Below are 72,089 nucleotides of genomic sequence, written 5' to 3'. Positions count from 1 at the left end.
ACTCCTCCCCGCCCTTATGTTCGAGTCCTAGCTTGGCTAGGGCTCTTCCCTAGCCTCACTCGTGACCCTAGCCATCCCCTGGAACCCACCGTACCAAGCCCCAGCCGTGCCCCATGCAAACCGAACCCCATCTTGTTCCATGACAGAAACTTGGCGCGATCCCATGCAGCTGTCGTGTGTGGTGTTTTGGGGTGGTGATTTGGGGTCTAAACTCAAGGAAAACTATACCTTAACTTGTCCTAGACATGGCAGCCCCTTTATGCACAAAAACAACATGTTTTGGATTGAAATTTACACTTGAAAATTCATGATACATGCTACAAACGAAAATTTCAGAAAGTGTGTCAAGTTTGTAAACTTTTCATGCATAAACAAATAATATGATGATTTGAAGAAAAGAATAGGCGTGCCTTTGCGTGTTTAAAGCACGAATAATCGTTGACGATGAAGAACGGAGGGACACCTTGGCTTGAACTTTTGCTTGAACTTCGAAACTCTCTTTCAATATTGTGGGGTGTGTGAGCCGGCCTTGTGTTTTAATTGTGAGGGGTGGGGAGTGTTTTCTGATTTTAAAATAGGGTTGCCGATCCTTGATGCAAAAAAGTGTAGGAAATTGTAGGGTTTTTGGGATGCCATCATATATTATATAGTTTAATTAAATCCTAACTAGGCTTTAGGCCTATTAAGCCTTTAAATTAAGCCCATTAGTTTAATTGAGATTTAAATAGAATATTAAAATAGTTTTAGTAAAAATAGTTTGTGAATTAAATAGTCGGGTTGCTAAAAAATTCGTATTTTTGTTGAAAAACCAACACCGATAAAATTTACGTCCCGGCGTATAAAATCACCTCAAAACCCCTTATTTTCAAAAATATGAAAAACCCTTAACCATATTTCAAATAATTAAAAATAATTATTTAATAAAATCATTTTTCATTTTCTACAGCCCTCGGTCCCCGTTCCTCGATTGTCGCTTGTATATCCTTTTTAAAAATATCATTTTATGCATGATGACAATAAAAATCTCAAGAACGATTAAACAGTATGTCACATAATTAATTAGCAATTAAAGTCAATTAATTACTCATTTTTCATTATTTACTAGATTCGCATGCGGTTGGATTACGTCGTCTTAATTTTGGACCTTACATTTTAACTGTTATTTCGCAAACATTAACTTCTTCCGCTGCCATTTTGAACATTATATTTTATTTATCGGTCTATTTTATGAATGAGGCAAGTTAATTACTTTAAAAAGAAAATTTTAAATTTTTCTGCAAATTTTCAAACATGAACTTTCGGGCCGTTATAATTATTCTCCTCCAAAATCAAATTAACCATCCAAATTACAGATGTTAGAATTTTTTCTCAAAAATCATGTTTCTACGTATATATAAACCTGATAAACTATACGCGGAAGCAAATCGAGCGTTACCTCTGGCCATTGGAAATTTGTAAGTTCTCTGCTTTCTTCCGATTGAAGTCTTCTAAGCACTTCAGGCACTCTATAGATGGTGTATAATTTCTTATATGGTGTGTGCTTAGAGACCTCAATTACCTCTATTTATAGGCATTTCTTATACCATCAACGAGAAAAGTCGGGAGTCTGAATGTCAAAAGAAGAGTCGCATGCCGTTTCAACTGTCAAAAATTTGATGCTGCATGTAATATAATGTTCGTGAAAAATGGTAGGTTTCTTGGCCGTCGCCAATTCCTACACGTTATGTCTTTTAATATGTGTCATATTTCTTACAAAAGAATCCAAAACCATATCAGAATATAAAAAAAAAAAAAAACCCCCCAAAAATAAAACATTAAATCAAAGACTTACTAATGAACAAAATTTCTTTTTAACACATGACATATTCCACCATTTCGAGTTTCTCATGCTCTTCATTGGAAACCATTTTTGAGCTAATTATTTTTGCCCTCTTTCCAAGACTTCTCTTTTCCAACCCAAACCGGCTTCAAGTCTCAAACCCATTTCATGCTCAGAAAACAAACTTCTCAATAAATAAATGACAAAATTGATATAAAAAACAACCAAAATCTACCTTCCTCACAGTGGATATAAGCTTGTAATTTTTGTGAATATGACTGTAAACAAATTGTCCCCGTTCCTCGATTGTCGCTTGTATATCCTTTTTAAAAATATCATTTTATGCATGATGACAATAAAAATCTCAAGAACGATTAAACAAGTATGTCACATAATTAATTAGCAATTAAAGTCAATTAATTACTCATTTTTCATTATTTCCTAGATTCGCATGCGGTTGGATTACGTCGTCTTAATTTTGGACCTTACATTTTAACTGTTATTTCGCAAACATTAATTTCTTCCGCTGCCATTTTGAACATTATATTTTATTTATCGGTCTATTTTATGAATGAGGCAAGTTAATTATTTTAAAAAGAAAATTTTAAATTTTTCTGCAAATTTTTAAACATGAACTTTCGGGCCGTTATAATTATTCTCTTCCAAAATCCAATTAACCATCCAAATTACAGATGTTAGAATTTTTTCTCAAAAATCATGTTTCTACGTATATATAAACATGATAAACTATACGCGGAAGCAAATCGAGCGTTACCTCCGGCCATTGGAAATTTGTAAGTTCTCTGCTTTTCCTCCGATTGAAGTCTTCTAAGCACTTCAGGCACTCTATATGTAGTGACCCGTTCCAGAATCACCTACTAATCAAGAACTAAGCATGCAATTAACTTAATTAACAATAATCAGAGATAACAGCGGAAATATGGCCAACGACAAAAGTTATACAACCCAATCGAAATCAGAACAACTCAAAATATATTTGGTACAACCATATCGAATAGAATAGCACTGAAAACTAAACCAACCAGCTACTCACTGTCCTCCTCCTGCTCCTCCTGAGCCATCCAACCTGAGGCCTGCCCCGTGGGAATGGGGTGTCCAAGATAAACAAAACCGAGGACGTGAGCGATAAGAACGCCCAGTACAAAAGCATAAGTATACAAACCTATATGAAATGCACATGCTATGATATGATACCAGGGTAGTCAAGAAACAGGAGTCACAAAGGATCTCAAAATGCTCAGTCTAGAGGCGCCAAGTGGATAGTGCCGCGCGGTACTCCTCTGGGTCACTGCATCCACTACAAGAACGGACGTGGACCTAAAATGTCCCGGATCACCGAAGCCCTCCCGACCCGTCGGCCACTGTGTACTCTCGGTGTCCATGCGTCCACAAGACAAGACAGGGCTGAGCGGCCCCACAAGATATAGCTTATCTCGAAAGAGATACAGCTCAACAGTAAAGGCTATCTCGAAGGAGATACGGCTCAACATGAAATGCAACATGCATCATAAAGCGTGACATAATAGCATGCATCATATGACATATAACAATGCAGCAAATAATCATGCAACACATATATGACTGTATACTCAACCAGGATATCTCGGATAGTACTTTCGTACCTCTATCATTGCAATCCTAACAATCAGTCCTAGACTCACGCCTGCGTCCGCAGTCAGCCCACTGATGCCGCTAGCTTCCAACTAGAGCACAGCTCCGCTACAATACCAGCAGCTCCCCGCTAGTGCCCGAACCTCGGAAAAAGACTAGAAACCTATCAGAAACGACTGAAACTCTCTGAAATGCTCTGAATTGGCGAGTCACAAATGAAGCCTCGCGCCCCTATTTATAGCCAATGTTCGGACGCTCCGAACCACTTCGTACGATCCGATCCAGTACACTTCGGACGGTCCGAACCTGATCGGATGATCCGAACCTTGCATGACTTCCACGAGTACATCCACCTGTCTCGGATGATCCGAACCCCGATCGGATGATCCGAACTCTACCACGTGTCCAGAACCCTTCCACGTCTTCCAGCCACCTGTCTCGGACGGTCCGAACCACCTTCGGACGCTCCAAACCCGCTTCGGACGATCCGAACCCGGTTCGGTCCTTCCGATCCTACCGAAAATAATTAATCCAATAATTAACTCAAATTAGGAATCGGGTTACTACATTCTCCCCCCCTTAAAAAGATTTCGTCCTCGAAATCAAGTTTATAGGATGAACAAAACTGAAATAACAACATTGTTATTACATCTCAATTGTTGCTAAACACAACTGATATTTGGATTACAACGGAAAAACACACACACACATCCATAGTACAACTACAGTACAACTCAAAAGAGCTCTGGATGCTCCGAACGCATACGACTCTCTAGCTCCCAAGTGGCTTCTTCAGTGCCTCTGCGCTGCCACTGAACTAAGACAAGAGGAATAATCTTATTCCGCAACACCTTGTCTTTGCGATCGAGAATCCGCACTGGTCGTTCCACGTAAGACAAATCCAAATTTAGTTGAACTTCAGAGGGATGCAAGATGTGCGACTCATCTGCTATGTATCGTCTCAACAAAGATACATGAAACACATCATGAATACTGGATAGGTACGGCGGCAATGCAAGTCTGTAAGCCAAATCTCCCACACTTTCCAATATTTCAAATGGACCAATAAATCTCGGAGACAGCTTACCCTTGAGACCAAATCTCAAAATCCTGCGAAAAGGCGAAACTCGGAGAAACACTTTCTCACCTGGCTGAAAATAAAGAGGTCGCCGCTTGGTGTTCGCATAACTAGCCTGTCGATCCTGGGCAATCTTAATCCGCTTCTTGATTACTGCAACTTTATCAATAGCCTGCTGGACTAACTCCGGTCCCTCAACATGTCGTTCCCCAACTTCGTCCCAGAATAATGGAGTACGACAACGTCGCCCATACAACTCCTCAAATGGTGCCATACCAATACTACGATGGTAGCTGTTGTTGTACGCGAACTCAATCAAAGGCAAATGATCCTGCCAAGCGGGTCCGAAGTCCATAACACAGGCTCGCAACATATCCTCAAGCGTACGGATAGTCCTCTCTGACTGACCGTCAGTCTCCGGATGATAAGCAGTACTCAGACTCAGTGTAGTACCCAAAGCTGACTGGAAACTACCCCAAAACCGTGAGGTAAAACGAGGATCTCTGTCACTGACAATACTGACTGGCACTCCATGCAAACGTACAATCTCTTGAATGTACAATCGAGCCATACGATCGAAAGTGAAATCACGGTTATATGGCAGAAAATGAGCAGACTTGGTGAGTCGATCCACCACTACCCAAATAGCATCACTATTCCTCGACGATAATGGCAAGTGAGTAATGAAATCCATCGTGATATGCTCCCACTTCCATTCAGGAATAGGTAGATTCAACAATAATCCTCCAGGTCGACGGTGCTCTGCCTTAACCTGCTGACAAACAAGACACTTGGAAACAAACTGATAAACACTGCGCTTCATCCCTTTCCACCAAAATCGTGTCCTCAAGTCTTTATACATCTTATTACTTCCTGGATGAATACTCAGCTTGCTTCGATGAGCATGAGATAAGATCTCCTCCCTCAAAGTATCATCTTCTGGTACTACAACTCGATTAGACAAACACAGAAGACCATTAGACTGATAATGGAAATTACTATCCCCCCCAGCCAACCGAGCTAATCTCTGAGTCTTGAGATCAGACATCTGAGCATCTCGAATCCGAGCGAACAAAGCTGGCTCAGATAAAATGGTAGCAACACGAATGTTCTCCATACCTTTCCGATGTTTGAAATTAAATCCCAACGAACAACAATCCTGGATAGTACTAATCATAGCACTGGTCTGAAGTGCAGAAGCTCTCACCTTGCGACTAAGAGCATCGGCTGTGAGATTCGCAGAGCCTGGATGGTACTTGATCTCGCAGTCATAATCTTTCAGTAGATCCATCCAACGACGTTGTCTCATATTCAACTCAGCCTGAGTGAACAGATACTTCAGACTCTTATGATCAGTAAAGATTTCAAACTTAACCCCGTACAAATAATGACGCCAGATCTTCAGTGCGAACACAATAGCTGCCAACTCTAGATCATGAATAGGGTACTTCTCCTCGTGAAGTTTCAGCTGCCTGGAAGCGTAAGCGATCACATGACCATTCTGCGTCAACACACACCCTAAGCCTTGAAAAGAGGCATCGGTGTAAACGCTGAAACCATCAGATCCTGACGGTAACGCCAAACAGGTGCAGAAGTCAGAAGTCGACGAAGCTCTCTGAAACTATCTTCGCACTCAGATGACCACTCAAATGGAACATCCTTCCGAGTAAGTTGCGTCAATGGTCTAGCTACCTGAGAGAAATTCACGATGAAGCGACGATAATACCCTGCCAGACCTAGAAAACTACGGATCTCGGCCACCGTCGTAGGACGTGACCAATTCAGCACTGCTTCAATCTTGCTGGGATCCACAGAAATTCCTTCCTTGGAAATCACATGACCAAGGAATACTACACGATCAATCCAGAACTCGCACTTACTCAGCTTAGCATACAATTGCTTCTCGCGAAGAATCTGCAACACAATCCTCAAGTGCTGGACATGCTCTTCCACACTGTGAGAATAAATCAAGATATCGTCGATGAAAACCACAACAAACTGATCCAGATAATCTCGAAATACTCGGTTCATCAAATCCATGAACACCGCTGGCGCATTCGTCAATCCGAATGGCATAACTAGAAACTCGTAATGCCCATATCGAGTACGAAATGCAGTCTTGGAAATATCATCATCTTTGACTCTCATCTGATGATAACCCGATCGCAAGTCAATCTTGGAGTAAACAGAGGTACCCTGAAGCTGATCGAACAAGTCATCGATACGAGGTAATGGATACTTGTTTTTGATCGTCACACGATTCAGCTGGCGATAATCAATGCACAATCGCATAGATCCATCTTTCTTCTTGACAAACAAGACTGGAGCTCCCCAAGGTGAAACACTCGGACGAATATAACCTTTATCAAGAAGATCCTGAAATTGCTGCTTCAGTTCCCTCATCTCTGACGGCGCAAGACGATAGGGGGCACGAGAAATCGGTGCAGTCCCTGGCATTAACTCAATGCCAAACTCTACCTCTCTAACCGGAGGAAAGCCAGGAATCTCTTCTGGAAAAACATCAGGAAATTCACAAACCACTGGAATATCCTCTATACCAACACTACCTGTGGACGTATCAATTGCATAGATGAGGTAGCCTTCCCCGCCCGCCTCTAAAGCACGACAGGCTTTCAGAGCAGATACCACTGGCATCGGAGGTCGCGCTCCCTCACCATAGAAAAACCAACTAGAGCTCTCAGTCGTACGAAACTGAACAAGCTTCTGGTAACAATCCACAGTAGCTCGGTAGGTAGTCAATAGGTCTATACCTAGAATACAATCAAAATCTTCCATCTCCAGGATCATAAGATTCGCAATCAATTCGTTACCCTCAAAATCTAAGGGACAACCCATCACTAGACGCTTAGCTAACACCGAATGACCCATCGGAGTAGAAACGGAAAGAATGACGTCTAGAGAAACATACGGTAACTTATGACGCTTAACAAATCGTGCAGAAATGAATGAATGGGATGCTCCGGTATCAATAAGAACAAAAGCAGGAATACCGCATAAACGAAAAGTACCTGCTATGACTCTCTCCGTCTCATCTGCAGCCTGATCCTGGTTCAGCGCAAAAACCTGACCTTGGGCACGAGGTCGAAGATTCGAACTACCCACTGCCTGACCCTGCCTCCTCTGCTGAACAGTCGCCTGAGATCCGGAACCAGATCCTGCTCCACTTCGCAACTGAGGACAATTCTTCTTAATATGCCCCATCTCTCCGCACTGAAAACAAGCTCCCGCGGCTGATCGGCATTGCTCCGAGGGATGGTTCTTCCCACAATGCACACAAGCATCCTTCTTCTTACCAAAGCGAAAAACACCGCTAGACCGTGATCCAGATCCAGAAGAAGAAGAACCAGATTTCTTGAACGACTGAGATCGAGGCCTCAAAGTATTCGGAGGTCTAGAAGAAGAAAGAATAGCCCTACCACGCTGGAGACTGATCTCTGCCTGGCGACACCGGTTCACTAACCCATCATAAGAAGTAGGATTATCACAGACAGTGACTCGGTCAAAAATCTCCTGGTTAAGACCCTGGAGGAAATGGTCATACTTGGCCTCAGAACTGCCACTGATATGAGGAGCGAAGGGTAACAACTCGAAGAATTTCTGCTGATACTCATCAACAGACATGCTACCCTGCTTAAGATTCAGGAGCTCAATCGTCTTCGCCTGGCGAAGGGCTGGAGGAAAATACAGCTGCAAGAAAGCTGCACGGAAATCGGCCCAAGTCACCCTACCCTGGGACTGGACTATCGGCGCAGAAGTCGATCGCCACCACTTACGAGCACGTCCCTCGAGAAGAAAACTAAGGGTCTCCATCTTCTGCTCCTCGGTGCACTGGAATGCACGGAAACAACTCTCCATGCGCTCCAACCAATCCTCAGCATCATCGGGAGTCTCACCGCCGACTAAAGGCTTAGGCCCCATCTGAATGAAACGGTGCAAATCAAAACGCCTAGGACCATCCCGACGATGACGATGCTCACGATGACGCCTATGATCATCCTGGTCGCCCCAACGACCTACACTCCCCTGACTACTCTCGTCATCAAAGTGGTCAGCCATCGCTACAAGATAGAATGGGAAAAATGGTCAAATGGTCAACGGAAATCCCAAAACAGAAATCTATATCCCAAAACCATATGCATGCTCTGATACCATAAATGTAGTGACCCGTTCCAGAATCACCTACTAATCAAGAACTAAGCATGCAATTAACTTAATTAACAATAATCAGAGATAACAGCGGAAATATGGCCAACGACAATAGTTATACAACCCAATCGAAATCAGAACAACTCAAAATATATTTGGTACAACCATATCGAATAGAATAGCACTGAAAACTAAACCAACCAGCTACTCACTGTCCTCCTCCTGCTCCTCCTGAGCCATCCAACCTGAGGCCTGCCCCGTGGGAATGAGGTGTCCAAGATAAACAAAACCGAGGACGTGAGCGATAAGAACGCCCAGTACAAAAGCATGAGTATACAAACCTATATGAAATGCACATGCTATGATATGATACCAGGATAGTCAAGAAACAGGAGTCACAAAGGATCTCAAAATGCTCAGTCTAGAGGCGCCAAGTGGATAGTGCCGCGCGGTACTCCTCTGGGTCACTGCATCCACTACAAGAACGGACGTGGACCTAAAATGTCCCGGATCACCGAAGCCCTCCCGACCCGTCGGCCACTGTGTACTCTCGGTGTCCATGCGTCCACAAGACAAGACAGGGCTGAGCGGCCCCACAAGATATAGCTTATCTCGAAAGAGATACAGCTCAACAGTAAAGGCTATCTCGAAGGAGATACGGCTCAACATGAAATGCAACATGCATCATAAAGCGTGACATAATAGCATGCATTATATGACATATAACAATGCAGCAAATAATCATGCAACACATATATGACTGTATACTCAACCAGGATATCTCAGATAGTACTTTCGTACCTCTATCACTGCAATCCTAACAATCAGTCCTAGACTCACGCCTGCGTCCGCAGTCAGCCCACTGATGCCGCTAGCTTCCAACTAGAGCACAGCTCCGCTACAATACCAGCAGCTCCCCGCTAGTGCCCGAACCTCGGAAAAAGACTAGAAACCTATCAGAAACGACTGAAACTCTCTGAAATGCTCTGAATTGGCGAGTCACAAATGAAGCCTCGCGCCCCTATTTATAGCCAATGTTCGGACGCTCCGAACCACTTCGTACGATCCGATCCAGTACACTTCGGACGGTCCGAACCTGATCGGATGATCCGAACCTTGCATGACTTCCACGAGTACATCCACCTGTCTCGGACGATCCGAACCCCGATCGGATGATCCGAACTCTACCACGTGTCCAGAACCCTTCCACGTCTTCCAGCCACCTGTCTCGGACGGTCCGAACCACCTTCGGACGCTCCGAACCCGCTTCGGACGATCCGAACCCGGTTCGGTCCTTCCGATCCTACCGAAAATAATTAATCCAATAATTAACTCAAATTAGGAATCGGATTACTACACTATAGATGGTGTATAATTTCTTATATGGTGTGTGCTTAGAGACCTCAATTACCTCTATTTATAGGCATTTCTTATACCATCAACGAGAAAAGTCGGGAGTCTGAATGTCAAAAGAAGAGTCGCATGCCGTTTCAATTGTCAAAAATTTGATGCTGCATGTAATGTTCGTGAAAAATGGTAGGTTTCTTGGCCGTCGCCAATTCCTACACGCTATGTCTTTTAATATGTGTCATATTTCTTACAAAAGAATCCAAAACCATATCAGAATATCAAAAAAAAAAAACCCCAAAAAGAAAACATTAAATCAAAGACTTACTAATGAACAAGATTTCTTTTTAACACATGACATATTCAACCATTTCGAGTTTCTCATGCTCTTCATTGGAAACCATTTTTTGAGCTAATTATTTTTGCCCTCTTTCCAAGACTTCTCTTTTCCAACCCAAACCGGCTTCGAGTCTCAAACTCATTTCATGCTCAGAAAACAAACTTCTCAATAAATAAATGACAAACCTGATATAAAAAACAACCAAAATCTACCTTCCTCACAGTGAATATAAGCTTGTAATTTTTGTGAAAATGACTGTAAACAAATTGTCCTCGTTCCTCGATTGTCGCTTGTATATCCTTTTTAAAAATATCATTTTATGCATGATGAAAATAAAAATCTCAAGAACGATTAAACAAGTATGTCACATAATTAATTAGCAATTAAAGTCAATTAATTACTCATTTTTCATTATTTCCTAGATTCGCATGCGGTTGGATTACGTCGTCTTAATTTTGGACCTTACATTTTAACTGTTATTTCGCAAACATTAATTTCTTCCGCTGCCATTTTGAACATTATATTTTATTTATCGGTCTATTTTATGAATGAGGCAAGTTAATTACTTTAAAAAGAAAATTTTAAATTTTTCTGCAAATTTTCAAACATGAACTTTCGGGTCGTTATAATTATTCTCCTCCAAAATCCAATTAACCATCCAAATTACAGATGTTAGAATTTTTTCTCAAAAATCATGTTTCTACGTATATATAAACATGATAAACTATACGCGGAAGCAAATCGAGCGTTACCTCCGGCCATTGGAAATTTGTAAGTTCTCTGCTTTTCCTCCGATTGAAGTCTTCTAAGCACTTCAGGCACTCTATAGATGGTGTATAATTTCTTATATGGTGTGTGCTTAGAGACCTCAATTACCTCTATTTATAGGCATTTCTTATACCATCAACGAGAAAAGTCGGGAGTCTGAATGTCAAAAGAAGAGTCGCATGCCGTTTCAATTGTCAAAAATTTTATGTTGCATGTAATGTTCGTGAAAAATGGTAGGTTTCTTGGCCGTCGCCAATTCATACACGCTATGTCTTTTAATATGTGTCATATTTCTTACAAAAGAATCCAAAACCATATCAGAATATCAAAAAAAAAAACCCCCAAAAAGAAAACATTAAATCAAAGACTTACTAATGAACAAAATTTCTTTTTAACACATGACATATTCCACCATTTCGAGTTTCTCATGCTCTTCATTGGAAACAATTTTTTGAGCTAATTATTTTTGCCCTCTTTCCAAGACTTCTCTTTTCCAACCCAAACCGGCTTCGAGTCTCAAATCCATTTCATGCTCAAAAAACAAACTTCTCAATAAATAAATGACAAACCTGATATAAAAAACAACCAAAATCTACCTTCCTCACAGTGGATATAAGCTTGTAATTTTGGTGAACATGACTGTAAATAAATCCCATTCATTTGTCAAAAATTAAAAAACGACCAATACTTAACTTTCGCGTAATGGATAAGCTTGTAATTCCCTTAATTTGTTGAGTAATAACACCCAAAACGAGAAAGCCTCTCATCCATCAAAATCCATACTTCTCTACAATACAACTGAAAAAAGAGACTAACATCAATAAGACATGCATGTAGATAAGAAATTAATATTCATTTCTCCGACAAAGTAGTCTTCTTTTTAACTCTTTCGTCAAAATGAACATTTTTCTCATCCAAATGGTATTTAGTTCTTTGCGTATCTCTCGTATTGAACATGTATATTAATTTTTGTTAGAAAATAAAGAACAAATAATAATAAAAAAAAAGACGTAGTTAAGTCAAGATTTTTTTTAAAAAAAAATTCATAATTAATATCGTAGAGGGGAAATAATGAGCTACATAAAACATTACACATAAATAAATGATAGTGTTGAGATAAAAGCTCAAACCAAAATATCGTCAAAAGAACAAATTCACAATTGATGCTCATATATCGTAGAAGATATCATTTACCATATGAGGAGTCAAAACAAATTATGGAGAAAAGTTTCATAATTAAACAAGTACGTTTTAAAAAATTCACAATTGATGCTCATATATTTATAATAGTAGTAAAATTGAAAATAGATATGCATACAATAAAAAAGTCACGATTCAAAAAAATTAACGAGAAATGTTACATAACTAAACAATGACATTTTGAGAAATTCATAATTCAAATTCATATAGTTATTATAATAATAACAACAGCAACAGCAACAACAACAATAATAATATATTTGACTATTTTTTTATCTGTTTACATAATAATATACGTACATTCTATGTGCAAACAAAGCTTATTTTAGTCCGAATTAATTTAAATATACATTGTATTTATTGGCATCATATGTAAATCACTTGTGGTAAAAACTACATACTTATAATCATCTACAAGAAACATCTGATTTTTCTTCTCTTATGATTTAGTTATCTCACTTAAAAAATTCATTACTTCATTTGAGTACAATAGAGATCCATACAAAATTAAAAAATAGTAAAGACAACAATCCAATAAAAATTTCATATTAAATACTTTACATTTATTTTATATTTTATTACTTAAGAAATTAAATCTTCACCAAATTTTTTTAAAAATCATTATTCAAAGTCGAATGCAATACAATTGATATTCTTGAGGCTGCGTTTGGTTGCAGGATAAAATAAACTAATGATTAGTATGTAAATGATAAAGAAAATGATTGTCGTAGATATGTAATAGCTGGTAGTATGTTTGGTAAGATTTTTAAGTGTAGGATAATTTTGAAATTTTTGATGAAAGGACAAAATTTCCCTTTCTCTTTTTTTTTCTTCTTCCACTCCAGCGGCGGCAATCCGACAGTCGGGAGGCGGATCCGGCGACGGATCCGACAGCCGACGTGGCGGCCGACAGCGGCGATGGCGTTCCGGCGAAGGTCCGGTGACGGCTGTGCGGTGCGGTCCGGCGGCGTCGACGACGACGACGGCGGTGGCGGTTCGGCGGAGGTCCGGCTGTGGTCCGGCGAGGGCGGCGGTCCGATAGCCGAGGTGGTTCAATAGCCGTGAAGGAAGAAGGGTAAAATTGGAAAGAGAGTAGAGATAGAGGAGGGATTAATAATCCTACGGAGGAAGGAGGTATTATTTTATCACACGTAATACCACATAATCACTCATAAGAAGGATTAAGCTAGTTAAATAAAAATCGTACCAAACGCAGGATTATGTGTGATAAAATAATCTATCACACCTAATCCGTCGAACCAAACGCTGCGTCAAGGAATCTTTAAAGAAATAATCAAGAACGAATTACAATTAATCATATACTTGCCCTTTAAGATGAAAGAATGAATAACACCTAAGAGGTGTGCCTCAATGCTAGTCAAAAAAACAACTCCACATATTCTCATTTCTTTTGAGTGATTCTGGATAAATCGGCGATACATACATCATGTTCAATTCTATAGAACTGAGTGTGAAACTTTCTTTCTGTATCTTTCCAATTCATATTCCTTGGGAGTGAGGCGTACCCAGCAAATATGGTTCCTATGAGGGAATTCGGGATTAACCGCAATTTTAAGTTTTTGAATTTCTCCAAGTTGGCCAACTCCCCACATTAAATAGTAAATCTGGTTATGTTCTCTATGTTGGATTGGTTGTCCTCCTCAAAGAATAGGCTAAATCCATGAACTCTATAATCCCTGAGATAAGGATTATTCATATCTATGTAGTTGGGATAGGGCTTGTGAAACTCTATGAGGCCTATTTGTCTCAAGGTTGGCCCATATAACTCTTGAACAGTTTCCTTCACCATTTTTGGATCAATTACGTGGATGTTACGAGCTAGGAGTGGATGATGATAATTATGTGCCCCGAGTTTGGAATGCTGAATTGAAACCAATATCACCTCCTTGAAAGGAATCATTGACTCCCTCGTCGTAAAAAGCAGGTTGATTAACTGGATTGGTCATATTATACAGCTGATGCAAATTTGGCCTTGGGTTTCAACTTCCATTCCCCCTAACCTAGACCCCATTTCCTTGCCTTGCAAGTTCTTCCCTTCGGTGATGTGGTGTGTGTAACGAACCGTATTTTCATACTTAAAATTTGCGGAAAAATTAAAAATTTTCTTAAATAAAAACATCCACACGGTCGTCACTCATCATTCATAAAATATCTTTAAAATCAACCATCACAATTAAAATTTGCTAAAAGAGAAGCTGTCTCGAAAAGTCTCACAACCCAATCATAAAATCAGAGTATAAATGTATTTTCTTAAAAACTTAAAATAGCGTATGCGGTCCTCGGGTCTAGCCTCCCGCTCAGTCCAAGCCTGCCCCTTAGTCGCCACCTCCCGTCTCCTCATCAACATAGTCACCTGCATCGATCAAGTCTAGTGAGTCTAAAGACTCAACACGTACAAACTGGGATAACGAGTACTACGTAATAAAAATCGCATGCATCTTAAAAATAGAACGTACATAACTTGAAACTTGAGCTTGCATAATAAACTTGAACTTACATACATATATAGACGTGCCATAACGTGAAACTTTCATATTCATAACTGCATACTTGAGCATACTAAAACATACATGACTTCATCATTTTTCGTAGAGGATGTTTCAAAGCAAGTGACCCATACATAATAAACGCCTGATCAGACACACCACAGTACTGGGCTGACAGGGACGTATCCACTGCCGCATACATGAGATCCCCGTTCATAATTTAACGGGCTGGTTGGTCCCCGTTCATAATTAACGCTTTCCAACCACGATCTAACCCGTTCATAATTTAACGGGGCGGAGAGGTCCTCGGCCACGTTCACCGACTTCCAAACCCATTCATAATTTGGTCACAAGACAATTAGCATACCTCAAAAACTTAAAATATTTTCTTTGCACGTCATACATACTTACTTGGCGTTGAGGGGTTCGTTGGACTTCGACTGGGGCCGTTGCTGCACATACTAACATGAAATTACATACTTAACTTGCATAACTTAACGTAGAAATCATACTTACTCTCGAGTTCAATCATTACATAGGACATTCTAAAATTTCCCATGACGCGACCTTGATAATCCTTGCACTAAACCATGACGTCTAACCTCAAAGCATACTAAATTATTTTTCCCAAAAAAAGAAGGACACGGACCCCGTACCTACATCCGTGTAGGGGTCCGTGTAGGCTCTGGAAATAGACACCGAATGAAAGTAAAGGCACGGACCCTGTGTCAGGGTCCGGGTGAGGGTCCTTGTAGGTACTGGAAATATACACTAAATGAAACCCAAAGGCACGGACCCCGTGCCCTCATCCGTGTAGGGGTCCGTCTAGATACTGTAAAAAGACGCCGAGAAGAAAACAAAGGCACGGACCCCGTGACTGGGTCCGTGTGCGGGTCCGTGTACCCATTGTAATCGCGAACTTACGAAAATTATGTACATGCTTCGCTCAATTTTCTAGACTCGGTTACACGGACTATGAAACGACACCCCGAGACTCACCTTAGCATGCCATAACATCAACTAAATTCGTACAAACACCCAAAGCAATGAGTTCACCTTACAACACATCCAATTCAAAGCATAGCAAATGACACCAATCCGTTTCCTACGACTCCTAACGCGTTCGAGTGCCTATCGACACTATACGACGTATCAAATAACATCCCAACATCATACTAATCATACCTAGATGCAGCAACGATCACCCGTCGATCCCCAACGAAGCCTGCAACACTGAAACTTCAAGAATACATCAATATCATAACTTTCTGAAAACGCAGTTTCAGCAGTCCCACGAAAAACATCATAACTCACTCAATTTTCATCCAAAAATCTCGAATTTTATACCAAATCGAAGGCATCGAAAAGTTCTACAAATTCGTAGTTGAAAGTTTTCTCAAAATCCTGACAGAAAAATCGCAGTTTTCAACAGAACAGTGAGTTACGAGTTTTCAGATCTAAAAAGTATTTCAAACGCATTCAAACCATTTTCCGCTCAAACGACGAACGTCACACATGGATTTTCACGCATAAAAATACACAACGCATACTATTGAAGAGGTTGATCCGGGTCGAACGTGGCACCGAAGCGGAGATAGAAGCGAGGTTGATCCGGGTCGAACGTGGCACCGTTTTCTTGCAATAAAATTCACGAAAACCTTGCTGGAATTTGAAGAGGGGGTAGGCGGCTGCTATGCCAATGAAGAACCCTAGTTTTCTCTTTTAAAATAATAAAACTAGAATTGGTAGAGTGTGTGTGTGTGTTTAAGCGTGATAGGTGTGTGTAAAAGTGTGTAATGTGTGCGTGAGTTCTGTGCTTAATTAGGGAATTTATTTTGCTTAATTAAAATAAATAACATGCTAATCAAATACTAATTAAAAAGGTTGACACAAATAATAAATTAGTTAAAATATTAACTATACTCATCTTAAAATAAAATCCCCTAATAAAATAAAGTGCACACTTGTTAAACTTTTAAAAGTTTTAAAGTCTTAAAATTACTAAATAAATAAATTAGGCTTAAAAATGCTAAAACTCAATAAATTATTTAAAATACCCCCAAACTCAACTTAAAATAAAATATCATCTTTAAAATTGCCAAGAGTCGTCACCGGGCCTTTTCCTCAATCCCGCCTCGAATAAACGCCTGAAACATGAAACTCGAAAAGTATTTTAGCGTGCATCACATAAGCATGACTATATTTAAAATAATGCATTTAAATAAATTATGCATGGCTAAACTCATTTTAAATTAAAATAAATGATTTAACGAATTAAATAAATGCATAGGTTGTACCTGTACGAAATTGGGTTCTACAGTGTGTATTTGATTTCTGTAAATAATCTAACTTCTAAAAGTTCAAACAATGTATGAACAAAATTTGTTCGTAAGTTCTCATTTCTTAAAAAATACTACGCTAAAAATGAAGAAAATAATCTTGAAATTGAGTCATAAACTCCCAATATAATTTTTGTATCTACAATAATCTTTAAGAATTTAAAAGGCATAAAAATATATTAAAGTTACTGAAACCGCTGGAAACTCGAATAAGTTTTGAAGAAAATATCTAGAATCTTAAATGAAAAAGTGAATTTGCTTGAATTAATGCTATAGAATCTTTGTATAAAGTTTGCAAGAGTTGTGATGTTGAGTTGTGTTATCTTCTTTTCTGTCGTGTGTTCCTACTTCTATTCTTAGCTTGAGCAGTTTCTCCATTCCCCTCATCTCTATGATTTGCTTCATGATCTCTTGTACTCATGCCACTGGCATAACTCCAACTTACGATCTCCTTGCTTGTACACCACTTTTTACTAGACTAATTCAGACTTAGGGAAACAATTGTTGGGCTTTTGTTTTTCAATCTATCTGATTGGGTTTGGGCCAAATAATTTTAGATCAAACAAATGTCTACCATAGGTATTGGCCTAATGGGCCAAAATATGTATAGAAAGGTCATGTCTCTTTTCACTTTATACATTTGCAACAATGAGGCCAAAAAAGTTGGGGATATTTGAGAAAATAGACGTGGTCAAACTTTTTTTAAAAAAAACAACCCTCCCATGTAGTGAACAAATACACTACTGGAGGCTATTTTTTAAAAAAAATGTTTGACCAGGGTTATAAAACAAAACAGCCCAAGTTGAATTACCTGATTTGGATTGTCTGTATTAGGGAGAATAGTCCAGAAAATCCACTTCATTGTACAAATTAAATTTCAAACCCCCTTGGAGCAATTCATCACGCTTTTCCTCCACCTCAACCAATTTTCTTTCTACAAAGACTTGTGTGATCATTTCCGGTACAAGCTCTAGACTCAACTAAATTTTCAAGAATTCACTAATAAATCTCCAAATCCTCTCTTTCGAAACCCCACACTCAAAACCTCTCATCCGTGTCTCACTGGCATACCAAATATTGTTTGCACAATATTCTGTGATAGAAAAAAGGCAAAAATCTAACTTCTACAAATCAAACAAAAGTGATCACAAACTCATGGTTAGTTCTTATTTCCTAAACTAATATGCACCAAAGGAAAAGAAAATAATAAAAAAGACTAATGAAAACAATTCATCTAACATGAATTTGAATTTACAAAACTGTATAAATTCATTAAAACATGAAAAAATATAATAAATATGTTGAAATTTGCAATTGAATAAGCACGCTAAAAGCTAAATAATGATGAATTTTGAGACTAAATCTATGAAAATATGTTTCAGAATTTGTAGAATTTTGTGCTGGGTGAAGAGTTGTTCCATTATGCCGATTAGTTCCTCTTCTTCAAAAATTATGGGCGGCTCCCCTTATTATTCCATTATTCACGATCTTCGCACGATTTTTCTCATAATCTCCTTGTCCGTACGCAATTGACTTATTCAAACTAATTTGAATTCCTGATGGGCTATCTTATCACATCCTATATCTTTTTCTTCTTCTTTTTTTTTTGGACTTTCGGTCTATTCATTTTGGGCTTAATTTAAGTTTAACTCCAACAATGCTAAAATTAAGGATGAGAAAAAATACCGAATTTTCGGTATATCGAAATTATCGTACTGAAAAAATGTCAAATTTACCGAATTTTCGGTATACCGAAGATTTCGGTACTGTACGGTAACAATACCGAATTATTCAGTACGGTAACTGTAAAGGCCCTTATTTCGTATTCCTAATTTTGCGGAATTATTAAAAAATTTTCTAAATAAATAATTATCTTGTCACATTTAATTAAAATAAACATAAATAATTTTAACTTTAAAATAACAGCGGAAGCAAATATTGTTTTCAACCAACAATTTAAAAACAATTAAACGTAAACATCAATTTAAAAATAATCCAACGTATTAAAACTGAGTTTGAATAATAAAAGGTGCATAAATTAAATCATGAGGTCCTCGGGTTTACTACTGTTGTCCCAAGATCGCTCACTGGTCTCCGCCCGCAGTCTCGACCTCATCAATACCTACAACAATCAAGTCTAGTGAGTCTAAAGACCCAACATTAATATATCATGTATAACAAGTAAATATATATAATAAAATCCCATGCAACGTAAAAATATGGTATCGTAAAGCGTACGGTGAAAATCGTATCATGAATAATTATAACTACGTGCATATCTGAAAATCATACGTAAAAGCTTTGCTCGCTAGAGCTCTGTCATAACATATCATAATTTTCTGGTAGAGATAATGTTTCTAAGCAAGTGGCCCATAACATAGCGTAAGCGCCTGATCAGACTAAACCACAGTATACTGGGCGGTAGAGATCAATCACAGCCCTTGGACTGGATGTCTGTACTTATTCATAATCATAAACCGGTCGTAGGTCACCGGGCGGAGAGGTCCTCGGTTGTTCCTACCGACTTCCAAACCCATAAGCATAAGGTGGCCACAAGACATATAGCATATACCTCAAAAATAAACATTTTATATTTTTATGCACGTAATATAATTATAACCTTATTTTTACCGGATGAGTTGGATCGCTCCCAGGATTGCTGCGACTTAATTCTAATATGTGACACAGGAATTAAATTTTAACTTTACAAAACTTAACAATAGAACCAAAAACAAGGCGATTCGGACCAACAACTTGATTTTTAACCATGGCTTCGTACCAACCCAACTCAACATCAAACCGACGTTTAACCATGATTAAAAATACCACAAACATACTGAAAAATATGCATAATAAGTGTAAAACACGAAAATAGGTGAAAGGAGTCCAAAAACATAAAACGCTCTTTCGAGAGTCATTTTGGCACCTTTCGCCGTAAATTCTCGTACGACCTCTAAACTCGACCAAATCACGAACGGTCAAAAACATGACCTTCCTAACTCATTGAGGTATTGTCCAGTCCAAGGCCATGGGCTAAAAGCCAACCAAGAACTCATACCACCCCAAAAACCGAAACCATAGCTGCTGTCAAATTTCAGTAGTGACAGTTTGTATCTTTTGTAGTGAAATTCCTGAATTTTATGACTATGGGCTTGAACCACCACCCAAGGACTCTTACCAACATCCTAAGGCATGGCTTGGACCATGGCTAAGGGCTAAAAGCCAACCATAAACCAAGCCATTACCTAAGACACTGAAACATCTCAACCGAGAACTCAATTTCTGTGTAGTGATATGTATTGAATTGTTTTATTATCTTGTGTCGTTCCAATGGCCATTTCATCGACCATGGCTCGATCTAGACATGATGTAGTGTTGTATGAACTATGACTATGGGCTAGGAGCCACCCACAATCCAAGCAACACCCAAAAACCGAACTCATACCCACACCGAAATTCAAAATTTAAAACCGATGAGCACCTTACTTAGTTATTTAAAAATCTGGTGGATCCGTGAACCAAATATTGAAAGGATGATTTGATCACGTCCTAGACATGATAAGGAATGATTCTAACCCTGGTTACAGTCCTTAAGACAACAAAGATTCGAAACCCCACCTTAAACACCCAATGACAGAAACTTGAACATAAAACTGTAACTCATGGAAATGATGGAAATGTTGCTGTAACTTCTTTGTTGTGCTTGTATGGACTTGAACCATTGAACCAAAAACATCCTAACACATTCTAATTTATTCCTAAATGCAGCCTTGTGTGCCTGGAAAACGAGACAACCTCCTGAAGCACCAAACCATTCAATTAGTTAATATTTTTTAAGTTTTATTTAATTTTTTATTATATATATATTTTTTTATTTAAGTTGTATTATTAGCATATTTTATATGTTTGTAATGTTTAATTTAAATTTTATTTGTAGAATAATAAAATTAACTTATTAATATTATTTAGATGTATTTTTTTCATTCTAAATCTTTTAGACATTAAGTAGATTAATATCTAGAAAGTTATTTATATGTGTCAAATTTGTGCTAGAATAAATTTTTTATTGATTTAATTATTATTATTTATTTAAATTCATTAATTAAATTTTTGATAAAACATCTCAAAATTTTTGAGGTGTTACAATCTCCTTCCTTTAATGGAATATGGTCCTTAGATTCCCTTACGTGATAGGAAATCCTGAATCTTATGCATAATTAATAAGATCTTTATTCATCGGTAAGAGCATCTTACTAATTAGTTTGTACAAGCTAGATAGAAGTTATGCTAGCCTTAGGTGTCTCGTTTATCACTGTTCTGCTGCGGGGTTAACGTCATGTTCCTTTTCAATACGCTGGAATTTTGGTCTTACGTGCGAGTGGGGATTTGTTCTTGTTCGGACAGATGCTGGTCACTTTTGTAAACCACACATTTCTCATGTTTCTTCCAACATTTTTCTTCGTTACTGTTGGGGTTACCGCATTATCCTCATTTCTCGTGATAGTTGACTTCTGGGTTTTCTCGAAGCTTTTTGCTTGAGGGTTCCTCATGTGGTTCCAGTTATGTCTCTTTTCCATGATTTCTTTTCTGGCTACTTGTTTCCATGGAGTTAGTAGTCCCATTGTTTCTTTCACAGTTTCACCACCTTCTTTCTTGAGCAACACTTGGATCTTTGCCTCCACAGGCAATGCTTGGTTGACAACGGAGCTATAATTCGTGGTTTTAACAGATAAAGCTACCCTGCGAATATCAAAGTTAAACCTCCATTATATATTTTAAATGCATTAACAAATTAATTTAGTTTAGAATCTTGCTTAGAATTTTGTATGGCATGCTTGACCTCCAAATTTAAATATTTTTAAATGTTGCGTTTAATTTCTCGAATATATTATACCTATATTAATTCATCTACAATTGTTTACACCTTTTTCTTAAACTTTAATTAAATATTGAACCTAATAGAATTTATTTACTAACTTGACTCCAATTAATTAAATAAATCCTAAAACATTCTTTTTCTATAAATTAACTTATTCCTTGACTTAATTTAAATTTAGGAATATTTTCTTATTATTAATCTTATCTCAAATCTCTAACTCCGGTCCGACCTCGCGTATTTATCCTGAAAAGATAATACTAACCTCTACCTATAAAATAAATAATCGTGACCTTTAAAATAAATAATCGTGACCTTTAAAATAAATAATCATGATTTAAATCTTCATATTTAATTTAAATAATAGAAATTATGGATGGCTTATACGTAATCTGATGGGGTTCTACAGTAACGGTATGCAATTTGAAAATTTCGGTATATATAAGAATATCAAAATACCGAAAAAATATACAAGAATTTTAAAATATATAATATTCTAAAACAACAAATTTATAAAAAGTTTAAAATGTAAGTTTTTTTTTCGGTATAAAAAAATATATACCGATACCGTATCGAAATTTCGGTATACCGTAAAATTTTGGTATTATCGATATGCTAGTTATGTGCCGAAATTTTAGGTATACTAAAATTTTCGGTAGGATATCAATATGAATTTTTTTATACTATAATTTTCAGTATGATATATGACATATGATTTTCGATACGATATCCACTCTTAGCTATAATTAAGGACATCCACAATGGTGGATATTTGGGTAACCATGCCATCAAAATGTTTCGGCTATCCGAATATCGGATCATTTCACCCTACATGTGGGGGCAATGCCCCCATGTGTAGATCCACGGTCCAGATTTAGCCACAAGTACATGGGGTCCACTTTTTTTTTTCAAAATTACAAATGTGGCTAAATCTGGACCGTGGAAATCCTGTGGGGGCACTGTATTACATTTTTTTTTTAATTTAATCAAGCCAGCGTGAAACTCACGCTGGCTTGAGCACGCGCTTGTGAGAGAAACCTGCAGCGTGATTTTTCCTTTACTTTTTTTTTAATAGTTTTTAATTATATTTAATTATGATATAAATAATTAAATATATATAGGATATAAATTGTGCATAACTTTCACTGTTTTCCAAACCTTTGAATATTTTTTGAACGTTGGGTTTTGAACGTTACCCAACGTTCAAATTTTATTCTATAAATACATAAATTTGTAAGAAATTAAAACCCATAGTTTTAACATCTTATAAAAATATTTCTCTCACACAAAAAAATTACATACAAATTTTTTTTGGAATGGATAATAATTCCATTATAAACTTCTTAATAATTTTTATTTTTTTACAAATTTATCATTTAAAAATAAGCATTATAAACTTCATAATTTTATATTTGAATAAAAATATAATACCAAATAGTAGATGAATTAATTAAAGTGATGGAATGATTTTATTTAAATGAAAATAAAATATTAATTAAAGTAACAGTGGGACCCATAAATATTTGGTTGGTGTGATATTTGATTGTGAAATACGGGATATTTGAGTAATGAAATATTTGATTGATGATGTGGAGTACGGGATCCACAAATATCCGATGGAAATACGTTGTTATTGTGGATGACCTAATAAAGCAAAAAAAAAATATTAGTAGCGCATTTCTAGGAAATGAAAAATGGTCAAAATCACAAAGTAATAATCGCCACTGGAGCATGTAGCTGTTCCAAGATTAGGGGAAGTTATGGTTCAGTACCCTTTTGACCCTTTTCTTTCTTTCAACTCCCTCTTATATTCCACTTTCCCAAATTACCCCTCAACTATATATTTAAATAATTGATTTTCTCTTTAAATTAATGGTCCATCATGCTTCCGTAAAATAAATTTAATCTTATACCTCTTTGACCGGAGTACCACCAGGTTATATCCACCGTATTTTACGAACTGCTCCTCACAGTCCAACCACACGATCGCAACCGATTGTTACTGACGCAGATTCCTTCAACAGCACTTGGCACACCTTAATTCGTTTCCTACCTTAAGGTGTACAGTCTAAGATAAAATTTTAAAATAATACATGAGAGGGGCTAAGAGCAAAGATCTCTTTATTCAAATACAAACATTTTATTAATACATAGTAACCTCCTGTAGAGAAAGAGAAACTTGTTTAGCTACTACTAGTAGCTGAACTCAATACACATATAAACTTGAAAGAAAATATTACAAATGATTTTGAAGAAAAATGAAGAGGTTGATCGATGCCTTCATCTTCCTTGTGCTTCTTTATTTATAGAAGGCTCCTTCGGATTTGAAACTCGGACTTCAAATCTTCATAAGCCTTTACAGCTTGCTTGGGGACCATGATTTAACCTCCTTTGGATATGAATTTGGTTTCATCAATACCCTTGGATATTTCCCTGAGACATCAACCCTATGGGTGGCTGGATTAATGTCAATTCTTGTTTTTAATTTCTCCCAGTTCTGTTGGTAAACCTGAAATGGAGAAATTGTTGCTTCGTTAGTACGAACCTTAGATTTGCCTTTGTCAATACGAGGCCTAAGGTTGATCTCTCCCTCTTCAATCCCCGAGGTGAAGGGTTGACTTGAAGACTCAAGATAAGGATCAGGAGTCTCAATTTTTGTTTCAGCCGACTCATCTGGTGATGATCTCGACTTAACACTTGTGCAAGGGGTATTTGAATCCCACGCTACAGGTATAGAGTCCTGTACTCGAAAACTCTCCATTTGAGAAACCAATGGCTTCTCAATGCCCTGGAGGATAGGCCTTTGTGTTACAGACCATACTGAGTATATGCCTGTAAGCATCCTGTAATGCGATCAGAGACAACTCTCTTATCTGCTTGTTGTAGTCTTCCCGCAACTTCTGCGTTTAAGACCAACCTGTTGAACTCGTTTTGAAGCATTTCAAGGTGTTCCCTCAAATGCCTCTGCATCTTGATAATAGCATCAATGTCAATGCTGTCCATCTCTTGTTCAAAAATCTGCAAGAATATTTTCATGAGATTTTATTATCATAATATCAAAAATATAATTCTGACATAATGCTTGCCACCGTAATAATCTAGCCTTCTCAGGTTTAGACTCAATTCTATTCCTTAAAAAAGCTTTAACTTGTGTGTTATCAATTTTCAAAGTCAATTTCTTTGCAAGTAGAAATAATGGTCATTTTTCAAAAGCCCTTTTTACTGCATAAAATTTCTTTTCGTTGATATGTCATCTTATGGCTTCTGCATCTGAGAATAACCCACTACAATATCTGCATGGTTGTTCTCCATCTGGTGTGAGCTTTGTGAGAATTGCTGCCCACCAATGATCACTAGCATCGGTATACAATACCAGATCATCTTCGTCTTGAGGAATAGCCATTTTTGGAAGATTTTTACAAACTTTCTTTAAATGGATAAGTCCTTCTGTGTGTTTTTTTGTCCATATAAACCTTGCATCTTTTTTAAATAATGGATTGAACACCTTCATGTGTTTTGCTAGGTTTTTGATAAACATCCCAACAAAATTAACAACTCCTAAGAAACTTTGAAGTTGTTTCTTGTCTTTGAGACTTTCTGAAAAATTCTGCACCTTTTCGACTATGTGGTCTTGCAGAATTATTCTTGACTCGTCGATTTCAATTCCAAGGAATTCAATCTTTCTTGTAGGAATGACTGCTTTCTTTTCAGATAAAACCAGTCCTTCTTTCTTGCAAACATTAGAGAAAATCTCCAAATGCTTGACATGTTCATTCATATCTTTAGATGCTATTAAAACATCATCAATATAAACAAACATAAACTTAAAATAATCTTTGAAAAGATTATCCATTTTCTTTTGAAATATCTGGGGTGAATTAGCCAATCCCATTGGTAATACTTCCCAAATATACTGTCCTTGAGGTGTGGAGAAAGCTGTGAATTTCTTGCTTCCTTCCTCCATCCGAATCTGATAAAATCCGGACTTACAATCAAATTTAGAGAATATCTTTGCATTGCGTATGCAACTGATTAGATGTTCTCTGCTTGGTATAAAATACCCATCAAACTCCAGAATTTTATTAATTTCTTGATAATTAATAACCAATCTAGGTTTACCTCGTTTTATCTCACCATGATTTCTTACCAGAAAACCTGGACTGCTATATGGTGACATACCTGCTTTGATCAAACCAAGGTCCAAATGTTCCTTGATTATAATCTGCATATCCCTTTGATCAATGATGTTCATTGGGATGGGTTTGCAACGGACAAATTCATACTCTTTGCCTTCTTTGATCTTAAGGCAAGCCCTGAGTTGATTTCTATCCCACCATACCAAGGGATCTTCATTGTAATTTTCTTTGATCCTCTTCTTGACATCTTCCAATGATACCTTAGATTCGAACTCTACTTCATTTGTTTGTAGAGTTATCTTAAGGCATTCTATATCTTCTGGTTGGAGTACTTGATCTGCTCTTAACTGGAGCATTGTTTCTCCAAACCGTCTAGAATCCTTCATTTTTGGGTTCAGAAGTTGTCCTGAATCACCACGCTTGCTGCGAAACTGGATCGGCAATTTTCTGTAAAATGCCTCTCGTAGTCTCTGGACTATGATTTTGTGATCACAGGGTGTTGTGAACACTAATCTTCTAGTCTCATTTTCTTGAGTATAGGACTTGAACATTTGTAGGAAATTATTTCCTAACAATATATCAGCTCCTGTATCATGAAAATAAATTGGTGGGGTCTTTACCTTATACCAAAGTGTTTGTCTCGCACTGCCAATCATAATTTTAGTCATCTTAATCCCTTTACATAAGATTAAGATTCTTCTGGAAAAATCTCTACCAGCAATCTTTGGTAACTCTTCTTCCAAATTATTTGGAAAAATTCCTCTTTTTGATGTGCAGATTCCAGCCCCTGAATCAATATAAGCAGCAAAATATTCTGCCTTATATTGTTCATATAACATTCCTATCGGAATGTATATAGAGAATGGACTTGTGGTCATTGGATTTTCCACATTTTATCCTCTGCCATAAACTCCATTCCATGCTCTAGACGTTTCCAAGGTTTGTGTTCCTCGAGAAACTCTAATCCAAGAATCAGTCGATCTGATTCTTTCCCTGGAATTCCTTGAATATGGACTTCCAATTCTTCGATATTAATCAGTCCTTGGTAAGTTCCTATCGTAGGTTGTTCCAAATAGTATATTGAATTACAAGGAAATTGATTCCTTTGCTTTGTAATGTCAAATACTATTTCTATCTCCTTCCACCTTTCTGGGCATCTAAGCTTTCCTATTGTAGAAAAACTTTTCAACTCATGTTGGGTTTCTATGATAGGCTTTTTATCTCATCTATAGCTTGTAATTCTATCTCCTTGAAAAGATAGTCTTCTTGATTCCAATCTAAGACTTTGATTTATTTGTAGAATCGGTTTGTTTTGGATCTGAATATCTGTTTCCTGTATTAAGGGAAACTCGACTCTTTCTGGATAAATTGCCTGAGAAACTTTTCCGAATATCTCAGGGATCTCTATAAACTCATTTCTAATAAACAATTCAGAATGATGTGTATTAGATAGAGCATATGAAATTTGATAGGTAATAGAATATGGCCTATTACCTTCTTTCATCAACCTTTTTTCCTTGAAGTTCTGATGCAATGTCAAGGCTCGGTTGAAATCCCGATTTGCCAGGTTGTAGGCTATCCTTGGATAGATTACTCCTACAATTTTTCCTGCATAGAGGTTTCCTGAGATTGTTCCCAGTACTGAATCTTGTAGATTCCCCATTCTTTTATCGCATATAGCAATATCAATTGGTAAATCTATCCCTTCTTTGAAAGTAGCCTTTATCATAATTGGGATTGCTCCGATATGAATCCAGGACATAGTCCTTGCTACTTCTATCTTGAGTTTTTGTAATTCCTCCTTAATTTGTTCGGAAAGAATTAACTGCATCTCCATTCTATTTCCTGTAAGTTCCATCGGGATTGCCATTTCCCTTCTAGAGACTTTATAGATTAGATGATGCTTTCTGTTTCTTAGGCCAACACTTCCTAAGAACTTTTCTAATTGTCCTGCAGAGAAACCTTGATATCTCTGTAGACTCGGATTTTCTCTCATGATTCTTTGAACCATGTTATGAGATATTGTTGTCTGGCTGAAAAACCCATACAGATCTTCATGTGTTTCGTGTCGAAACACCTCGTCTTCAGTCAGATTCCGATTCTGTTCCATCAGATTCTTCCTGACTTAAGACTTCTTCTTCTTCATATATACTTTCATCTGAGGCGATGTCCTCAAATCGGTATACTTGAATAAGATCTTGGTAATAAACTGCTTCTTCAATATCCGGGGTAGGATCAAAGCGTTTAATACCTCTTTATTCATTTTCTGGACAGTTGGTCGAGATATGACCTCTTGCTCCACATGTCCAGCAATTACAGTCCTTGAAACTTTCATTGGCCCGAGTATGAGCTCTTCTGAAAGTTTTCTTGGTAGGTGTTCTTCCTGTGCTTCGAGATGTACTCGATGCTTGGGATGATATCCTACTCCTCGATGGTCCGCTTCTTTGTCCAGATTTATAAGATCTGGCTTTCGTCTAGACCATACAGTTCTTGGTTTCCAAGAACTTCTTCCACTTCGTGCATAAGGATGAGTCCTAAAATTTTTCCTCTTATGCTTCTGTGGTTTACTTCCAATAATTGTTGGAAGATCATTTTCCTTACAACACGAAGGAGTTCTTTTGTTGATACCCCTTAAGCGTTTGTAATTCTTTTGTCATGCTGCCATATGGCACCATTCTGCCAATTTTTCTTTGAGGAAAGAGGCTCTTCGTGCCAACGTATCTGGATTTCCAGGTACATATTCCCTAATGAGCATTTCTCTCCAAGGACGTTGCATTTTTGCGAAGAAAAGCTGCATAGCTATATCTTCTTCGACTTCTGAATTCCATCTATATTTAGTGAATAACATAATATATTCATCCACCAAACATATATCATGTAATTCCAGACTATACAGAGCTTGAGTATATTTCTTCTTCTTCTCTGTATCTTGACTGTTGAAATAGTCTACTCCTATTAAGTGTGCTTTAAATAGGGTAGCCATTTTTCCAGCAATCTCACTAAGAGATTCACCAGTTAGGACTGATTCCTTCATGTCTAATGAAGTCATGTCCCAAGCAATTTTCACTGATCCCATAAGACTCATTTCCAAAAGTTTAATGAATCCTTCTTTGTTGAGATCGAGTGTTCCTGCTGCAATTCTCATAGCAGATGTCCAATCATCTATGAGATCTTCTCTGTTTTTGAAGTCTCATACATCAATGTTAAGCATAACCCCGTAAGGATGTATAGGATCCAAAACAGTTTTCTCATAGGGTGTTTGGTGCAAAAGAATTTGATTTCTCCTTGCCCTTGTCCCTGCTGGGTGTGATCCTCCACCAATATGGAAATCAGATTGAGATTCTCTAATGTTTACATTTTGAGATCCCACACTTTCCCTAGGTGGCTCTTGAGAAGATGACCAGGTTATAGCAGGTGGTGTTTCACCTACTGCTGTGTTCGTCTTTAGATCTACTACTTTGAGATTTGCGAAAGATTCCGCAAGCTCTTGTAGATCCTCTAAACCAATCCTTTCTAAAGGTGTCATCAGATAAATTTCTTTTCTGAGACAGACTTGATTAGATTGATCATCTTTTCTTCTTCAGTCAAAGGTTTTGACACCACTCTGGCCTTCCCTTGGTGATGTAACAAAGGTTCAGTACCAAAGGATGGTGGTAACCAACCTCCTGAAGTTCGTCTACTAGAACTGGGTTGTTGTTCCAGTTTCTGAATTCTTGTTTGAATATCCTTTAATATTCCAAGAATTTCTTCGTGGGTTTCAATGATTTTCTCAACTCGTTGTGGTACAAAATATAGCATATTGCCATAATTTTGTACTGTCTTCTGAATTTCTCTAAGATCTGAAGAGAGCTTAGAGGAATCTAGAACTATCTCCAGAAACTTATTTGTTTGAATCATAAGTTTACCTGAGATCTAACAATAGTTAGATGCACTTGTTTATATTCCAAAATATTGGAATATTCCTTGTAAATTATTTTTCTCGAACAGAAGTTCGGATTCATATATTTTTTTCAAAATTCTCCTTCTCATACAATTAGTTACTAGTAATAATAAAATTTGTGTTTGAAATAAATTAACCATTCGCTCTGATACCATTTTCGAAAGCGCGAGATCAATTAAAATTAAATCTAGGACAAAGGGTAAATTGGGTATATAAAAGATTTTTCCTCTCTCCAGGGAGCTAGGATCAAAATGGTTTTGGATTGAGGACTGACCCCCAATTCTCCCCCAAGATTACTGCCAGGATTGTACGATTGGGCGGCGGTGGACATGTGAGTTTTTATAAAATCATTCGTAAAGTTTCGGACGGTCTCACGCTTAAAAAATAACTAATTACTCTGTGCAATTTTTTTTATCATTATCGATAAATTAAAATAAAATTTAACAAATTATGAAATGATTAAATTAATATTTGAATTGTTAAAATAAAAATAAAATTGTGTGTTGAAATTTAAAAAAAAAAAACAAAAGTGTAATATAATAAAGTTGGAAGAAAAAATTACTGTCCTTATATGATTACTATCATGTCCTCAATTTTAATAAAATAGAATAGATATTACTGAATTATAAAATCGTATAAAGAAACATATAATTTTGTCGAGGGTCTCAATAACAAGGGCAATTATTATATACATTTTCAAACTTTATTGAAGAAAGAAATATATGTAATTGTATTTTAAAAAATTGATCACAACCATAAAGCAAGAACTGATGGAAACTAAAACTCCAGCAGAAAGCTGTAAACGATATGAGAAGAGTTCAATACTACAACAATAAGATCTTTTAGTGGGATCACATGGCACACAAAGATACATCTGAAACTAACAACAGCACACAGATCTACTGAACAAGAGAGGAAACCAAATCTACAATCATAACTTGTTAGTTTAGCGATTTCCACGGAGTAAATATTTATCCAAGTCCAATCTAAGTATATCAGAACTTCACAAAGTCGGCGATTTATAATTCTAACCTTCGTTGTCATAATCTTCCTCATCTTCATCCGGCCTCGAACTAAGCTGCGCAAGGTGAACAGGGTCAATGGCCATCCTATCCGTTTCTGAAAGTCCAGGATACTCTTCATTTTTCCCATCTGAAGGTCCAGGTCCAGAAACGGTTGCTGCAGCAGCAGAAGCCAGTTTTTCTGAAAAGTTGTCTACTCCAGCATTCAGATCAAAATTCTTATTGGACTCTGAATGAACGGTTTCGACAACTTTGGTGCTGTCATTCGGTGATTCCTTTGAATCGGAGTTGTTTTCAACCGGTTGACGAGGACTCAAGATTATTTTGATCGTTTGTGGAATAGTAGTTGAGGCAGATTCAACCTCATGCCGAAAGGTGTCTCTCTCTGTTGCTTTGCTGGGTCGCCCACGTCCTCTTCCTCTGCCCCTTCCTCTTCCACGTCCACTGTTACTAGGGTGGCAGGTTTCATGCTGCAGTAAACAAGGTCAGATACTCTCAATATGAGGAATTTGAATCAGAAAAACAGAAAATGATTAAAAAAAAGCCACCCAAGTGAAACGAGTACAGACTGGTGCGTAAATTTAAGACAATTCCATCTTCTGAACTACTACCAAGTTGCGAAATTTTATTCAAGTTATCTACCAACAGGGTGTGTCGTTGCCCTGATGGGACCAAAAAAAATAAACTATCAACAAACTTGGTATTTAAAAAAGCTTCTTTGGATAAAAGCAGTCAGTAGTTGCTAAAACCTTCGATCAACTCCACCAGATAACAATACAATACAACTACGGTATTCGTCTATTTTGAGCTAGTCCTCCAAGTTATTGATATGCAATTTATTTGTCAAATGTAAACATAATTCGTCTTGAGAAAGTGGCTTGGCAAAACCAGCTTTTACTCCACACTGGTGCATACCTAAATACAGGCACCCGAAGATGACTGGACAGTAGATAACTACAGAAAATTGAAAATCAAAACCTCGGTCAACTTTAAATCAAATTTAGAATGTTCAATGCGCAATAAGACATTTATTCCATGCCAAATTTAGATCCGAATGAAACAACTATAGATCACTCATCACCGTGAACAGTTATGCCAACAACTGATCAGAGGAAAAACATGATACCCTCGTAAGGAAAATATTTTGAGTTGAAGATGAATGATTAACTTTGGCATAGTAAAAACTTTCATTGAAGGGTTTCTTACCATGCTAGTTCTTTTAGGCTCTTCATCACTGTCATTAGATTCAACTTTCCTGCCAAAGCAGTTCATAATTTCAGGTTATCAGTCTCCAAAGGAGACCACGGAGGAATATCAAGCACAAATTAATCCAGATTCCAGTAGAGGGATCAGATGGAAAGTTGAAAACATCGTTACCTTCTTTTGGGCATTTCAGCTGCATTATCAGAATGACCATAGTCGGGAACTTTGCTAACTACGTCCTTCAGAAAGTCGAACACATTATAACTATGTACACAATGTTTTCTGCATATAAAAAGAATAAGTTAGAAATATAAAAAAAAAAGAATAAATGGCAGATTACAGACTTGATATATTTTTGTCATGTCTTACCACACAAAGCTGGATTGAAATTAACAAGGTTGAGCAATCTCAATCGTTAATTTGTCAAATATTAAATAAGAGATAAAAATGAACTAACAAATTAAAGGTACACTTGATGCAGATTAGAAAAGAAGCACATGGTGTCTTTTTGAAAACTCATAAGCACCATCCTGCTTCAGCTCATTTTAGTTGGCCCATTAAACTTCTCATGAACATATAGGCATAAAACCCCCTAAAAATATTAATAAGTTAATACACCCTTCATTTTTAAAATCATATACATTTCACCCCTTCGTTACAAAAACTTAGGCACATTTGCCCTCTGGTAGGGGGTTTTATTCCTATTTTAAAAACACGGGGATCTAGAATGCTATTAATTTTTTGCGTTTTGATTTTTTTACAGAGGTGTTGATGCAGTTAGCTCCAAGTTCAAATTAAAAACTTGAAGCTCAAGCAGTAAAGACATTGTAAAGTTTCATCATATATGTATACTTTATGATGTAAAACAACTAATTTCATTATTTGACTTGTCAGCCTGAGTAAGGACATAAAAAAGTTATGCCTTCAACAGAATGCAAAAAATATATGCCAGAAAATTACCTACGCTTGACAGAGAAACATGCCAAAAAAAATTTTTTTGTTCTGAATAGAATTAGATCGTCAAAGAGCGGTCGAATCAAGGCTTCCACCAGTGATATGGACCAGATCCCGTGCAATTAAATTTAAAAACGAATAATTTCAGCTGAATGAACTTAGTATTCTTGTCATTTGCCTTCTTAATTATAAACAGAAATTTTAAGTCATCGTTAATTTTCAGGTTTGTACAAAAGTTACTTTTATGTAGACAGCGTCAATGAATCACAGAAACTCTCTTAAACCCACTCACAAATAATTTCCAAAAATTTAGCTTAAAACCTCAGGGTTCAAGTAGTGAGACCCAATTCAAAGGTGCATCACGAATCAAAGATCTAATTTTTTACGTTGTAATCTCTAGAAATATAACGAGGAACACAAAGAGCAATAAAAAAATGATCTGCGCCTAATACCAGCATGAAAAGGCTTAATCAGTTCAAAAAGAAACTTCGCATTCAACTGTGGAAAGTAAATAAAATAATACACATGCCCACTTTCTTAAATTCACTAATGTACACCTCTTATTTCTTCACTGTTACCACGTGAGGAAGACAAAACCTATTTTTGAGTAGAAAATGTCAATCCATAAGTCTCAGGGCTCAAGAATAATACTCACTCGCCTTTATGTCCAAAAAATATTGGTTTAATCCACTTAGAAACCTTTATCGACCTGATGAAGCCAATTGCCAGGAAAGCAAATACAAATCAAAACATTATGTGATTTAATAGCTTGGTGAATGGCACGTCAATAGCCACAAAAAATTATGGCAAGACCTTTTTCCTGGTGTAACATCAATGAATTTAAAGCAAATAGAAGGCAGGATGTGTGGACATGCAACAACTGAGAAGTACTGCACAGCACAGATTTTAGACCAGACAAACTTATGTCAATACAACTGCTTAAAACAGGCTGAAGATATAAGAAATAGTAGAGAACAGTAGCTCCACTCACAAATGCAAAGCACTAACAGTCTTGGCCCCTCTCTGCACGGTTATGTCATATGTACGGTCACAAAGATCTTGCAAAAATAATTCCAATGCCTTGGCTGAATCAACGACACAGAGAAAAATATATGAGAGAGAGACTATGGCACTACAAAAAAGTGATAGACCAACAACTAACAAACACTTACAGACTAAAACAGGTACTGCCATGGCAATCTTCCCAACATCTTCATCAGCTTGCATTATCTTTTTAATCCGAGCCTGGCAAACACAACTTTATCAGACATAGAAAGAATAATAGACTAGCATTTTCTATTAGAACAACACATAATCAGATGTATATCCACCTGTCTTTTTAATCTTTCCGTTCATTTATGCAGGTTTTTCATGCAAAACGAAGGGGTTCTTGGTTATCAATCATAATTATTTTTTCCTGGTGTATTTTAGGTAAAATTTTCTGCAAATAACTAGTGTCTAAAAAAGTGAAAAATAAAATTGAGAACAGTGGTATGATAATTAATCTTACAAGTGATTATAGCTAAAATGAAAAGTGGAGCATTCACATATGACATAACATAAAATGTAAGAATCTTTTAGTGTACAGCAACTTAAATAGAAAATCACTAATAACGAAGAAGGGACATGATATACGTACACTAATAGCAATCAGGAACCAAAACAAAAGTGACAATCAAATGAATTACTTTTGAGTAGTCTGTGTTCTAAATGACAGTCGAGGCGGTCGAGGCGGCCCTCGACCTCATCGCCTATACATGAGACGGGTGTTTTAGGCAGCCCAAACAATACGACGTTGGGGAGGCGGCGAGCAGGCGGAGAGAGACAGCGAGCAGGCGGGCGAGTCAGTCAAGATTTTTAAGTTGTAGTCAACAATTTTAAAAACCTAGTCAACAATTTTAAAACATAGTCAAAGTCAACTAATTTTAAATATCAAAACCCCAACACACCTCACTTTCTTTATTTTATTTTTGGTTTTCACTCTCAACTCTAAAGTCTCAACCACCACACACAATCTGCCGCCCGCCCGCCGCCGCCGATGATATTAAACATTATTTAATTGCACATTTTACATAAAATGATGACTATTTATAATTATATTGCAAGTTTATCTATGATTATCAATAAATAAATTACGTAAAAAAATTCAACCGTCTAGGCACCGCCTGAGTACCGCCTGGGCGGCCGAGGCGGTAGGCGGTCACCAACCGCCCCGCCACGCCTCCCGCCATTCACAACCTTGTGAGCAGTCAAATTCAACTTGAAAAGTGATATCCAAGAGTGTGACCACTAAATCCATATATGGGTATACGTGATAGTAAACAGCTCAAAGCATAAACTTATAAACACCATGGCACCGAGGCTACATCTTTCATAGCCTGTTGAATGATAGCATGAGTTCCCAAGCCTCAACATTACAATTTTCAGATTTCCATTTAGCATGATGAAGCAATTTGTGATAGCTAAGCCTATTACACTTCTAAAAAACATTTTGGTTAATGATATTTTTTGTAAACTTCCATGTTTTCTATCAAAGTTTTAATGGACTACCACAAAACCAACAAGATTTTTGGGTTCCATTGTGACAACTACTCTGATCCATTCCATTAAGCTATGCGAAATCATCCTGAAATGTTTGATATTGATTATCCCCTTTGGAAAGTAAAATCAAAATTTTATTTATACTCCGGAGGTACCATCAAATAGGAAAGGATATTCATAAGCCACTACTGAACAAGAATACTAATTTAATTAGAATCACAAATTTGGTGGTCATCAAATGAGCAATCAGCTTACATATTACTCCACATTTCCTGAAATACAAAACCAATGCACTAGTTCAATGCAACTGATAGCATAAGCCTTTGCAGATCGGATACAAACTACTATAATCACACGAGAAATGAATGCAAGAACTACATTTTTTTCATCAATTCAAATCTCCATCTCTCCCAAAAGATACCCCATTATTATATTAAAATGGGAGAAATGCTGAACTAAAACAGTTCCAACTTGTTCAGTTAAAAGACGGTGTACTATCTATCAAATTTTTTTACGGATCGACAGGAAAAGTATAACTTACAACACATCGGGCCTTCGCAAATAAGGTGAGAAATTGCACCTTCTCCTAAATTAATATTTTCTTTCACTTCACATGTAACCATAGGGCGACCCAACATAAGCCCAGCTTATATCCATACACCACTACTGATCATAGCAGTATATTAGTCCAACATGAGTCGTAGCACATTCAGCATTAGTAGTAGAATATGGGTACAAAGACCACGACTCAGGGTCGGTACATCACATTTACTTGAGAAAACATCCAAATAAAAATAAAAGAGACTGTTACAATAATACAGCATTCCAAATTCACTAAAAAGAAAAAAAAACAGCAAAACTAAAAAATAAACGGGAAAAAAACTACGAGATCTCGCAAATACCGGAATCACAGGGATGGTAAAAAATCAGTTCAGTTCCATTCCAAGCAAGACAGTACATCCAAAACGAGTAACAAATCACACAAATCCACAAAAAAATCGATAAATCAAGCAAAAAGAGTGAGTGACGGTGAAACTTACAGCGGGGAACCGAGTATCGAGCTTCTTCCTCATGGTGTAATCCAACAGTCATACGAAACTAGATATGAAAAATTAAGAAGAAATACAAAAAACCCAAAACTTAATCAAGCTAAAAATTAACAATTTATCATGATTGAGGTACCATAATTGGGGGACAAAGGAATGGAGTAGAAAGCAGAAGAGTGAGGGAGCAATCAAGAAAAACAAAAACTCGATTCGTCTAATGCTTCATACGGCAAAAATCTGATTCTGCTAATCAGAGTTGGAAATCTCATACCATGATTTCCAATTTTTCTCGAGGAATACGTAGAAATTGTGCTTTGACAAAATCAAAAACGCTAAATATTGTTGGAAAATATTTGTCGAAGAGGTCACGTACAAGCGAACAAGCGCACGGTACCTACTATCGACAGTATTACAAAACAACAACATACAAATTGAGGATAAATACAATTAAAAAAAATTGGTACATTAGTTATTACATAGAGCAGGTTGCCAATATTTGTCAACCAAATAAAATAGGATATGGAATACTAAATTTTATTTTCTGTTCTGTAAAACTTTGAAAATTTAGGTGTTATTCTTAAAAATATATATATATTTATGAATTATTTAATCTATTATCTGATTTGATATAATTAAAATTATAAGAAAAATTAAAAACGTTTTTCATACTTAATTTCGTTATAAACTCACTTAAACTTATAAAACTTGAAATTTCATCGTATTATTTTTCATATTTTGACGTTTTATCACCTTAAAAAAAACAAAAAATTCTTGAAAAGTTGCTCATTAATAAGTTAAAATGTAGAACAAAACTTTTTATTCAAAATATTGTGAGGAAATTGGAAAAAGCAAACTAGTCATATTTTTTTTTTTTATTGACACAATAAATCAGTTTGTCACAAGTAAATTTGTGTTGCAATTTACTTTTGGATTGTTTCAAAATTTTGCATCAGTTTGTTAGAAATAATCATGTTACACATATTATATTGAATGTTTAACAGCGTTTCTAATTTTTCTGGAAAGAAATATTTGATTTTTTAATTATTTTTTATTGATAATATTGTGATATTAACATATGATGTTTTGTTTTTCTAGACTAATAAAATTTGCTAAAATATTGATATTTATGATAACATCTCTAGAAGTGAACGATAATGTTATTTTATGTTAATTGGAGGGATCGTCGAAGAAGTGGACGTTGAACCCAGCGACCTAGTATTATGGTTTATAGATTGATCAATTGAGTGAATATTGTCACTATCGAGGATTGAAATTCACTTAAAAATGTTATTTTTATGGAAAAAGTTCATATTTATGTGTGATTTCAAAAGTTGCATATTTTTTATGGTTTCATGTTTGCTATTTTTAGTAATTTTTTATGCATGTGATTGTATACTTATGTACTTGCTATATCAAGGTAGAGCATGTTAAGTCATTAGACTCACTAGGTTTGAATTATTTCAGATGATGATGACATTGAATCGTGAGATGCGGACTATCGAGTCATCTGAGAGACGCAGTACATACTAGAGGACCTTGAAAATCCGCATATGTTAGATATTTTAATGATTTTATGGATTATGGCTTTTATTTACAGACGGATAGGATGTTAGAATTTATTGAGTTTAAATTTAGACTTTTATTGCTTATTTTACTTATTCCGGATGATGATTATGGATATTATGGAATTCATTTATTTGACTATTTATGCTAGTTTCTTTACGATGAATTAATTATGCATGGTTTATGATTTAAGAATATTGTTTTGAAAAGGAAAAAAAACTAATGTAAATTAAATAAATTTAGAAGTTAGTGTCGTTTAAAGAATTTTCTGATGTGGATGACCAACTGAATATAGTACCCGCATATTTCAAAGGATACATGAAAATATATCTTCCATGGTCTACCTCTAATGTTGCTCAAGATGTTGGCTACATGGGTGCTACATCATCTAGAACCTATTTCTAGAAAAAAACCTTATGAGTATGTTGTACTCTCTACCTTCCACATGCAAGCCCAAATAAATTTTGGACGACAACAAATCCAGATCACAAGAGAAGTTATTGCATTTTATGAAGCTTAAGTGGTTGAGTATGAATTGTTGGAAGTTGTAATCCATTTCTTTGCTGAACAAAAAGAGGGAGTAGCATATAGCAAATGAAAAAAATGGATGAGTCTAATATTGATCTTAATGTTGGTCATGATGGAGATACTGTTGGAGACGCTCCATAGTTTGTTTGATTTTTCTTTGATATGGTTCTTTTAATGAAATTTCTGATTGTTCTTGTTTACCTGTTACAAGTACCTATTTCACAACAATGCACTAACATGTTTGAATTTAGGGAGATAAAATTATCTAACTCAGCGGATTTATTATACAAACGAAGATAATGCATATCAGAAAGATAATAATATTTTTGGATGTTTTGTCTAGAAAGAAAAAAAATAGGATATTGAAACGAATATTTTATTCCTTAATTAATTTTTCTTTGGTGATAATATTGTGATATTAACATATTAATTTTTGACTTTCTAGACTAACAAGATTTGCTAGAATATTGATATGTATGATAAGATCTATATATATTATACTATTGATCAAAAGAATTTATTTCCTAATGAAATTCTTATTTTCATACATGTTGATAAGTGCAAGAATTGCACTTAATTTTACTGTTAATCCATTTGATCTATGCTGGTTTCGAGCAGATTTATGCTTGGTTTTTGTTGTTTTTGTGTAGTTCAGGGAATATACAATTTTGGGATGTTGGAGAGCAATCAGGGATGTTTTTGAGCGTAAATTTGCGAAAGACTAGCGCTGCAGCCCTACAAAATCAGCGCCGCAGCGCCAGCATGCCGAGAGACAAGCGCCTAGGCGCCGCCCAAGCAGCGCCGCGGCGCCTCAATGTCGAAGAACAAGCGCCTAGGCGCTAAGGAACAAGCGTCGTGGCGCTAACGCTCACGAACGACGGGCGCCTAGGCGCCACTTACTCAGCGCCGCGACGCTAATGGCGGCGAAACAAGACTAAATGGGCTTCGACTTACGGCCGGGAAGAGGGATATAAAAACAGAAACGAGGGTTCAGAGAAAGGAGGACGCCGTTTTTGGACGCAAATACAGGGAGAAGACTCGGAGCGAAGGCGAGACGAAGGCAAGACACGCGAAGATCAATTACAAAGACGAAGAGCGACGAATCTGGGGACAGAGACGACACTTCAGATTTGTTATCTGTCTTTCGTGTTTATCATTTCTCGTATTTCAATGTCTAAAACTTTGAACATGCGTTGTTTTTATTTCAATTTCGTCATGAACTAACTTCCTAGTCTAGAGAATGACGTAGCTTTGTGGAAACGATAATTTGACTCGGTTATTTGTATGATTGAATTCCTTTCTGTTTAATTGTGTTTCTTTGTATTGAGTTGACTGCAATTTACTGGCCATAAATTGTATGTTGTCTGATTAGTTCTATAACTCAGGAGAGGGACTAGGATTATAGATCATTAGAGACACATCGTTTAATGTTTATATCGTTCGGAAGGCGTATAACTTTAGCGAGACTTATGTAAGAACATTGTTTGCCTTTACCAATTAAACGTAGATTTTATTAGGAATAATTGAATCGAAGTTTAATTGATACAATTTATTCGTCACTTGGGAAAGGGTGAATAAAATACGTAAGTGTTCTTGGCCATTAAATAATAGGAATTCAGGAATTTAAATTCAACCAGGAAAAATTATTGTAGAAACTTAGTGAAATCATTTCTCTAGATACTTTTTCTCCTTGATATTTTCTTCTATCTGGTATTAGATTAATTATTTGTTTTCAATCTATTTGTTTAAATAAATCAACCATTCTATCGAATTGTCTAGATAAATTTTAGACTATTTTAATTACAAGCACTGATATACATTTATACATACACTCCTCGTGGGATCGATATCTGTACTCTAACCAGTACTAAAACTTGACACCGTACACTTGCGGTAGTGAAAACACACAACAAGTTTTTGACGCCGTTGCCGGGGAGTGTCAAATTTGAATTTATATCAGTATTGTTATCAATTAGTCTAGATTTTAATTTAGAGCTTTTATTTTTATTTTAGTTTATAATGATTGAGTTTTTCATTTTTTTCTGCTTGACAGTGCATGCTAAGATCGCAAAGCCCTGACTTGCTTATTTGTGATCCGAAGATCGAAAGAACTGCGAGAAGATTAAGAAAAGCAAGAAGAGAAGAGATCCAAGCAATGGCTGAGAACAGAGAGAATGACAGACACGCCCAGCCAGAGGCTATTCCTATCAGAGATCACTTCCGACCAGTGATCAACAATCATTACTCTGGTATTGCTCGGGGGACCATAAATGCCAACAATTTTGAGCTGAAGCCTGCCCTGATCAATATGGTTCAACAAAACCAGTTCGCTGGAACTGCTACTTCAGATCCTCACGTTCACCTGAGATCTTTCTTGGAAATCACAGATACGGTAAAAATTAATAATGTTCCTGACGACATTATTAGATTGCGTTTGTTTCCTTTTTCTCTCAGGGATCAAGCAAGAGGATGGCTCCAATCACTGCCGTTAGGAAGCATCACGACATGGCAGGAGCTGGCGACGAAGTTCCTTTCTAAATATTTTCCACTTGCGAAGTCTGCACAATTAAAGATTGAGATCAGCACTTTTAGACAGACAGACTTCGAGCAGTTGTATGAAGCTTGGGAAAGGTATAAAGAGTTGTTGCGGAGGTGCCCGAATCATGGTTTCGAAGACTGGGTGCAGATTGAGTTGTTTTATAATGGATTGAATGGTCAAACACGGATAACAGTGGATGCAGCGGCAGGTGGCACGATATTTGCCAAATCTCCTGCTCAAGCCTACGACTTGCTTGAGCAGATGACTATTAATAGCTACCAATGGCCGTCTGAGAGGTCAGGAATAAAGAAGACGGCTGGAGTTTATGTCGTGGATCCTATCACATCACTCACTGCGCAAGTATCAGCATTAACTACACAGTTAGCAACCATGAATAAAGTGAGTACATCAAACACTGAGGGACAATCGTTTGTTGTTGAAGAATTGCAAGTACCTGAAGAGGTGCAGTACGTCACCAACAAGAACTTTGGAGGCTATGGAGGATATAGAGGTAACCCTTCCTGTAACGTCCCAGATTCGATGACTGTCCTCATTGTATCAAGACGGGTCTTTCCAGCGTGCTTATGTCCTCACTCACACGCACCCTGGGAAACTTCCCAGGAGGTCACCCATCCCAAAATTGCCCTTAGTCAAGCACGCTTAACTTTGGAGTTTTTATGTGATGAGCTACCGAAAAGAAGATGCACCTTCGTGATATGAGTAGTACCAATCAAATCTTTTAAGCTCTCTTCAACTGTACAGTCCATTACATTGAACAGTCTCGGAATCCCTCTCCTTCCGGTGTAAGAACGGTTCATTCATGTTCCCTCCACCTAGAAGCCTGCCAGTAGCCGCTCATTGTCCGTGCCACCTCATGGCACAGTTGATCACCCCCCGCCCTCTTCGGCCCCGAGCCTCACATGCCCACCAGCTTCCACTTGGTTCATCCCCGAACCACACCGTACTCGGAGAGGTTGGCTCTGATACCAACTGTAAAGTCCCAGATTCGATGACTGTCCTCATTGTATCAAGACGGGTCTTTCCAGCGTGCTTATGTCCTCACTCACACGCACCCTGGAAAACTTCCCAGGAGGTCACCCATCCCAAAATTGCCATTAGTCAAGCACGCTTAACTTTGGAGTTTTTATGTGATGAGCTACCGAAAAGAAGATGCACCTTCGGGAATCGTGATATGAGTAGTACCAATCAAATCTTTTAAGCCCTCTTCAACTGTACAGTCCATTACATTGAACAGTCTCGGAATCCCTCTCCTTCCGGTGTAAGAACGGTTCATTCATGTTCCCTCCACCTAGAAGCCTGTCAGGAGCCGCTCATTGTCCGTGCCACCTCATGGCACCGGTGATCACCCCCCGCCCTCTTCGGCCCCGGGCCTCACACTTCCCCTAATACTTATCATCCTGGTTTGAAAAACCATGAAAATTTTTCTTACGCAAATAATAAGAATATATTGAATCCTCCACCGGAGTTCAATACATCAAATGGGGAAGGGAAGCCATCATTTGAGGACTTGGTAGGGACATTCGTTTCTGAATTTGGTAAGAGGATTTCTAGGACTGAGTCTAGGCTTGACAACCTTGAGACACACATGGCGAGTATTGGTGCTACCTTGAAAATCCTTGAATCGCAAGTGGGGCAGATAACGAAGCAACTCACATCTCAACCATCAGGCGCAGTACAAAAGACCGCAGACCCAAATCTGAGATAGGTGAATGCCATTTTTATACAGCATGAAGAGTTCGGTGTGGTAGGCAGAGAAGAGAAGGAGGTTGAACCCACACCTGTTCGGGATGAAAAGCTAATTCCAACCAAAAGAGTCCGAGGTAAGAAATCTGAGAGGTATGATTTAAATCAATTCATTGATCTTTCTTTACTTCCCTACCCCCCAGAGATTTTTACAATTACAAGTTGAATTTCAAAAGAAAAAGGTCTTGAAGATCTCAAGAGCCTACACACTAATAATAAGTTTGCAGTCAGGTGGAAGGTAAATCTAGGGGTGGATTTTCGGTATACCGTGGCAAAAATATCGATATCAAAAAATTCATACCGGTACCGATACCGAAATTCCGAAATTTTTCTATGGAAAAAATTCACACCAATACCATAATGATACCGAAAAAAAATTCGATATACCGAAAAAATGTGGTATACCTAAAAAAATGTCGGTACGGTATGATTATTTTTCGGTAATTTCGGTATTTTTCCCACCCCTAGGTAAATCTACTGAAGGAACACGGAGAAATCTTTCTCAGAAGTTGCTAGATCCCGGTGAATTTATTATGCCATGTGAAATAGGAAGTCAATTGGTGGAAAAAGCTATCTGTGACTCAGGAGCGAGCATAAACATAATGCCACGTTCTCTCTACGAGAAACTTGGGTTGAGCGGAATGAGATCCACAGACATGAGCTTACAGATGGCAGATAAATCTATCAGGACACCGTTGGGTAGTGTAGAAGATGTTGAACTTCGGATCGACAAATTGAAGGTTCTAGCAGAGTTCGTGGTACTCGACATGGGGAATAGTCAGAACGTTCACGTTATTCTAGGACGACCATTATTGGCTGCTGTTGGAGCTATCATAGATGTGAAACGAGGAAAGATGACCATGGAAGTTGAAGGTCAGCTGGTAGAAATAAAGGCATCCAAGAAATCATACGACCCATAATGAACAGACTAGTGATAATCGGACTGACGACGTTAAACCAAGCGCTAGTTGGGAGGCAACCCAACCAGTATCACTTATTTCTTTCGTTTTCTCTATTTTATTTTATTTAATTTCAGTAGTATTATTGTTTTTACGTTTTCTTATTTTATTTTATTTTATTTGACATGTGAAGATTAGACATTGATATTTGTTCTCTTTTGCAGGTAAAAAGTTTAGCTGGGCATGGAAAGGAGCTTAATTGGACAAAAAATCCGAAAAAGTCAGCGCCGCAGCGCCACAAGAATAGCGCCGCAGCGTTAAGGCATCCGAAGAGCAAGCGCCTAGGCGCCAGGATAACAGCGCCGCGACACAAGACTTTCGAATTTATTAGCGCCTAGGCGCTAGACAGACAGCGCTGCAGCGCTAAAGTGCCGTGGGTCTAGCGCCGCGGCGCCACTTACTCAGTGCCGTGGCGCTAGTTCGCAAATTATAAAAAAAAAGGGTATCCGAGTGTTATTTTCAGAAAACAAAACCAAGCGCCGCGGCCCCTACTCCCCTCCACCACCGAAATTTCGCCAATCACCACAAATCTCCCGCACATTCAACTTCAAAACACCACATTACACGACACAAATCATCATCATCCCAGACCCACCAAAATTTCCCACTCCTAGCACCTCGTTGGCTCACCAATCTCCAAGAGAAATCTTCAACGAGCCGACACCAGGACCGATTGCAGCATATTTTGGTGACCATATCAGAAGGTAAAAAAATCTTGGGTGTAGTAATTCTTGATTTTAATGATTGCAATGTGAAAGGATTGAGTTTTGAGTTACGTACACAAAGTGTTCGATGAATTGTCTCAGTGAGGTTGTTGTGCATATGGTTGGATTGGGAATACTTCATGTTTGAAGGGATTTGTGAGTGTTCGTTTGTGTTGATATTGTGGGTGTTGAATTGTTGAAATATTGTTGGGTGGCTGTTGGTGAAATATTGGTGTTGAGCGAGTTGATATTTGATTACAATATGCCGCCTAAAAAGAAGAATAAGCGGGGTGAGTCTGGAGAGGGCGAGTCGTCTACTGTCACTTTTGACATACGGCGATTCTGGGATGAAAAGGCCGCCGAGAATTATATGAAATTGTTAGAGAAGAGCATGCAGAGGGAGAGGGGTATGGAGCAGTGTCACCCAGATATTATTACGTTGGTTCGAGCTCGAGAAATGAATTGGGGTGAATTTGTTAAGCCCCCGGCTGATGCTGTGATGTCCCTTGTGAGAGAATTTTATGCAAATCTGAAGGTTAAGCATGAGGAGTTTCACGTGAGGATTCGAGGGCGAATGGTTGCCTTCGACAGCACGACGATCAATTCAATGTATGTGATGCCAGATTATGAGACAGACGGGTACACATTGTTTATGAGAGACCCGTATCCCTATGACACTGTCATCAGCACACTTTGTGCACCGGGTACAGTTTGGAAATTCAACAATCAACGAGCCCCGGTCACATTCCCAGCGACGTCACTGAGAAGGGAGGCCTACAACTGGTATCATTTCGTGGCCTCGCGGTTGATGCCATCTGGGCACGTGTCGGATGTGACGAAGAAGAAGGCGGCATTGGTCTTTTGCATCCTCACCGGCAGGACAGTGGACGCAGGCCGAGTTATTATGACATCTATTCTACAGGCTGCTAGGGGTACATCCACTGTCAGCATACCCCACTCATCGACTATCACCGACCTCTGCCGTGTAGCGGGTGTTACTTGGGATGACAGTGAGACGTTACTACATACAAAAGGCGATATATCAATGTCTGGAGCCCTCCCGAGGGATAGGAGAAGACTAATGGTTACGCATGGTTCAGGAGAGGCCTCAGGCAGTGGTGCCCCGACGTAGCCCGCACCCCAGCAGCCACGTGCACAGACCAGCGACCCCCGTATGGATGAAGTCGAGCGAAAGCTGGAGAGATTGTTGAGGATGACGCGCGAGCACCAGGCATACGTTTATGATTATCATCGCGTGTTTTCACAGCATTACCCTCCTACCAATCCATCTGGTGAGCCATACCCACCACAGCCTACATTCGGGCATGAACCTGATGATGAGGAGGCGGAGCCTGAGCTATCAGGCAAGGACAGCGAGTCCTGACGCTCGCTGTGTGAGGTACTTGGTCCCCTGTTTTTCGTGCTTTATTATTGTACATTGGGGACAATGCACGTATTTAAGTTTCGGGGGTCGTCTGTCATTACGTGTCATTGTTATTACTTGTCACTTACTCTCATTGTTATTACTTGTCACTTACTCTGTGTTATTTGTGGATTTCAATTCTCAGTTCTTATTTTTAGATCTTGATCAGTTATTACCTGCATTTGTTTTTTTTTTTAAAAAAAATCGTTTATTTATTTTCATTGCATGTTAGAATTGTTAGGACTAGTCATGGATAAGCTATTGTGAGGCCGATGAGGAAAATAAAATTGTGAGTTTGAAGCTTGAATGTATTCGTGATTACTTGGGAGTCACATTTTATTACACTGTCATGTTTGTTGATATTGTTGGTGCTCAGAGACTATTTGTGTGCCTGTGATGCCAATTAAACAAGAGAAGTCTGATTTTTAGTAACCCTTGCATGACATTGACTGACACTTTTGCGAACACAGAAATGATCTAGGCATTCTTTCGCAATATCTTTGGGCATATCTTCTTTGTTCATTATCAATTGTTAGCCCATTGAGCTTCGAATAGATTGAGATGCTTAACTTTTTTTGTGCACCTATATCATATATCATTTTGATTGAAAATTGCATGTGACTGGTTTGTATGAGTTGACTAATGGATTGACAGAATCTAGAACTTGTTTGGACACTTTTCGAGGCGAAATACGGATAATATGTGACAAAGGAATGATTTAGGCGATATTTGGAACCGTTCATGAAATATCCCTAGTGTCCCATTTTGAGCTTACTAAAAATCAAGTGGTGTGTGTCAATGACATACAATTAGCCCCCACTTGTATTTATTCTACATCCCAAAACAACTACCTAATGAAGCTTATATATTTATTTTCCTACCTAAATTTTGAGAGAAATAAGTTCATTGGTGTTGGAATGATTCAAACACTCCTTGAAAAGAAAAAGAGAGAAAATGAATGTACAGAAAGGAGTTCAAAAAGAAGAAAAACGATGAAAAGAATGAATCAAAAGTGGTGAGAAAGAAACCGTTTGAGAAATGAAGGATATGAATGAAAAGAAAACAATAAGTGGATGGTGAGTGAAAAGAAAATGAAAATGAGTGAAATTGATGAAGTTCAAATATTTCTCTCAAATTTTGATCTCCTTGTCTTTATTGTAGCCATGAGCCGTAGCCTAACGTTACAAGCCTACAAGACCTGTTAACCTCGTCACATTTATCCAATATACCAGTGGAGAGAAGTTGTTCAAATCAAGCCTATGGATACCTGATAAACATGGTTAACAAGTATAGACTTTAATCATTTGCATGCAAGCATCTCATTGTGTGACTTCCGCTTGGGTATACTTGTGATGAATGTCTTTTGAGCCAAACAATCACCAATAAAGCCCTTTGTGATCTGTGTAAGTAATTGTGTATTTTAATGAAGTCTAATTTGCACCAAACTAAGGACTTCTTAAGTTTATGAGGCGATTGGCATTGTGAATCTATTTGCGCATTCGATGAGGTAGATAAACATTGACATACCACACACGCACGTGACTCTCGAATAAATACGAATCACATGAAAATAAATGAATCTGAGGCCATTGTCACTTTTTGCATATCTATGACTATAGTTGTTAGCGTTTATTTCTTGCTTGAGTTTGCATTCCTATTTTTACTTTTATTTTGCTTGGGACTAGCAAAAGTTCAAGTTTGGGGGTTTGATAAGTGCAAGAATTGCACTTAATTTTACTGTTAATCCATTTGATCTATGCTGGTTTCGAGCAGATTTATGCTTGGTTTTTGTTGTTTTTGTGTAGTTCAGGGAATATACAATTTTGGGATGTTGGAGAGCAATCAGGGATATTTTTGAGCGTAAATTTGCGAAAGACTAGCGTTGCAGCCCTACAAAATCAGCGCCGCAGCGCCAGCATGCCGAGAGACAAGCGCCTAGGCGCCGCCCAAGCAGCGCCGCGGCGCCTCAATGTCGAAGAACAAGCGCCTAGGCGCTAAGGAACAAGCGCCGTGGCGCTAACGATCACGAACGACGGGCGCCTAGGCGCCACTTACTCAGCGCCGCGGCGTTAATGGCGGCGAAACAAGACTAAATGGGCATCGACTTACGGCCCGGAAGAGGGATATACAAAGAGAAACGAGGGTTCAGAGAAAGGAGGACGCCGTTTTTGGACGAAAATACAGGGAGAAGACTCGGAGCGAAGGCGAGACGAAGGCAAGACACGCGAAGATCAATTACAAAGACGAAGAGCGACGAATTTGGGGACAGAGACGACACTTCAGATTTGTTATCTGTCTTTCGTGTTTATCATTTCTCGTATTTCAATGTCTAAAACTTTGAACATTCGTTGTTTTTATTTCAATTTCGTCATGAACTAACTTCCTAGTCTAGAGAATGACGTAGCTTTGTGGAAACGATAATTTGACTCGGTTATTTGTATGATTGAATTCATTTCTGTTTAATTGTGTTTCTTTGTATTGAGTTGACTGCAATTTACTGACCATAAATTGTATGTTGTCTGATTAGTTCTATAACTCGGGAGAAGGACTAGGATTATAGATCATTAGAGACACATTGTTGAATGTTTATATCGTTCGGAAGGCGTATATCTTTAGCGAGGCTTAGGTAAGAACATTGTTTGCCTTTACCAATTAAACGTAGATTTTATTAGGAATAATTGAATCGAAGTTTAATTGGTACAATTTATTCGTCACTTGGGAAAGGATGAATAAAATACGTAAGTGTTCTTGGCCATTAAATAATAGGAATTCAGGAATTTAAATTCAACCAGGAAGAATTATTGTAGAAACTTAGTGAAATCATTTCTCTAGATACTTTTTCTCCTTGATATTTTCTTCTATCTGGTATTAGATTAATTATTTGTTTTCAATCTATTTGTTTAAGTAAATCAACCATTCTATCGAATTGTCTAGATAAATTTTGGACTATTTTAATTACAAACACTAATATACATTTATACATACACTCCTCGTGGGATCGATATCTGTACTCTAACCAGTACTAAAACTTGACACCGTACACTTGCGGTAGTGAAAACACGCAACACATGTGTAAGATTCTATACAAGGAATAAATTCTAGGGCAAATGAATTTTATAAACATGATATCATTGCTGCTACATGCATGTGGTTTTAAGTCGAAGGAGAGCAATGAAACGACACATGAAGAGCTAGGGATGAAAATTTTCCCCACGGATTTGGGGACACGTGGGGAAAACCCGAAACGAGGACGATAATCCCCTATTTTTTTAGGTTTACGGATTTTAAAATCCCAAAAATAGTTCGGGGCGCATATGATACTATCATACTCATCTCCAAACTCGCTTCAAAATAATATTAATAATAAAAATATCTGGCTCTTCCTTCTATAAATATGTCTTTATTTTTCTTTTAGAAAGAAAAGTTGAGTTTGCTCACCCCTCTCTCTCTACTTTCTGTAATCTATCCTTCTGAAGTTAATAAAGGTTTCAAGTGCTGATCAAAACTTTGTAAGTTTAATTGTTTATTTTCTTGTTTTCTTTTATTTACTTTTTTAATTTTAATATTTCATATAGTAACCAGAATGACAAGCTAAATCATTCTTGCTAAATCATTAACCTTACTATGACATGATCTATATTTATTTGTAACTTGAAATTAGATTGAGATAATAAAAGATTTATTTAAATTCTATAATTTAATGAAATATAAAGGTTTTTGGTTAGAACATAAGGTAAAAAGATGAACCAGGAAATGTTAAACACAAGGTTCGAGTAATCAGAAAATAATAAATTCATGTTGTAGCCCTTCAGCTTGCTTAGCCGAGAAATGACGTTTATGGGTGACTTTTATTAATTTATGTTTCTAAGGTATCTCGGTAAAATCATCTGTTGTTTAATTTCTTTGGTATATCGTTAATAAATCCTTTTATGTTTTGTAAAAGGTCCATATTCATTATTATTCTGGAATTTAAATGTTTCCTTTTCTTAACTCAGTTTGTTTTGAAAATGGTATATCTGTGGGGACCCGGACGCTAATCATCTTTTTAATCATGATTGGGACTAATTAATCAATTATAATAAACAGGGTCTAATTTTTTTTTAAAATGCGGAACGTAGTGAAATCAAACTAATATACATATCAGTATAAAAGTATAAATCTGACAAAATATACAATCATACATACTCAGGTTCAACAACTACTATCAAGTGTTTAAACCCTAGCTCTAGTCCAAGTCCGGTATCACCACTCTAATCTCAGTCTGTCTTCACCTCTGTGACCCTGTACCCGTCCCACCTGTTGTCATGCACACATACAAACAAGACAACAGCCAGATAACTCCGGTGAGATATAAATATCCCAGTATAAATAATGTATTACATGCAATCATATAAAACATATACAAAAGCATAAACAAACATCGAAGCATGTATCTAATCTGACTACATGAATCAATGACTCGTGATCTAATCTTATCTTATCTTAATTCTAGGGATCCCAACCTAATTTAGACTTTGGTATACTGTATCGAGTGTGTCTGAGATAGACGTCGATCTACATCTGAAGCTCGTCGATACACCGTAAGTCTAGAGTCTTATCGGTTCTGAGAAAGACTCGGCGGTTCTGCCCTAGCTAGGCTGTCAGCCCTAGACTCGGACTCTGACCTTGTTCTAAGTCAATACAATAACATATCAATCTGATAATCTGCAAATATCAATGCAATAAAATAAAGTATGTGATTTAGGGAAACTCAAGTCAAACCTAACTCGAGTTGTGCAATCCCGAATCAACATTTATTTATACCTTTCTCGCTGTTACTCTGATACAATCGAAGTCTCGACCCAAGCCTGTCACTGATCAATCTGGCAATGACAATATTCATATTCTGTATCAATATTCTAAACAATTCACCATATCTCTGTTTTATTGATTTCTGACAGAACAACAGTACAATCTGACTACACCGGTACTACTATATCAGTATATACCAATTCCATTAATTTACAATCATCCACTGCACAAATCTGATATCATATCTCAGTCAATTAACTCTGAAATTCATAACAATTCCATATACAGTCCGTTTCTTAATCTGACTTTGATTCTATGATGTCTACTATGTCAAGAACGCTATATATGAATCTTATCTGATTCTGGACATAGCATAATTTCACATCTTAACAAAACGTAACAAAACTTACGTCCTGTTGTAGCCTGCGTTGCTAGGAACACGGTGTCGTACTCGGATTCAAGTTTGGACAACTCCTCACCAAAAAGGCGTAAGAATTTCAAGCTATTCTCGGAGCTTTCTTCTGATTTTTCCAAGATTCTCACGTTTGTATGTATATATATATATATATATCGCATGCAGATGGACGAGTGGCGCACCCGACATGCAACACGTCTCGCGCATATGCGCGACTACCTTCGCGCATATGCGCGAGACATTCTGCCTCGGCCCATAGCTTCTTGGGCACCCTCGCGCATGTGCGCCGCTTCCTGCCGCGCATGTGCGCGAACTCTACTGGACCCGTCGCGCATGTGCGCGCGTCTACACCGCGCATGTGCGCCGACGCCACTGTAGGCTCCGCGCATGTGCGCGCGCACCCTTCGCGCATGTGCGCCAATCCTTCTGGATTCTGCGCGCATGTGCGCGACTTACTCTGCGCATGTGCGCCGATGCTACTGTTTTGCACATACATTTTCACACGTGATCTCATTTCGTGTCTCGATTAGCCCTTTCAAAATCACATTAAATTAATCATCAATAATCGTTAATTAACCGTGATTAATTCTCGGGCATTACAATATCGGTTGGAAACCTTGCGTAGCTGTATGTATTTGTGCTATATGTCTTTAAGAATATGCTCGATAGGTATAACAATGTCACGTATCATATTCAGTTTGATTTATTATCAATAATAATAATAGATACTAGTAAGTTTTGATTCGAGGAATCCACGTATCCCCTTCGTCTCGCCCAATTAATATTTTTGAAATTAGGATGGGAGCGGGGATGGGGATTTGATCCCCCGCGGTTTCCCTGAACCCAAAAAAATGGGGATCAGGGCGGTGATGGAAGTAGGAATGGAATTCGAGGACAGGGATATGGATGGAAAATCCGCACCCGCCCCGCCCCATCCCATTGCCATCCTTAGAAAAATAAAGGAATTATGTCGGTGAATTAATAAAAAGCTCAAGCCAAGATATATTGAAGTGATGTCGGGAAGTGTTGAGAACATTCAAATGATCACAACACTAATCAATATTTGATTAGTGTCGTTTAATTTATTTTATTATTAAAGAACTTTTGCTTCATTTTTTGTTGCATATGTGGTTTTTGTTATACTATTGATATATATGTTTGGATGCACTTTGCTCTCTCACTTGTTAATGGAGTTAGCTTTTATTTGTTTACCAGCATTGATTTTTGTAAGCTGATAAGTTTTTTAGTGAATCGTTTTGTCATGAGGCGCCACACAAGTATTTATACTTGCGCATAATTTATTCTATATTATTTTATTCATTAAAATTTATTTGTATGTTTAATTAATATATTCCACTGCATATTATGAATAAGTTTACAACACTTGCACAAAACACCTAAATCTGATATGTACAATCTTAGTGGGGTGTAGTCAATACAGAATTTTGATGTCTTTTTCAAATGATAGACTTTTATGGATTTGATATATTTTTATTGACTTTTATAGAATCTCACAGGTATATAAACATATTTATGTGGATTCATGTGGACTTTTTTGCAAGATTTTTATTGACTTTTACATAATCTCACAGATTTATAAACAAATTTATGTGGATTTATGTATACTTTTTTGCAATAGACTTTTGTGAAATTTTTTTATAGGATTTTATAAATTTTGTACTGAATTATAACATATTTTTTTATTAATATTTTGAACCAATAATTAATTGACATATATAACATATTCAATTTGAAATAGTTGAAAATATCATAGCTTACATATTAATTGAAAATGCTAAAAAAAATTTAAAAAATCATGGTTGTTGCGAGACTATTCAATTATTAAGAGTTAAGCTGCATTTTTTGGATCATATTTTATTATTATTGAATATTACATTAATTTGTATAAATCATAAATTAAAAATCACAAAATCAATTCTAGAATTCAAAATTTCTTATGATGTTAAAATAAAAAAATTATTAAATGAATAATCAATCAAAAATGAAAAATTTAAAAAGAAAGATGAAAATATATATAGAGACACGTTTCGAAAATTTGAGAGAATGATAGAGATAGATGAGATGAGAGAAGATAAGAAGAGATGTGATGTGAAGCGACATAGGGAGGAATAAATAGCTTGTGTACGAGTTAGAGGTTTTAAAAATCCATCCAAATCTTTGGGTTGAACCTAATACAATTTTTGACAATTTATAGTTGTACTTTAGGCTTTAATGTTTGTATATTAATGAATTTCATGAAGTTATTAAAAGTCTATTGAAAATTTGAATACCTCTAGACTTTTTAGAGTTTTAAAAAGTCAATGTTGAATACCACTTGACTTATTTAAAACTCTATGAAAGTCTATTTTGAATACCACCATACTTCTAAGAGTATGCAAAAGCCTTAATTGATTACATCTAGACCTTTAAAATCTACAAAAGTCATTAAAAGTCAATAAATCTCCTATATTGAATACATCCCCTTATTTATGTACTATGTTATACAATTCTTTCAATCCTTATTATCACATTTTCACGACAATATAATCCATCATGTTTTATTCTTTTCATATAAATTGTCAAATTCTTTTTTGTTGATCGGTAATATGTAGGGATGGTAATTTTCTCAGCAGTCGGGACTTCAGGGAAAAACCCGAAACTGGACGGTTTCAGGACGCGCTATCAGGCATGAGTTTTGGTTTGGGATTTTTCAAATCCGCGAAACAGATCGGGGTTAGGCATAGGGATGTTATCCCCATTGTCCGAATTTAGAGAGATTTGATAACATAGCGTCTTATTTTACTTCAGCATATATACCTAGCTCCACCTTTCTCGCCATTAGACCAGTTGTCAAAGCTCGAGTTTATCAGAAAACATGAAGCAAGGAGCGGAAGCCTTTCTTATTATGAACCAAAAATCAAAAATACAGTAATGCATGTGTGTTCTATTTATAGACATATGTAGACACGTGTATTGACTACAAATATACACGTAATCACTTTATTTCTATGCACATTCTTAATACTCCCCCTCAAGATGGAACGTATATATTATGTACACCCATCTTGGACAGAAGACTATGAAAACGAGACGGCAACAATGGCTTCGTAAAAAGGTCGGCTAACTGCAATTGCAAGGAGACATGCATGAGTTTAACAAATCCGGCTTGAACCTTTTCTCGCACAATATGACAGTCAATGTCAATATGTTTAGTACGCTCATGGAAGACCGGGTTGGATGCTATATGCACGGCTGCTTGACTGTCTCAAAACAACACTGCTGATCCATTACACACAACACCAAGGTCTTTGATCAAAGACATGATCCATAGTATCTCACAAGTTGATGACGCCATGGAACGATACTCTGCTTCTGCAGATGACTTAGAGACGGTCTGTTGCTTTTTAGATCGCCATGAAATCAAAAAATCACCGAGAAAAACACAGAAACCAGTGACTGACCGTCGTGTGTCCGAGCATGTTGCCCAATCCGCATCAGAAAATAACTTCAAATTAAGATCAGAACCTGTTTTGTACAGCAGCCCTTGTCCAACCGTCCCTTTGATGTATTTGAGTACATTCATTGCAGCCTCTAGATGAGGAACTCGTGGTTTAGAAACATATTGACTTAGCCTGTGCACGGCATAAGCTAAGTCTGGCCAAGTAATCGTGAGGTATAACATTTTTTCCAATTAATCGTCTATACAAAGCTGGATCGGAGATCAACTCCCCTTCGTCTTGAGACAATTTTTTATTAACATCCATAGGTGTGGACCGAGGTTTACACCCAAGGAGTCCAGAATCTGTAAGCAACTTGAGCGCATAATGCCTTTGACAAATGGATATCCCTTGTTTTGATCTTGCAACCTCTATTCCCAAGAAATATTTTAGGGTGCCCAGATCTTTCAACCGAAACTTATTGTCCAAAAACACCTTCAAATCTGAGGCTTCTTGCTCACAATTGGTGGCTATCACTATATTATCAACATAGACCAATAATGCCAGAAAAGCGCCTGCTCAAAGTCTGGTGAAGAGAGAATGATCAGCTGATGATTGTGTGAACCTAATGCTTAGCAAGGTAGACGAAAATTTTTCAAACCATTGCCATGAAGCTTGCTTAAGTCCATAAAGTGACTTGTGTAATCTGCAAACATCATTCTTGGGTAATGACTCCCCCTCTGTGTAATACCCCGGAGGCAGAGACATATACAATTCTTCATGCAAGTCACCGTGGAGGAAGGCATTATTAACATCAAGCTGAAGCAAGAACCATCCGCGAACAGCAGCAATAGCCAACAAGGACTTGACAGAAACGAGTTTGGCCATGAGTAAGAAAGTTTCAAGGTAATCAATCCCCTCTTATTGTGTATACCCTTTGGCAACAAGACGGGCTTTATAACACTGTAACAGCTGAGAACTTGGCCTTATAAACCCAACGACAACCAATGACAGATTTCTCGGGTGGCAAAGGAACTACAGACCAAGTCTTATTGTCTTCCAAAGCATTGAGCTCTTCGACCATAGCCTGTCTCCATTCAGGAATCACAACAGCTTGGGAAAATGTATCAGGTTCAATGATGGAAGAAATATTACTGACCAAGAAATGGAATGAAGAAGAGAGCCTCTTTGAATCAAGGACTATACAAAGATGATGTGTTGTGGAAGGTGGTAAGGGAGAAGTTGTAAGAAAGCAATGGTAATCACGAAGGTGTGATTGACGAGTGAATTGGTGTTGAGAACGTGTCGAATAATGTGAGATATTAGAATTATCTTGAGGAATGACATGAGAAGGCAGTACTCTGTCACAAAAAAAAATCAGAAGGAGGAAGTGCTTTAGAGTCCTTAAAGGGGAAGACATCTTCATGGAAGACGACATCACGCGAAATGTATGTTTCATTCGTGTCAAGATCTAAAAGTTTATACCCCTTATACCCCCGTGGATAGCCTAAAAAAATGGACTTGATAGCACGAGGAGAGAACTTATGAGGAGAAGAGAGGAGTGTGGAACCATAACACAAACATCCAAAAACTTTCAAGTGAGTATACAAAGAATACTACGATACAAAAGCTCAAAAGGTGTTTTATGTAAAAGAGTCGAAGAAGGTGTGCGATTAATGACATAAACAACAGTAATAATGCAATCACTCCAATAACCTAGGGGCACATTTGATTGGAACAGGAGATCACGAGCAATATTCAATATGTGTTGGTGTTTTCTTTCAACAACAGAGTTTTGTTGGGGACGCTCAACACAAGAATGATAGTGTACAATGCCCTTTGCCTTAAATAACTCAGCAAAGTTAAGCTCATGGGCATTATCACTACGAACAGCTTTAATGCGAGCATTAAACTGGGTGAAAATCAGCTCGTAAAAGTATGGAAATATGTTCAACACATCGGATTTGTTTCTTAACAAATATACCCAAGTGAATCGGGTATGATCATCAACAATGGTCAAAAAATACTTGTATCCTTCGACTGATATTGAAGCAAAAGGACCCCATATGTCAAGATTCACTAGATAAAAAGAAAACTCACTCAATACACTGTTTGAAACGAAAGGTAAACGCCATTGCTTCGAAAGATGACAAACAGGACAATGTGACAAATCTTTATGTGATGTGCTAAATCTAAACTCATTGTTTACAACAGAAATTCTATCAAAATGGGGGCAGGGATACACCTGAATCTTCAAAAACGTAGAGGTTGCCAACTCGTCTACCCATCCCAATCGTCTTCGTGTGATGAATATCCTGAATATGACAAGTATCATTCAGGAAAGACACTAAGCACGGAATTTGGTTTGTGAGAGAACTGATAGAGAGCAAATTGAAATGAAAATTTGGAACATATAGTACATCAGTGAGACAAAGAGTTTTTGACAACCAAACTGTCCCAATATGTGTGACCGAGATAGTGAAACTATTTGGCAAGACAACCTTGGAGTCAACTTTCTTATAAGAGTGAAAGGAAGACATATTGCAACAAATGTAATTAGTTGCTCCAGTATCTAACACCCAATGTTTACGTGATATAGAAGTAAAGGAAGGAGACAAAGAATTGATACCATTGAAGCAAGATACAATAGGCCCTTGGTGCTGTGAATCTTGAATGAATCCAGTTCCAGTCTGAAGTTTGGTGGTTAGGAAGTCAATGAGCTGTCTATATTGACCTGCAGTTAAGGAATCTGCTGTAGGAATTGTTAGCTCTGAATTGGGGGCTTGAAGAGCATGGACTTGATATACATATGCTCGCCCCTTTTGTTGTTGTTGATTAAATTTTGGATGTCCAGGTGGGAATCCATGAAGCTTGTAGCATTTATCAACTGTGTGCCCAGTGAAATCACAATGCAAACATACTAATGTATCACGCTTTCCTCCTTTCATATTCTGGAACTTCTTATACGGAGGCCTAATAACTGAGGCCGGTGATGCAAGGGCCAGTGGTTAGTCTACCACTGCTTTGGAGGAATTTATACCAATAGAACGCTGCCTTTCTTCTTGAACAACTTAGGCAAAAACCTTCGAGATCACAGGAAGTGGATCTAACATAAGTACTTGTGAACGAATCTATGCATATGACTCATTTAATCCCATCAAAAATTGCATTACACACTCTTGATTGTGATAAGACGCCAATTCCTTCATCGAACCACAGGTACAAGCTGTCACAGGTCGATAATCTTTCAATTCATTCCAAAGGATGCGTAGTTTCGTATAGTAGATGTTTACATCCATCGATCCTTGATGCAAATTAGCCAACAACCTTTTAATCTGGAAAATTCGCGGAGCATTGCTTTCAAGGAATCACTCATGCAGATCTATCCAGACTTTACGAGCAGTAGACAGATACATCAAGCTATCCGCAATTTCTTTGCTAACTGAATTCAATATCCACGAGATTACCATGCATGTATCAGAAAACATCAAGCAAGGAGCGGAAGCCTTTCTTATTATGAACCAAAAATAAAAAATACAGTAATGCATATGTGTTCTATTTATAGACATATGTAGACACGTGTATTGACTACAAATATACACGTAATCACTTTGTTTCTATGCACATTCTTAATAGAGTTCGTCGAAGCCAAATTTTTTAAATTATTTCATTTGGATTTAATTTGTATCTGGAACCTATGCTTCTTCGATAATTGTTAGTACGATAGAGAATTTTATATGATATGAATATGAATTGTCATTAAAGTCTAATGACTTTTATTAATTAATTCTAGCAAAATAATGTGAGAATTAAGATTAAACCCTAAATTGTGTCATTGAATTAATTTTCTCCTCGTGAGAAGATGTCCATGATGTTAAAACAATGGTGATAATGTATTTAATATGATCCCTCTCCACATTTGTTAAACTCGCGATCTTTGATACGAGAGAATTACGAGAAAACATCGATCCAATTTAAGGTGGCAGATATTTAGAAAGATAATAATTTTTGAAATCTTATTTGGAAAACAATCAAAATCGTCTTGTAAGTTAACCTATTTTTGTTTTGGTCCATTAAATTCTCAAAATCCGATCTTTGTTTGTAAGCTGTTCTCTTTATTTTCTTTTTACACTATTAGTTATTTCGGCATAGTGTTAATTGTGAACGTGACGTCGTACATGTTGACAATGTCTTGTGTCACATTAGTTAGTAATATATAGTAGCACAACAACAAATTTCGGTGAAATGTTAGCAATTTTTGGTTTTATGTCAAACACCAAAAAATAATTACACACACAGAATGAAAACCGAATTTTGAACCAAAACTCCAAATAAGATAATTAATATTAAATATTAATAATATTGTGGTTATACATGACAAATTTCTCAGTCACAATTTGTTTGTGGGAATTAACGATATCCTATTACAACTATGGTAGCATTGATTTACAAACACGGGGTGGGTCTCGGATTTAGAAGATATCCGATCTAAAATATTAGAAAACGTGAAATTTCAAGAAAATTTCTTTCGAGTGAGAATGAATCATATATTTAATTTTGTTGAAAGCTGCCAAAGAAACAATTATATCCAGTACTGCATTAATTCACCTAAACCATGGGGAAAGATAATCAAAAATATAAAAAACAAATCTTCATATAAATTATAAATTGAAACAATGCATGCTTTCTTAAACAAATATTTGATTACGAATATTGTAGGGGGACTACACAAACTAATATAAACTTGAATCCAAAGCAAGCGATATAAAGATGTTGAACAAAGAAACAAACACAGAATTAATCACAGCTTAAGATTCAAATCGAGCTCCGAATCATTCGTCAAGTCGTCGTCCTCTCTTTCGAATTTGAAGCCCTGATTCTTGATTCCTTGTTTCTCCTTGCTTACTGTGTTACGAGTATCAGTATCAACCCCAAGAGGCTTGGTGTTCATAACCCCAAAATCGATAGTTGCACCAAACTTTTCATGCTTTAGTGATCCACTTGTATCATTAATTTGAGTTGTCGGAAAACTTTCCATCCTTAATCTGTCATATGAAGATGGTGGGCTTATCAAATATGCTCTAGAAAACTTTTCTTGCCCGAAACGGGAGCTGTAAGGTGACGATGATGGCCATGGATTGTAAGAATAATGCTTGTTTATCATTGATTCTGCCCTAACCCCAAGTGATCTACCATAAAAGGGGTTCTGTGAGAACGCCGAGTAGGGAAAGTGGGCGTAGGCCGAGTGGCCAAAAGGCGATACTCCACCGCCAGCCGCCCCCAACTCCACCGCTCCTCCATGGTGGTGTTTAGCCATGGCCCTTTCTTGTTTGTGGGCATTCTGGTGGCCTCCCAATGCTTGAGAAGTCGAAAACTCCCTCTTGCAAAAGTTGCACGTAAACGTTTTCGAGTCCGAATGCTTGTGCGTGCCCTCATTCGACGATTCGCTGGCTGCATTCGATGAGTTGAAGAGATTGAGTTCGAGATTCGAATTTGGATCCACTTTAGCACTGCTCAACTCTTCACTGGCAAGCCTAAGATCCAGCACGACACGGGAAGTCGTTTTCGGCTCGGTTTTCTCCTGCCTCTTCTGTTCAATCGATCCACTACTTTTGGGAGGAGAATCTTGTGATGTTGTTGCGGAAATACTCGAGGCCTCGGAGTGGCATTGTTCTAGGTTTTCCATAGCCAAAACCTTCAACTTTTTGTCCGTAAAGAGAAGATAAAAGATATTGTTGCTTATATAGACGAAAGAATCAAGAATAACTAATGAATGCTACCAATACGTAAACATATCTCAATCTTCCTTAATTCATTGCATGACATTATATATAGCTAATTTCGAAGATAACAAAGTTATTCTTGGACATCTATTATTAACATGTAATAAGTTACCATATATATTTACAACCTTTCCATATATAACTTAATTTGATATTTAATGAAAAAAATAATATAAAGTTCCAAAACTCATCCTTAAGTTGTCATATTTTAGTTTTTGGTCGTCTAAATCATTAATGTCTGATCTTAGTGCAGTAATTTTTTCTTTCACTTTTAGTCGTCGGAATATTGCTGAGGTAACGCTAACTTTAACAATATCCAACGTCACTTTAGCAATATCCGAAGACTTATAAGTACTTTGGTGAGAAAGGATGATACTGAAAAAATAAATATATATAAACCAATTTATCATACTAAGATTCAATTTTGAGAGGATGAATTTGCTATTTTTCCTAATAAAAAAACGTAAAAAAAGTTGTGATAGGGTTTGGGATATGATTCTTACACGTGATTTAAGTTAATACGGCGACTTCCTCGCAAGTTAACAGCACTTAAAGTGACATGGATCCTCTTTGATTATGGAAATATATCGATTTATTTACGTTTCATATACTTTATCTTCATCTTTAATTGGAAGATCTCATTTAGATGGATAAATAGTAATTGCATTTATGGTGAAAATCTCGTGTATTTTTTGTTTTGAATCATTTAAATTATCTGGAAACTTCATTATTTTTTATGGCCAATATCTTTTGTTTCAATTCTTGCCCACCAAATTCAATTTAGGAAAAATTATTTAAAAGTCTATACAAATACTTTTAGTTCCCAAATAAATTTATAATTATTTTTTTCCTAAATTACTTTTTTCGACATTTTTATTCTGAATAACCTATTTATCAAAATATAAAATTTTCCCCAAATTATTCTGTTTTTCAAAAAAAAAACTAAGCTTTTTTTCGTTTTATTTTTGGAAAACGTTTACAGTTTTTGCAAATGAAACAAACGGTTCCCTACATATTTTTCCACCAAAGAAAAAAAAAACCCCATATTTTTATATGATTTCATATCATAAAACGCAATTTGAATTCAAGTTTTCATCATTTGCAATACATATGGATAATTATAAATATTTTAACCTTCACATTATATTTTGGGCAAAAACTTGTGTGAGACAGTCTCACGGATCGTATCTGTGAAACGGATCTCTTATTTGGGTCACTCATGCAAAAGTATTACTTTTTATGCTAAAAGTATTACTTGTTATTGTGAATATGGGTAGGGTTGACCCGTCTCACAGATTATGATCCGTGAGACGGTCTCACATGAGACCTACTCTATATTTTGAACGACATCATGTCTATTAAAAAATTGAATAATCTAACAAATTCTTATATAACAAGGCACTGATTTGGAAATATTTTCATACGATCAAATATAATTACATTCTTCAATTCGTTTTTTTAAAATATAAAATTACAAAATTGATCTTTCAAATTGGTCTAAATTTGATTTTGATCATATAATTAGTAAAAAAACAAAAATAGGTCTTAGTATTATAACTTGATGTCTTTTACACTGATAGTTTTTTTTTGGAATAACTACTGCTAAAATGATGTTGATATGTACGACGTCATGTTAGTGCACGAAAGAAAAAAAGAAGATTGAAAATACAAAAGAAATCAAATTAATGAACTAAGATCTAATTTTAACTAATTAAATGATCAATTTCCAATATATATATACGCGTTGCAAGTCGTTTTTCGTGCGTAATAAAGGCAAAGACATGTATTAATATTTCTTCACTCATCATTCACACCATAATATATGTTTTGATACATGATTGCTTGAAAAACATGATATACTTTGTATATTTTCATTTTTATGACATAACATAAACAAAACTAGAGTTTTCATATTTTAAAACTCTTGCTTATGGTGCACAAAGAGACTGCTATGGTAGGATTACTTGATGGGGTGTTTTCCAACATGTTAAGGGTCCATAGATGCATAGAGAAAGGCTGCACATGTAGGGTAGAAGGATGAAACGAAAATTTGTGTTTTAAGGGCTAGGGTTTTCGGCCAAGGTTTCCTAGTAGGGCACGGATCTTACCTGTTGTAGGGGCATGTTCAAGGGTTCTAAGAGAGCCTATTCAAGGCCCTAGGGTGATCGCATGAGGGCTGGTGCGAAGGCATGGGGCAATGGCATGGGGCTTGGACGCCCGAGACTCCTAAGCGACAGGTTTGAGGGCTGGAAGGATATAGCTCGTTAGGTCTAGTCCAGTAGTTCGTCTAGGGCTCGGTCTTGGTCCTAGGAAGGCCTCCTAGGGGCTGGTCTTATTGGCTAAGTTTTGAGGCCGATGGGTGCAAGGATTGTGAGGCTAGGGTTTCAAAACTAAGGGCAGAAAATTCAGTGGCTGATCTAGGCTTGTTCAAGGGTTTTAATTTGACTTTATTTGGGTTGTATAAGATATGGTTAGGTGTTAATAGGCTATGGTTTAAGTTTAGTAAGGTTTGTGTTAATTCGGGTTAAAACCAAGGCGTACGATTAAGATTTAAAACAAATTGAGAAATTCGTCAAGGAATGTAAGTTTAAGTCTAAGAAATATTTATAGGTGTATTTTAAGGTGTTATATTGAGATTGGATGAATTTGGGTCATCATTTTAAGGTCTAAGTATAAATTGAGAAAGTTAGGGTTTCAGGGGTAAAACGATCATTTTACATTTGAAAATTGTTAAACGTCCTAGCAGAATCATGAATGTTATAATAAATGATAAAATATTTATTTTAAATGTTTATGGAATTTTATGATAAAATGTTAATGTTAAAAGACGTATTGCATGCTTGGTTTAAAAGTGATGAAAATAATGAAAGGTTGAAGGAGGTGACTTGATTATAACATAAAATGATATGATTGAGAATATCGTGAGGGAAAAAGCCCCGAGGGAGCCCGTTTACGGGAGAAGGCTCCGGAGGGAGCCCGACGATCATATTTCCATCGAAAGGATATAATGATGTTAGAATCAAAGGTTTTGGAGTTTGACGAATTTGCAGAACTGCAGCCAACTGAAATGAGGTCATATAAATAAAGTAACTCAAACTGAAGTCATCCTAATTGAATATTAATAAACTAAATTATCGGATGAAATCGAACTGAACAAAGATAACTGAATCAGTAAAGTCAACTGATATATCAGTTATAATTGAACATGACGTATTAAGTCAGTCCAACTGATCATTCATATAATCATTCTAAATAATCAAACTCCTGATCAGTTTGACACGTCATCAGCTATCTCAACAACCGACAAATCGTAGACAACAGACTGTGACTAACAGTAGAAGCGCCGCATATCATACCACAACACACTACAACAAAATATGCATTCAACCACACTCAAAAGACAACGGTTTCTTAAAAAAACCGTTCTCTCTTGCTTTTTAACAACGGTTTTAGTGAAAACCGTTGTTAAAAAACAGCAAACGACAACGGTTTTTACAAAATCGTTGTCGTTGACCCTAAAAAACACGCTAAAAGACCACGGTTTTTTAAAAACCGTTGTCTTTTAGCGTGTTTTTGGAGTCAAAGACAACGGTTTATAAAACTGTTGTCTATAAGCGTGTTTTTGAGGACAAAAGACAACGGTTTTCGTGAACTGTTGTGGATTAGCGTGTTTTATCGGAGAAACGACAACGGTTTTCGTGAACCGTTGTGGATTAGCGTTTTTTTTTGGGAAACGACAACGGTTATCGTGAACCGTTGTGGATTAGCGTTTTTTTTTGGGAAACAACAACGGTTTTCGTGAACCGTTGTGGATTAGCGTTTTTTTTTGGAAACGACCACGGTTTTCGTGAACCGTTGTGGATTAGCGTTTTTTTTGGAAACGACAACGGTTGTCGTGAACCGTTGTCTATTAGCGTGTTTTTTTTTGAGAAACCACAACGGTTCACGTGAACCGTTGTGGATTAGCGTTTTTTTTAAGGAAAAGACAACGGTTTTCGTGAACTGTTGTGGATTATCGTGTTTTTTCGGAGAAATTACAACGGTTTTAGAGAGCCGTTGTTAAAAATAGCGACTGTTTAAACAAAAAACCGTCGCTATTAGCGACGGGTTTACTAAAACCGTCACAAAGTTTAATATAGCGACGCATTATAAACCGTCGCTAATTTTAAATCGGCGACGATTTTAGAAAATTCCGTCGCCGATTTTAAATAGCGACAGGTTTTTGAAAACCGTCGCCGACTCAAAACTAGCGACGGTTTACAACCGTCGCCGATTTAAACGTAGCGACGGTTTTATAATTCGTCGCTAAATTAAAATTTGGTCATTATTCTGTTTTTAACTTTTTTTAACCGTTGTTGAGTGTCGTTTAGCATTTTTCTTGTAGTGGGTTTTTCATAAAACCAATGAATACTTGGTTAAAAATTTCCTCAAGTATTAAAAAATCATTTTCACAACATTGAATCGATGGTAAGATTTTATGTCTATTCTTTATGGAATTCGGAATTCCATGGATATAGAGGTTACAACCAGAATTTCCTTGCTTATAGAGGGTTAATTCACAAAATTTTGGGATAAATTATTAAGAGAAGACCCTGATACAGGAAAGCTCTATGGCTCCGAAATTCTTCAACATATGGAAGAAAAAATTTCTTTATATCAGAAAGATTTTAATAAACAACAAGAAAAAGAGCAGGATTCAATGACTCCTTTCAAGCTTCTTACTCCGAAATATTCTGATATTTATTCTAAAGAAAAGATGATTGAAGTCTACATTGAAAAACTGAAGAAAGATCTTTATAAGAACATTGCATGTTCTGACTCCAAATCAGATGCAAAATGCTCAAGACCCAAAGGAAGATAATCCTTCCCATATTAGTGATATTTTTTAAAATTATATAAATTCATTAAAAGAAAATATTAAAGATGATTAGGATATTCATCTTTAATAAAGTTGATGGAATATCATTATAGACTTTTTGACTTTTGTAACTATGTTACTATTTTCTTTTATAAAGCATTGTATTGTTTATATTTTTAGTTGGAATCCTGGGTTTGATGTCCGGCTCTTCCATCTATTTATAGGATGTATTATCTTTTTAGAAGAATACGGTCAAGTTTGCTCCCCTCTATTTCCTCTCTGTAAACAAACCCATCTTACGAATTAAATAAAAGCTTCAAGTTTTGAATACAACTTTGTAAGTTTTTTTTATTTATTTTGTTTTTATTTACTGTTTTTGTGGGGACCCGGACGCTAATCGTAATCATAATCGTCATGGGGACTAATTAATCAATTCTAAAACAGGGTCTAAATTTTTTTTTTAAATGCGGAACGTAGTGCAATAAAACATGTATACATCTCAGTATATAAAAGTACAAGTCCTGTACCACAAACATTCATTCAACTAAGGTTTAAACATCTAATATCAAGTGTTTGACCCTATATCTAATCCAAGTCCGGAGCCTCCACTCTAATCACGATCTCTCCTCATCTCCTGGACCCTGATCCTGTCCCACCTGTTGTCAAGTACACATACAAACAAGACAACAGCCGGATGACTCCGGTGAGAATAAATCCCAGTATAAATCAAAGAACATGCAGTCATATATTCAATATAAAGCATGAAACATATAACAGTAATACATATCGAAATCAGAAATGCAATCAATATCAATCTGTCGACAATACTCGTGACTCCACGACTCAAACTAGACTCAATCCTAGCCTAGGGATCCCGGTGTCCAGATGTGGTATTCCTATATCGACAAACAGTAATAGAAAAGACTCCAGTTCTATCCAAGTCGATATAACCAAACATCCAGTGTCCAGACATATCCTTCATAGACAGTGGTCTATCGCCAATACACTTGTGACATCGTGCAATGTACCCGTGGTTACCCCACCACTATCAGGTACTTCTGTCACAAGATTACTCGTCTAATGCATGCTCCTATAAATCCATAGAACGGGCATTTAATCAAATCATTACACACAATGATAAATAATTAATAAGTATGTGATTTAGGGAAACTCAAGTACATCCTACTTGAGTCGATGTCCCAATACCACTTGACTTATACCTTTCTTTCGTAGTGTCGGTCTGGAATTTAAACTCTGTCAATCCCTCAATCTGGCACTGGCAATATTAATAATATCATATCAATATACTGCCTAAATCAATACCAATCTGATTACTTTTGAATTTCATTCAAATCATCGGCATAACGACACAATCTCAATATCTCCGTCAATACCATATCAACATACATCAATTAACAATTCCTAACTCATGTTCGATACAACCTGTAATTCATTCAAAATTCAAATCTGTCCGATTTCAAATCAATATAATCTGAAAATTCATAACAATCCCATAATTAATCTGTTTCTTAATCTGACTTCGATTTTATGATGTCTAACATGTCAAGAACATCATATATGAATCCCATTCAATTCTGACAATATCATAATTTCAAGACATGTCAAAATGTAGTAAAACTTACGTCCAGTTGTAGCCTGTGTCGCTAGGAACTCAGTACCGAAGTCGGATTCAAAATTGGATGGACGGATGTCTCACAAAAGGCGTAAGGATTTTTCACTCTTTTCGCCAGAGCTTTTCTCGACTTTTGTTACTGATTTTCGAAGGAATAAACGTTATATATATCAGTGCATGCATACGGCGCGGTGGCATCATTTTTACAAAACACGTTGCATCGCGGGTGCGGTAACCGCTGGACCGCGGGTGCGCTCCAACACCGCGGGTGCGGGCTTGTTTCTGACGCGGGTGCGGTGATCATTCTGTAAAAATAGCATACGCTACTGCCTCGTCACCGCGGGTGCGGTATAATTTGAGGCGCGGGTGCGGTCTTGCTTCGGCAACACATTCTAAAATTCAGAATAAATGGCCGCACATTATCTTAAATCGTGTCTCCGTTGGCCTTTCCATAATCACGTTAAATTATAAGTCAATAATCGTTAATTAACAGTGATTAATTTTCGAGCATTACATTTCTCCCCCCTAAGTAATGATTTCGTCCTCGAAATCACAAACTATCAATCGTATTAATAAGGAGTATATACAAGACTGTATAACAATTTACATCAGTGAAACAATGCTGGGAATTCCTGTCTCATGTCAGATTCAGTTTCCCAAGTGGCTTTTTCAACACCATGACGAGTCCATTGAACTTTTACAAGTGGAATTGTCTTTGTTCTGAGCTGTTTTTCTTTACAATCGATAATCCGAATCGGTTTCTCGACATAACTCAATGTCTCGTCCAGCTCGGTCTCGTCTGGTTGAATAACATGTGAATCATCAGGGAGATATTTCCGCAGCATCGATACATGAAAAACATTATGTATTCCAGATAATGAAGGCGGCAAGGCAAGTCGATAAGCACGATCTCCTATCTTTTCAAAAATCTCATATGGACCGACGTATCGTGGAGACAACTTCCCTTTCTTTCCAAATCGGACAACACCCCTGAAAGGAGAAATCTTCAGGAACACTCGGTCTCCTGCCTCAAATACCAACGGTCTACGTCGAAGGTTGGCATATTTGACTTGTCTATCCTGAGATGCCTTCATTTTCTTCTGAATAAGTTTCACCTTTTCAGTCATATCTCTGATCATGTCAGGTCCAGTCTCAGGAACTTCAGAGATATCATCCCAATAAAGAGGGGATCGACACTTCTTTCCGTACAATGCTTCAAAAGGAGCCATCTCAATACTCGTTTGATAGCCGTTATTGTACGAAAATTCACAAAAAGGCAATGCATCTTGCCAGTTAGTGCTAAAATCCAGCACTATAGCTCTCAGCATATCTTCCAATGTCTGAATTGTACGTTCTGATTGCCCGTCAGTCTGTGGATGATATGCAGTACTTAGATGTAACTTCGTACCGAGAGCTTGCTGCAAACTCTGCCAGAAGTGCGAAGTAAACGGAGGATCACGGTCTGAAACAATTGACTTCGGCACTCCGTGCAGTCTAACCACTTCCTTAACATAGATAACGGCCATCTGATCATATATGTACGTCATTTTGTATGGAATGAAACATGCAGATTTGGTTAATCGGTCAATCATGACCCAAATCGCATCACAACCTCGGGAGGATCTCGGTAACTGGGTCACAAAATCCATGAAAATGTGATCCCATTTCCATTCAGAAATGGACAAACTCTGCAACAATCCTCCTGGTTTCTTTCTTTCAGCCTTCACCTGTTGGCAATTCAGACACTTTCATACAAATGTAGCAATGTCCGCTTTCATTTGTTTCCACCAGTATTATGTCTTCAAGTCATTATACATTTTCCTGCCACCAGGATGAATGCTAAATCGGCTGTTGTGTGCCTCTGTCAGTATCCGCTGTCTTAAATCTGAAACATTTGGCACAACAAGACGATTATTCACATACAAAATACCATTTTGAACCTGGTATTCCGATCGATGTCCAGCTCTAACCATAGCAATCGACTTCTGTATATTCTGATCACCTTTCTGAGCCGCTTTAATTTTCAAAATTAGATTTGGTTCAGCTTGAATAGTATATAATTTCATTGGTCTCTGATCTGTCTCAAACACTAATTCAGACAAACAGCAGTCTTCAACCAAATTCGAAACACCCATAGTCGATAAGGATAATGAACATACCTTTCGACTCAGTGCATCTGCTGCTGCATTGGACTTCCTCGGATAGTATTTAATTTTACAATCAAAGTCTTTCAATAAATCCAGCCATCTCCGCTGTCTCATTTTCAATTCTGATTGTGAAAAGAGATATTTCAAGCTTTTATGATCAGAATAAATCTCGAATTTCTCACTGTACAGATAGTGTCGCCATATTTTCAATGCAAAGACTATAGCTTCCAATTTAAGATCATGAATTGGATATCGAGATTCATGGGGCTTCAGTTGTCTCGAGGCATAAGTGATAACATGTCCTCGCTGCATCAACACACAGCCCAATCCTCGGTGAGATGCATCACAATAAACAACAAATCCACCAGTGCCTGAAGGAATCGTCAACACAGGAGCACTGGTCAATCTTTTCTTCAATTCGAGAAAACTGGTCTCACATTCCTCAGACCAAACAAATGGAGCATTCTTCTCTGTCAACTGTGTAATCGGTTTGGCAATACTCGAAAAATCTTTAATGAATCGGCGATAATATCCTGCCAAACCCATAAAGCGGCGTATCTCTGGTACAGATGTCAGTCTCGGCCAAGAAATCACTACCTCAACCTTACTGGGATCAACTGATATCCCATCGCCGGATATAATATGTCCCAGAAATACCACCTGTTTCAACCAGAACTCGCATTTCGACAGTTTAGCATACAGTTTCTCAGCCCTCAAAATTCATAACACAGTTCTCAAATGTTCGCATGCTCCATCACATTTTTTGAATAAATCAAAATATCATCGATGAAGATAATCACGAAATTATCGAGATATTTCTGAAAAACTCCGTTCATCAACCCCATAAAAACCGCCGGTGTATTAGTCAAACCAAATGGCATGACAATAAATTCATAGTGTCCATACCTGGTTCTGAATGCGGTCTTGGAGATATCAGAATCCCTGACTCTCAGTTGATGGTATCCAGATCTCAAGTCGATCTTGGAATACACCGAAGAACCCTGCAACTGATCAAATAAATCATCAATACGAGGCAAGGGATATTTATTCTTTACCGTTGCCTTGTTCAGTTGCCGGTAATCAATACAAAGTCTCATGGACCCATCTTTCTTCCTCACGAACAGTACTGGAGCACCCCAAGGAGAAACACTCGGTCTGATATACCCCTTGGCCAGTAAATCCTCCAACTGTTCTTTCAATTCTTTCAATTCGATCGCTGCCATTCTGTAAGGAGCCCTCGAGATCGGAATTGTTCCTGGCATCAACTCGATACTGAAGTCTATTTCTCGAATCGGAGGTAATCCAGGAATCTCATCCAGAAAGACATCAGCAAACTCACACACCACTGGCAAGTCCGCCAATGATGGGCTCGATTTCAGTAAATCAACTGAATATACCAGGAATCCATCCGCTCCTTTCTGCAATAATCGTGTCATATTCATTGCAGATATCAAAGGAATTCTGGCTCGAGAACCCTTACCATAAAATTTCCACTCTTCAGCCATCTCAGGTATGAATCGAACAATCTTGTGGAAACAATCGACTGTAGCTCGGTACTTGGTCAGTGTATCAATACCGATAATACAATCAAAATCAGATATCCCAAGGACAATACAATCTAACTCAATCTTATGCCCATCGTATTGCAATATACAAGATTTCACAGACTTCACTGATATCAAACCTGTCCCTAACGGGGAAGAAACAGACACTACTGCAGACAACGACTCAATAGACAATGCATGACTCAATGCAAACCTCTCAGAAATAAAAGTATGCGATGCACCAGTATCAATCAATACGTATGCAGGATAACAGGAAATAAAACAGTTACCTGCTACAACGTCATCGGGTGCATCATGTGCCTGCTCCTCAGTCAGAACATAAACTCAGGCCTGCTGTCTAGGAGGCTGGCTCACTGTCTGGCTTCCTCCTGGCCTCTGCTGTAACTGGGTAGACGGTGCTGGCTGAAAAGAATGAACAGCAGATGGTCGTCTACCTGTCTGAGCCGCTGATCCAGATGACTCAGCTGCCTGGGATCCCTGGGCACCTCTCTGGGGACACACTCGAGCAAAGTGTCCCTGTTGCTTGCAGATACGGCAGCTGCCAAACACTCCTCGGCACTGCTCAGTGGAATGCTTCCCTCCACAAGTATTGCACATAGGTCCGGTATAGCTCTGGCTCTGTCGAGGACTCCCAGAACTAGAATAATTGCTCCCTGACTTCTTAAATTGCTTTCCTCTCGTCTTCAAGAAGTCCTTCTTTCCGCCACTGCTGCTGCCACCTTCATATCGAGGAGGTGGTTGTGGTGCTCCCGGTGCCGAAGGCACAAACGAAGCCCCTCTTTGTCTTATCTGGCCGGCTCTGGCTCCCGTAGCCCTATTCAAAGCCTCGGTAAAGTTGTTCGGTCTTCCCGTGTTTACCAACGTGAATATTTCCGGATTCAGGCCGTTAATGAAATGATCCGCCACGGCCTCATCATGTTCTGCCACGTAGGGAGCAAATCGCAACAATGAAGAGAACTTGGCCACGTATTCCTCAATGTTAAGCTGGCCCTGTCTCAAGTTTGCAAACTCGGCTCCCTTGTCCTTCTTGTATGACACTGGGAAGAATCTCTGATAAAACTCAGT

The 72,089-nt window shown here is 37.4% G+C and overlaps 3 protein-coding genes across 3 annotated transcripts; all 3 read right to left on the bottom strand.

Moving 5' to 3' along the window:
- Positions 1-30,922: 30,922 nt before the first annotated feature.
- Positions 30,923-37,284, bottom strand: LOC140809542 (uncharacterized). The gene is made up of 6 exons (XM_073167195.1): positions 36,910-37,284; positions 34,501-34,573; positions 34,320-34,413; positions 32,549-32,656; positions 32,378-32,426; positions 30,923-31,641 (listed from the first exon to the last, which is right to left on the bottom strand). Exons 1-6 carry the CDS (start codon positions 36,940-36,942, stop codon positions 31,177-31,179), a joined length of 822 nt encoding a protein of 273 aa, XP_073023296.1. The 5' UTR covers positions 36,943-37,284; the 3' UTR covers positions 30,923-31,176.
- Positions 37,285-54,866: 17,582 nt separating this feature from the next.
- LOC140810291 (secreted RxLR effector protein 161-like) lies at positions 54,867-55,926 on the bottom strand. Its single transcript, XM_073168163.1, has 2 exons — positions 55,700-55,926; positions 54,867-55,233 (listed from the first exon to the last, which is right to left on the bottom strand). Exons 1-2 carry the CDS (start codon positions 55,924-55,926, stop codon positions 54,867-54,869), a joined length of 594 nt encoding a protein of 197 aa, XP_073024264.1.
- Positions 55,927-59,839: 3,913 nt separating this feature from the next.
- LOC140810290 (uncharacterized) lies at positions 59,840-60,724 on the bottom strand. The gene has a single exon (XM_073168162.1). The coding sequence runs from the start codon at positions 60,722-60,724 to the stop codon at positions 59,840-59,842; it is 885 nt and encodes a 294-aa protein (XP_073024263.1).
- Positions 60,725-72,089: the final 11,365 nt, after the last annotated feature.

Source organism: Primulina eburnea, chromosome 13 (assembly GCF_022965805.1).
Source record: "Primulina eburnea isolate SZY01 chromosome 13, ASM2296580v1, whole genome shotgun sequence".
NCBI classification, from domain to species: Eukaryota; Viridiplantae; Streptophyta; class Magnoliopsida; order Lamiales; family Gesneriaceae; genus Primulina; species Primulina eburnea.
The sequence above is the reverse complement of the archived record's forward strand: the minus strand, read 5'-3'. Positions and strand labels throughout refer to the sequence as shown.

Coding starts and splice junctions, on each gene's coding strand:
- LOC140810291 (XM_073168163.1), bottom strand. CDS start 55,926: ATGGCCAAACTCGTTTCTGTCAAGTCCTTGTTGGCTATTGCTGCTGTT. Junction 55,234..55,699: donor AAGCAAGCTTCATGGCAATG/GTTTGAAAAATT, acceptor TGCCGTGCACAG/GCTAAGTCAATATGTTTCTA.
- LOC140810290 (XM_073168162.1), bottom strand. CDS start 60,724: ATGGAAAACCTAGAACAATGCCACTCCGAGGCCTCGAGTATTTCCGCA.
- LOC140809542 (XM_073167195.1), bottom strand. CDS start 36,942: ATGAGGAAGAAGCTCGATACTCGGTTCCCCGCT. Junction 34,574..36,909: donor TCGATACTCGGTTCCCCGCT/GTAAGTTTCACC, acceptor TGTGTTTGCCAG/GCTCGGATTAAAAAGATAAT. Junction 32,427..32,548: donor GCTGAAATGCCCAAAAGAAG/GTAACGATGTTT, acceptor CTGCTTTGGCAG/GAAAGTTGAATCTAATGACA.